The 72,089-nt window shown below is 35.0% G+C and overlaps 4 protein-coding genes across 5 annotated transcripts; all 4 read right to left on the reverse strand.

Annotated features, from left to right (window-relative positions):
• Positions 1-2,219: 2,219 nt before the first annotated feature.
• Positions 2,220-7,514, reverse strand: LOC127262068 (putative disease resistance RPP13-like protein 1). Of its 2 annotated transcripts, none has more exons than XM_051290573.1 (3): positions 7,382-7,514; positions 7,226-7,317; positions 2,220-6,761 (listed from the first exon to the last, which is right to left on the reverse strand). In XM_051290573.1, the coding sequence occupies exon 3, from the start codon at positions 6,734-6,736 to the stop codon at positions 2,669-2,671; it is 4,068 nt and encodes a 1,355-aa protein (XP_051146530.1). In that variant the 5' UTR covers positions 6,737-6,761; positions 7,226-7,317; positions 7,382-7,514; the 3' UTR covers positions 2,220-2,668. The 2 variants fall into 2 exon arrangements, with proteins under 2 accessions (XP_051146530.1, XP_051146531.1); XM_051290574.1 differs by having other exon boundaries at positions 2,220-6,782.
• An 81-nt stretch (positions 7,515-7,595) lies between these two features.
• Positions 7,596-16,161, reverse strand: LOC127262069 (glutamine--fructose-6-phosphate aminotransferase [isomerizing] 1-like). The gene is made up of 11 exons (XM_051290575.1): positions 15,804-16,161; positions 15,239-15,411; positions 12,480-12,588; positions 11,550-11,695; positions 10,570-10,731; positions 9,961-10,321; positions 9,628-9,878; positions 8,580-8,694; positions 8,258-8,513; positions 8,001-8,169; positions 7,596-7,912 (listed from the first exon to the last, which is right to left on the reverse strand). Exons 1-11 carry the CDS (start codon positions 16,036-16,038, stop codon positions 7,829-7,831), a joined length of 2,061 nt encoding a protein of 686 aa, XP_051146532.1. The 5' UTR covers positions 16,039-16,161; the 3' UTR covers positions 7,596-7,828.
• Positions 16,162-24,845: 8,684 nt separating this feature from the next.
• On the reverse strand, positions 24,846-26,100 carry LOC127262447 (metalloendoproteinase 1-MMP-like). The gene has a single exon (XM_051291131.1). The coding sequence runs from the start codon at positions 25,970-25,972 to the stop codon at positions 24,881-24,883; it is 1,092 nt and encodes a 363-aa protein (XP_051147088.1). The 5' UTR covers positions 25,973-26,100; the 3' UTR covers positions 24,846-24,880.
• Positions 26,101-42,652: 16,552 nt separating this feature from the next.
• Positions 42,653-54,029, reverse strand: LOC127262199 (protein transport protein SEC31 homolog B-like). Its single transcript, XM_051290778.1, has 22 exons — positions 53,556-54,029; positions 52,293-52,356; positions 52,084-52,206; positions 51,365-51,461; positions 51,252-51,288; positions 51,042-51,147; positions 50,887-50,944; positions 50,112-50,209; positions 49,845-49,964; positions 49,408-49,450; positions 48,560-48,669; positions 48,358-48,485; positions 47,726-48,269; positions 47,511-47,603; positions 46,552-46,737; positions 46,255-46,468; positions 44,948-45,057; positions 44,664-44,849; positions 44,448-44,576; positions 44,087-44,372; positions 43,158-43,396; positions 42,653-43,077 (listed from the first exon to the last, which is right to left on the reverse strand). The coding sequence occupies exons 1-22, from the start codon at positions 53,873-53,875 to the stop codon at positions 42,988-42,990; spliced, it is 3,381 nt and encodes a 1,126-aa protein (XP_051146735.1). The 5' UTR covers positions 53,876-54,029; the 3' UTR covers positions 42,653-42,987.
• Between the last annotated feature and the right edge of the window lie 18,060 nt (positions 54,030-72,089).

Here is a 72,089-nt window from a genome sequence, read left to right on the forward strand (position 1 = left end):
CCTAATCATTTTTGCTTGAGTGTGGCCTCTGTTGCACCAAACTGCACCCAGGCTTGTGCACTAAAATAGCTTCGAAAATTATGATATTGTATACTGATTTTATTTATTTATTTTTTTCTAACCTCCTTTTAAAAGTGAGAAGCTTTTGATACATATATTTATTTGTTCTAGACAGAATCTTGTTCTACTGTCCCATACACATATCGTGTATATATATACATACGTGTGTATGTATAAAATATTACTTTATATATACATACATATATATATATACACACTATGCATGCGGAGATAGATGGATAGAGTTTATTTTTGGGACAGATAGGATGCTCGTAGGTAAAAAATATTTTCTTTAATATTTAATTATGGTTTTGATCTCTTAAGAGTTTCTTTATTTTTTTTTCTTTATTTCCAACCCCCGAAATTTGGGATTGTTTCGTCACTAACAAAACTCTCATTTCCTGTCTCATCTTGAAATTAATCTTACTATAAATTTTCTAATATTAAAAAAAAAAAACATCAAAGAAATTATTTAATCAAGGAACACAATAAAATAAATGTTGTTACTTTTGTATGCAATACTGGATCTGTTTGCCAAATTTTAAATGACGATTCCTAAAAAGCAATAAAATAAAATACAAAATACATTTTATAGAAAAAAAAAAGTTCAAATATTCAACTTAAAATAGACTCAGTATATATTACTACTATTTACTTGTTTTTGTCATCCAATTTTGCTTTTATTTTGTGTTATTTTATCTTGTAAAATACAAAAAAAATGAGAAAAAATTACGATAAGTAATAATAAATAATAATTTTTATAATTTACATATAAATATAAATTTTGTTAAGTACACAACAGTTAATTAATTTAGTTGTAGTACATTAATCTCTAACCTATATACTTGTCAACTGTCTCTCTTTCTCTCTTTTCTAGATAATTTTATAATCTTGCTTAGGCCTTCAAATATAAGCCTATATATCTATTTATCAAATGGTCTTTGCAGTTTTATGGGATACAAAGGGTGTGTTAATTCACTGATTAATTAATTATTTATTTTTTAATATGAGGTATAGAAAATCGGTAATACTTTCTTTGTCCACTTTCAATGTAACTGTTTATTTTTCACATAAATTTTAGAATATTAGTATTTTATAGGTAATAATAATACAATATAATGAGAAAAATATTTTTTTTTACCTATAAATCCATTTGTTTGTTTAATCCTATTTTTTGTAATATTATATGAAGTATAGAGGTACTTTTTATTATTTAATGAGAAATACAATTACTAAAAAAGTAATATATTAAAAGTAGACATACTAAAATGACAAAATAAATATATTGATAGTGGATGGAAAAAATATAAAAAATAATATATTTTGTATTGGATGTTGATATATATAATATATATTATACTTCTTTCATTTGGTACGTGTGTTCATGTTATAGTAGACATGAAAATTTAGGAGGAATATATTTAGTAAATAATTAAAAACATAGAAGATAATTAATTAATCTAATTAAAATTTAAAATTTATTTTTTTAAAAAATGACATAAAATGTGAAAGATAATATGAACAAAAAAAATTGAGTTACCTTTTTTTTTTATTTTAACTTTTAAATATATTTTTTATTTTTATAATTTTTTTTTAAAAAATATTTTAATTTATAAAAATAAAAAATTGTTTAAAATAATAGAATATTTGAAAATTTGAAAAACAATAATAAAAATAAAGTGACGATCGAAATAAAATTACTATACTAACTGCATATTTAAAATTAAAATTGGATAAATAAAATCGATGGATTGAAAATAGTTAACACGTTTTTTATTCCTTTGTATTTGCAGGACAGCGGCCGCAATATGTTATCTAAAAAAGCAAAAGCAATGACCTAATAATGAATGCCTATTTATTTCACTTAGGTTTTTCTCACTAAATTCAATTCAAAAAATCACATACATCACTATCATAGTTAAGATTTAAAAAAAAAAAAAAAAACGGGTGTGTCCCAATCAAGAACAAGAAATCAATTTGAATATAATAATAATAATAATTTTTCTTCTTTCAATCATTTCAAATCAATAGCAGAACAATTTTATTTCACAAAACAACACATCAAATCAAAATAATAACTCAAATTAAATACCTTATTTCAAACGATAGTAAAACCAAACAAAAAATAACCAATGCTGCTTGCAATTGATGGTCTGTGGTGCGGGAATGAATTTGTGACCGAGGTCACACGTATTTGGCTAGTGTGAACTAGGGTCTACCAAACGTCATAAAAAAATAACCAATGCCTACTTACATATCTACTCTAACACACATTGAGTACTAACACAAAATGTAGAATTGCCATTTCTTATATATATATATATATATGAAATTATTTGTGGAATGAAAAAGTTGACAACCAGCACCCAACTTATAGAACAAAAACAGCTTAACTTAGCTTAAAGCACAATGGTAATTCGACTTACATAGAGTTCCGGTGGCAGCCGTCGATATCTCTGATACCCCCAAGACAGACAGTTTGAGTTGAGAAAATGAATGACTGAATGTGCATCTGCATCTGCATCTGCATGTACAGAATGAGATTGATTATAAGAAACAAGGCAAGAAGACAGACAAGTTTCTATCTTGTCTCGACCAGCACTCGAGTTTAGTTTTGGGGATGGCGATACACATAAGTCCCATCAATCTCGACACAAGGTATTCCGCGTATCTTGTTCCAATAGTCGCCTCTGTCTTTCAGACAGCGCGGCTTCAGAATCGGGCAGTCACTTATTTCCAGATGCCAGAGCCTTCCGAGCAGGCTCTCACTAGGCAAGCTATGAAGGTTCCCACAGTTCATGATCGATAGGTGCCGCAGCGAAGAAAGATTCTCCAGCACCTTACAGAGTGAGGTGAGCTTCGGGAACCTGGCAATCGAAAATGTCACCAGAGATTCCGGGAAGAGACTGTCATCATCACCGAGTAGGTCGACCTCTTTGAACCCCCCGCAGAGGGAGAATTCTCGGAGAGAAGTCAGCCTATGCAAGCCCCAATCCGATAGAGGCCTGAATTTCTTCGAATCCCATATCCTAAGCGATGCCAGGTTCGGAGGTAAATCACAGGTCGGAAAATTATCGAGCCTCGGACAACTCCTTATCTCAAGTAACACCAGGGACTTCATGTTCCGAACCTTTGCAGGCAACGACTTGAGATTCGCACAATCTTCCAGAGATAGCGATCGTAGACCGGGCGGCAATCCGTGCTCGGGGAAGTGTTTCAGACCGTAACAGCCGGAGAGATACAGCTCAGCTAGATGCGAGAATGCGTGCAGATGCTGGAGCAGGTTACCCAAGTTGCGCCAGTTGCATAAACTAAGATCCTCCAACAACATGTCGCTGTTCCAAGGGAACATGTCTTCCGAAACTGCCTCCAGCTGGGCGCAGTTTTTGATCGAAAGCTTTTTAAGGGTGATGGGAAAACTACGCGTCGCCCATGTCCTCAGAGACGAGCATTCCTTGATCTCCAACCTTTCGAGATCTGTGATGTTCCATGGCAGGGACTCCAGAGCGTTGCAACTGAGGATTTCGAGACGTTTGAGCATGGGAGGGATGCCAGTCTGCGGAAAGGCGGTGAACTTGACGCAATTCTTGATGATCAGCTCTCGTAAGGACGAGCGCTCGCTCAAGTCGTCCGGAAGCGAAACCAGATTTCCGCAACGGAATAATTCAAGAACTTCGAGTTTGCAGGGCAGTTGCTGGTCTCCTTGACCCAACGACCCCAGCTGCAAACAGTCTGCAACGACAAGGCGTCTCAGACGAGCAAGACATTCGGGCTGAATCTCGTCCGGCCACACCGAGAGCAGCTCACTGCAGTTGCAACACTCCAAAACTTCAAGTGATTTTAAGGACTGTATTAGTCTTGTCGGGAGATGGGATAGCCCTGCGACAGCTTCGATTTTCAGGTAACTTAAAGATTCGAGACTACTGAATCTTTCCAACAGAACCATGCTGCATTCCTCGAGGTCCAACTGCCGGAGAACAGGAAAACTAAGGGGAGAAATATCCGTTAACTTGTCGCATTTGAACATAGCAAGCTCCAGAAGTTTCGGAAACTGTATCAGAGCAGCCGCACCCTCGTCAAAACCAGTCCATTTCTCCCATTCTGGCAAGTTATCGAATCTTAGAGTCTCCAGTTTCGGAAATGGAACGGAAGCTTCGCTCCCATAGAAATCACCTCCGATGCATTTCACTTTCGGCATGTTTCCTATCCGCAGGTGTTTAAGGTCTCTCATCCGACCGAGAGGTGGCAGAGACATGCACCCCAAACAGCTGTGGATGCTTACACTGGACAACTTGCCGAACAACGGATCCCCAACCCAAGTTGGAAATGTCAGACCGCGATAATATTCAATCTTTAAGCTTTTCAAGTTCTCATGAGGATGCAGCAGGTCCATCACCTCTTCCTCCGAAGGTCTGCCAGGGGAACTGCCAATGTCGCTTCCCCAATTCAGTTGTAACTCATCAAGATCCTGCTTAGCCCTCAGATTCGCCTCCTTCACATCCTCAAGGTCTGTTATGTTCTGCAATTCAAAAATGGCTAGAGTCCCTCTTAATAACTTTAGGTCCCTAAGTTCTCTCAATCCCAAGCCCCTGCTTCTGCTCAAAACAATCTTCGGTAGTGTTTGCAAATTCTTCAGCTTACCAATTTCAACCGGCATGTCTTTGAGTTTATCCGTATTGGCGTTGTTGAGATGGCGCAAATTCGATAGATTCCCCAAAGCTGGAGGCAACTTACTTATGAACCGGCAGTTGCTCAAGGACAGGGTCTGCAACTGGAAGAGATCACCCAAAGAGTCCGGCAGCGTCTCGATTGAAGTCCCTGAAAGATTGAGGTACCGTAAATGTATCAGATCACAGATTGAAGAAGGCAGCTCAGTGATGGAATAGCCACTTAGAGATAGAACTCTTAAGCTGTGCAATTTCGGCACCAGTTCAACTAAAATCCTGTTTGATAAGTAGAAAGGAGGCCAAACAAGTGAATTCTGGACCGGCATTGGTATGAATGTTCTCAGACCTTGAACCCGATAGAAGGCCCTGAATTTTCTGAATACTTCGTACTCGTGACGTAGGAACGAGCCATGACGAACCTTTTCAGGAATCTGATACTCCAGATTAGTATCCATCTTCTCATCAAGGCGGTAGCACGTCCCCCCGGCAACAAACTGCGCCAAGTCATTGATAAGGTCATGCATCACAAAATTTGAATCAGCGGGACTCATGCGCTGGAAAAAGGATCTCGACACAAGCTCGTTGAAGTATTCGAGTCCTAACTCTTCCTTCGTTTTCCTGTCTTTTGGCTGTTCGAGAAAGCCTTCTCCCATCCATAAAATCACCAGCTCATCCTTTTCAAACTCATAGTCCTTAGGAAATATCGAGCAGTATGCGAATAGATGCTTCAAATGTGAAGGAAGATGATGATAACTTAGTCTTAAAACTGGAAGAATATTATTGTTATCCTCTGATAGATCCCATATCTTGCTATATAACACATCCTCCCACTCTTCTTTAGATTCTTTCGACCGTAGGAGGCCACCGAGCGTCTTTGCAGCTAAAGGCAAGCCTTTACACTTCTTCGCCAGTCCCCAACCAACTTCTCTCAAGTCTGCATCATTCTGCAATGATTTCCGAGCATGTTGGCCTAAAAGCAACAGGCAATCGTCGTTAGTTAGCAGTTTCATATGATAGGCAGCGCGAGGGGAGCCTACAACTGATGCGACGCTTTCATTGCGAGTAGTGACGATAATTCTGCTTCCCGGTAGCCCAAACTGGAATGGTCGGCATAAGTCGTACCAATTATCATAGTTCTCGTTCCAAACGTCGTCTAAAATGATTAGGAACTTGCTTTTAGATAGCCTCTCTTTCAGACTCACCTGAAGCGTGTCTAAGTCCTTGGACTGGCTACTGATTCCAGTTATCGACTCATAGATCGTCTTGGTGATAGAAATGACATCGAACTCTTCGGAAACACACACCCATGCCCGAACATGGAAGTTCTGCTTAACAGTTTTATCATTGTAAACCAGCTGGGCTAGAGTTGTTTTGCCTATACCACCCATTCCTACTATTGGAATGACAGATACGTCGTTGTGGGAGGCCTCGTTCCCGCCGAGCAGCATATCGATTATTGTTTCTTTGTCTTCGTCTCTCCCATATACCTGAGATTCATTCACCAAAGAGGTGCTTGGCAACCTTGTTACTGATGCCCGGATACTAGCAGAATTCTCCCTCAACTTTAAGTCGATCCTTTGCTTCACTATGAACTGTAACTTATTTGTGATCTCTTTTATCCTTGACATGATACGATAATTTGATACCAGCGTACCAGGCATCAAATTGCTGCAAGATGGGAGGAGTTTCCACAAAATATTGTCCTTGCGGCTAGGTTCAATCTCCTTCGAATCTACAATCAAAGCTCGAGTAGTGATCTCATCCAACAAGTCATCCAAGTCATAAGCCAAGTCCCTCAAGGACTCCAACCAGACTGTTACGGCCTTTTCTGTTAACTGTTTCTCCTCAGCGTCATCGAGCACGCCTTGAATAATCTTCAAGTCTTGACTTAACTTCTTGAAATGTGTTTCCACTTTCTCGCGACGGGCCAAGGCCATTGTTGCACTAGAGACCAATTGCTGAAACAGCGCCTGGACGAACGCTGATAGGAATAGCTCCCCTATAGGCATCTTTCTTGTTTCTCCCTCACCTGAGCTGGGAGAACCAAGAAAAGAACTGCTTCATGAAATAGAAAAGGAAACAAATAAAATAAAAGCGACGTAATTTGCCTTCCCTGCATGTTGCATAGAGAATGCATCAAGAAAAGGAAACAAATGAAAGTGACCCTAATCTTTTCCCAGAAAAAAAAAAAAAAAATTACAGCAGCAGGCAGACAAACATCATCAGTTGAGCTATCTAGGTTTTCAATGCTACAGTTCTAGAAATTGTGATTCTGCAGATCCCAAATTTATGAACTGAGTCATATTCATCGTTGTAAACTACTCAGCATTTCAACCTGTTCTTGACACAAGCTGAGCCAGAATTTCATCCCCAAATTCTAACTCCGATTGTCAAAATCTCCATATCAAACAGTCGAAGCAACAATTGAGCACTCGACGGAAGCTGGAACTAAGTATCCACAACAAAAACCATACGGTTATGCGTTCAGAAATACTCACAAACTCGTGGATCTGAGGCTGAGCAGCTCCCTTGCCTATGCCACAGCTGGACGATTCTTTTCCCGAGAGAATCAACCTGGATTCAAAGCTATCTGATACAGAAAATTGATGAGGAACGAGGATATTGTAATTAAATCGAATCAATTCAGAAATTACCTTCTGGCGATGGCGTGCTTGAAAAAGTAATGTGGGGACGAAGGCGACTTCCAAGTCAATGGCCTTATCCGGCGAAAAGCTTTTCTCTTATTTCCCTTGTCTTCGCTCTACAGGTTGGTCGTTTCGTCCTTTTGTGATGCAAGGTAAATCATAACGCTATAATTTATTTACGGTTGCTGTTTCTTCTAGATGCTGGTTAATTGACAATATGAAATTAGTATAGATACATGCATATATAGATAGATTTGATGGTTTGGAAGAAAGGCACCCATGGAGTTTTATCGTAACAGTTCACAGCTACAGTTAATTGTTATCTCTACACTATACAAAGAGCATACGGAAGATGGAAAACACCACACAAGCTTCTGTAGATCCGACCAGAACTCAGCCGCTCGGTATCGCGTTTCCATGGCGGAAGGTTGCAGGAGCTCGTATCTAAAGTTTCCCTCACTGCGTTGTCACACTTTTGGCGAGGTTTCGAGGCTGATCCACGTTGTGTCCGCGAAGAACAGTCAGATGATAAGCCAAGAGCTGAAATCATAGCGAAAAACATGCAATTAATGACCGCAACAACGATTACTGCAATTGCATATATACAAGATTTTGTGATCAGAATTACCTGCAAAGGAACGACGTTAATAACAGGCTGCAAGCAATCTTCAACCTGAGGAACTTCAATCACACGGCAGGAACCGCCAACACTGACAGATGCAGCGTCTCCTTCCGTACACATTACTATAAGTCTACCTTTCCGAGCGTGGAGTTGCTGAATGACTGACTGCTGCTTGCTGTTCATCGAACAAGAAGCGAACAAATAAAATTTAAATTTTCTACGGAAACAGCATTTCATTTCCATTTGAAAGAATCGAGTCGAACCTGAAACAAGCATCGCGAGTAGCGATAACAACAATCGGAAGATTCTCGTCCACTAAAGCTAAGGGACCGTGTTTCATTTCACCAGCTAGAATTCCTTCGCTGTGCATCAGTGCAACTTCCTTTACCTTCAAGGCGCCTTCCAATGCGGTGGCGTAGTTGTATCCTCTTCCGAAAACAAGCAGCGACTGCTCTGCCATTAGTAACTTAGCAAGATCTTTCATTTCTCCGTCAAGCTTGAGGACCTCTTTCACTTTACCTGCAGTATAACGGATCAATGCGTTCACAATCCATTCATATCCGTGGAATCAACATGCAGACGTACTTGGAAAATCATATAGACCGTCTATGATGGCCTCCCGTCTTGCTTGACTAGAAATTGTGTCATCTCCAATTGCGAGAGCCAACATTGCCATGACGACAATTTGGCTCGTGTACGCCTGCTTGGGGAAGCACATTCATTCATAAGCTAAAAGCTAAAATCCGATTGTGGAAAAATAGAGACGTAATTTAATGTAGTCAGCACAATGCGCATAATGACGGATACCACACAGTATAACAAAAGATAAAATATGAATTATATTTAATATAGAAAAAATTGCTCATAATCTCTCTTGTGATTTCGAAACTCAGCGTAAATCCTCATTTTATTTTAAAAATTGCATGACGTCCCTTATACTTTAAAAAATATTGCATGAAACCCTACTGTGATTTTGAAACTCAGCGTAAATTCTCACTTTACTTTAAAAAATTGCATGGCGGCCCCTTATACTTTAAAAATTATTGTATGAAACCCTCTGCCATGCAAAACATCCAGATAGAAAATCATTTCTCATCCTACAAGGAGTTTTCATGGTGGTAGGGTTTTATGCAACGGTTTTTTAAAGTATAAGATGTTGCCATGCAATTTTTTTAGTATAAAAAGATTTAATATTGAATTTCGAAACTATAGGAGAATTATGAGCAATTTTATCTTTAATATAATATAAATATAGCACATGATATAGTCCGCACAATCACATGAAATATATTTATTCAGCACCTACAAGTATAAGCAGACATGATAGCTCATGTTTTTTATCTAACATGTGTTAAATAAAAATACATGTCTGTTTTTTTCTTTTTAGATGTGCTTACCGCATCATTAAATACTCTAATAGTCACATTTACATTTTACGTAATTGTATTTAGCATTAAAAATATTTTTATATTTGTAAAATATTTTGTACAAATGTTCTTCTATTAGTATTATAAGACACTAATTTAATTTGTACTACATTTTGATATAATAATTAATATTTAAAGATTAACACGCAAAAAGTAAATGAGATCTTTTGAGCCGGACGGAAGTAGTATAATGTAATGCTCATCACCTTGGTACTAGCGACGCCAATCTCGCAGCCGGCATTTATGTGAACACCGCAATGTGTTTTCCGAGCGATTGCACTGCTGACGGTGTTGGTGATGCCGACACACAATGCGCCATTTTCTAATGCATACTCCAAAGCCTGCAAAGTGTCAGCCGTTTCTCCCGATTGGCTGACAAAGACAGCTGTATCTTCTCTATATATGGGGCCTTGTCGATCCACAAGATCACTGGCAATCTCCATTGTCACAGGGATACCTGATGCATAACAACGTTAATGTAACCATAGAATCAGTGCAATTCTTGCAGTTTATAAAAACAAATTGTGGATTTCACCAACCAGAAAGTTCTTCGATGATGGGCCTTGCGGCTAAAGCAGCATTATAGCTTGTGCCACACCCGATGAAAACTATCCTTCTGCTTCGTCTGATGGTTTTGAGGTGATCTTTCAGCCCTCCCAAAAGGACACTCTTGGCTTTACATGATCCTCCACGAATAAGCCTACCTCTCATTGTCGTCGTAAGAGATTCCGGTTGTTCGTGAATTTCTTTCTGCATGTAATGCTCGTATTTTCCTTTATTTATTTGCTCAACCTCCATTTGCAGAACTGAAAGCGCGCGTTGCACAGAGGCGGGCCTCGTCACCATTCCGCTGCACTTTTCTTTAGGGTGATCGAACTTCAAAATGGATACGCCTCCATCCTAAAGCCACGTAGATCAACAATATTGAAGCCTCAAGGATGGAAGACTTTAAATAAGGAATACATCCATGTATGAGAGAATCGGTAGAAAGCTTTTCGACAACAAATATCCACAAAGAATACCACTTAATAACAAAAGAGGGAGGATCATTTGTATTTTTGGGACTCCTATCATATCACAAATTAATAATAGTGATAAGTTTTATCATTGCAAAAAGAGAGTAATTAAATCATCAAACTAGATCTTACCTTAAGATGAACAACTTCACCATCCTCAATCACCAAGACCTTCTTTGTGTGCTCTACAACAGCACTGGCGTCACTCGACAAAAAGAGTTCCTTTGGTTGTCCGTTGCTAGAAAGAGATTTCGAGTCGTTAAAAGATCCTCGGTTGGCCTGCTCTGTCAACTCCTGCAATAAAAGCAACATCACTTTTCAACCCTTGTTACTTAAGCTTACAACTGCCACATTTCCGTTGTCCTGAAGCAAGCGAAGCAAGGTTTCCCAGCAGAAAATGCACTTACTACAAGAATTAAAAATCTTTGAAACAGATGTAAACTACATGACTTTATGTAGCCGATGAAAAAGAATCTGTAATGTTCTGAGCTAAAGAATACCAATGGTAACCACAACTAATGGAAATGAAGTAAGAAAGCAAAGAAACATCATAAGAAGAATATATAAAAAAACGACGACGAAGTTCTTCACTACTATAAATGATTACTGCCAGTCACTGAAAACCTTTAAGTAGAAGATTCTTGAAAACAAGTTTCTGCTAACACCTAAATGTTCCCAGAAAAAAGACAACATTTGCACAATTCCACCCAGCAGAAGTATAAATCAGCTGGCTATCGTTGTAGGCACATCTTTATAAGCAATAATACCTACAGTGGAGGAAAGTAGGGAGCAGATTGAATCGAAAAAATACCCATTTATTACCGGTTATAATATAAACTGAAATCGGAATATAAATTATATAATCAATATAGATATTGATAGGTAAGTAGGTCAATAAACAGATGTATAAATAGGTAAGAGCCACACACAGAGAGAACATATATGCTTTTAATTTAGACGTCAAAATCTATTGGGAGGCGACATGTCTGAAATGCCAGGACATATTTCACATTCATGAACCAAGCATGGAAATTAAGAGATTCCAAACAAAACCTATGATAACATACAACAATCATATAGCAAATGCTTTAAGAGCACCACATTCGACTTACTTTTACACCAAGGAGCAACGGGCTGCCACGTTTGCATGCAATCAACTCATTGGGATAATGTCGGCTTTTGAAAATTAGGGCATATGCTCCTTCCAGGTGCCTCATTACCTCAATCACCACTTGGCTAAATGTCACACTCTTATCACCTGAACCAAATACTTCCTTAATGCAATCTTTTGGCCAGTAACAAATGATTTCCTCTTACAAAATGATAAACTAAAAGTATATCGATACTAAGAGCAATTAGTCAGCTAAATCCTTCCAAAGCATATGTGAAATCAAAAAACAAATGAAAAAAGGGAATTTCTAATGTATTTGACAATATGTACCAGAGAAAGATATAATACGATGAAACAATAGTATGTCTATGTTGATTTTGCATGATATATCCTTTAAAATATAAAGGGTACTTTCTTCTTCCATTTCTCTATTAAAGCTAATTCTTTTATCCTTATTTATCACCATTTTCAGTAATTACATTTAATTGTGGATAATAATGTAGGCATTATCGAATTGTGTAGTCATATTTTGGCAATTATCCTACACATTCTAGTTGAGAACTTGCAAACTCAGATTTAAAAAAGGAAAAAGAAAAAGAAAAAAGGGTTCTCTTATCTACTTGCTACAATTTCCAGTTGCCATACCATGTGATTTCAATATTTGCTTGCTTAGATTAACAAGTAAACAGAAAGACGGCATACCTATCTGTCACCGCACCATAAGTTTCATATTAAATGTGTAATTTTAATTTTGTTCAAATAGGTTTCATATGCTCATAAAGAATGCAACAATCATTCACTATGTTGATGCAACATGTATATACTTCATTCACAACAATTCAATAAAGATATTGTCACATTGTTTCTATGAGAAATCTATTGGAGGATTGTGAAGTGGGGTACTAAAAAAACACTAAAATCACACAAATACCTTCTTCGTTTGCATTATCAAAGATAAACTTTGCAAGCTTCGGAATGACTTCTGTATCCGTATCAGATTCAAAGGTAAAACCATGTCGAACCAGTGTCTCTTTTAAAACCTAAAATGCAAATCCAATAAACATGATGAAAACAATATGTAATTTATAGCTATAAAGTGCAAGCACCTAGTGAAAATTGATTTTTCATCACAAAATAAATGAAAGTACTAAATCGATACCAGCTAACAAAAGTATCAGGAAATTACACATTTAATATAGCACAAATATCACATATATCATGCAGAATCTAAGCATTAAAGCAAAGAATGAGAATTGAATATCTACAATCTAGAAGAAAATTGAAGCGTGTCCAAACATAGCAGCACCAATCCCCGCTTTTTTTGAAGACCATTGCAAGTGTCAGCTATCATAGAAAGATAGAAGCCTGTGTTCAATACAGCCTCTTTTAAAAAAAAAAAAAAAAATGAAAAAAAGGGCAGTTGTCGAAGAAACAAGCAATCCTACCTAATATAATTTTCACAAGAGATATATAAATTTATCCCAATTTTGAAGACCATTGCAAGTGTCAGCTATCATAGAAAGATAGAAGCCTGTGTTCAATACAGCCTCTTTTAAAAAAAAAAAATGAAAAAAAGGGCAGTTGTCGAAGAAACAAGCAATCCTACCTAATATAATTTTCACAAGAGATATATAAATTTATCCCAATTTTCTCAATGATGGGATTAGACCTGTTAAACAAACCGGGTAGCTCACGGCAAATGAGCTGAGCTTGAGCTCGAACTCACGGACAGCTCAATTGAGTTTGTTACTGATGCTATATTTGTATCATTTATATTTTTTTTATATCAAAGCTTGTATTTATCAATGAAATTTGAATATTTTATTATAATAAATTATGAATAAAATTATATATATTTAATTTATATATTGAATATATATATATAAATTCGAGCAGAACTCAAAATAGAATTCAATCCCTGTGAGTTGAGCTCAAGCCACTATTTTAACATGAATCCTAAATGAGCCCAATCGAGCTTATAACAATAATATGTTCAATATAGCTCGAACAACATATATTCGAGCTCACTCAACTTGTTTAACAACAATAGATGGGATGCAACAGTTGAATCCAAGAACCAAGTCTTTTTCTTTTGATAATGTTTTTGTAGCAGCAAATAACTCCAGTGCCACAATAGCTCATTACATCAGCGCATACTGTTGCCCAGCAGTTTCCAAATATATTTTTTAGTGTACCAAACTTATTACAGCTAGAACTGTGTCTTTATTCCAACCAAATAGTGTCTGTAAACAATAGCTCAACTAATGTTAGTTGATACTCCATCTTTTACCAAATTCAAGGCATCATAGCTCGAACGAACTTTGTACAAGCATTTGGTTTAAGTTTCACTGGTTTGTGATCATCCCAATTAACTATCATTCTCTTATATATATATATATATATATATATTGCACATTATTGTGTGCCATCAAATTAAAAGTTCCAGCTTTATAGTCCTTCTGCAAGTATAAAGGCATGCTACTTAACTTCCCAATTGGAAAGTCATAAACCGCCTCAACTCTAGTCACCTGCAGCAACCCACAAATCCATGCCCAAATGATGTTTACTAATATTCCAGCCATCCTTGGGTGCATAAAGCAGGTAACAGCACATCTAGAACCTGAGATCTCTTAATTTCCTGCTGCTAAGTATACAAACAATGAAGAAGCTAAAACCTTTTTGTATAATTAAGAAACAAAAGTACACCTTAACGTGTACAGCAGCTTTGTCTTTAATTAATTATAGTTATTGAAGTTTTTTATGTTTTGATTACAGCTATAAACTTCTTTGGCAACTTCCTTTAATATACAGAAAAGATTATCAACTCAGTTCGGATGAATTTATTGTATGTCTTTAATGTATGGTGAAATTTGAAATGTAACTATTTTAACAATCATAAACTAATCGTCTGAGTTATCATCAGATGTGGTAGCTACATTATAACCAAAAACTAATGATGTCATCCTCTATGACAAGGGCACAGCCGAAACACGCTAATAATACATAATCATTTTACAAAGAAAGTACATGCTGTTAATTTTCTTACTTGTTTTACTGTTATATAGATTCAACAATCAAAACCCTTCAAAACTCTATCTCTATCACGTAGATGCCTTCTGATGCAGCGGCTACAACGAAAAACCCTGAATCCTTAAACTAAACACAATACAAATGAAATTTGAAGCTTTACAAATTACTCTCGAGCAAATCCAGGTAGCATGATAAATGAAACAATGCACACTGCAACAGACACCCAAAAAATAACTTTTTCCGAGGTCCTTCAAATCTAAATATATACACAACAATCACCATTACGCAAGAAACATCTACTAATAATCAGTTTAAACCTATTAATGCCGTTTCTTGTTTCCTGGTACCTCTGGAACTAGCAATAGCTTTCGCAAGCAAGAACTAACAACTTGGCACATACAAATATATAAATTATAATCCAAAATTCAATGTGTATACCCCCAACATATATATCATATAGCCTACTTAATGAGAGAATATTCTAACTTACACGGCTAAATTTAATTACAGAATCAAGGTCATCATAGTTTATTTTCTCTTCATAGTGAAGGCTGCAGCCAGCCATGAGAACTGAACGAATCACAACATAGCATAAAAATATATAAAATTCGTTTTCTACGTCAGTTAAAATATAGAAGGCACGAGGAAGAGCAAGTGCACCTCATAATTGGTTATAACTCCATTATGTACAACCAAAAATTCGTTCTCTACGTCAGATGTCTGAGGGTGACTATTCCTTGGAGCTGGTTCTCCATGTGTGGCCCAACGAGTGTGTGCTATTCCGGCATGAACCGAGAACGATTCGTGCAAGTTTATATCCTTGGCATCAACCTCTGGAAATTGTGTAGAATAATTAGCTTCGTTGAAGGAAAATAGCAGCCATAAGAGCATCACAGATCACAAATCCTAAACATATCCAATTTCTTTCCTGATGTCACTAGCAGATGCACTTGATAGTGAATCTTCCCCCCTCATTTTTATTTTTCATTTTAAAATTTTATCTCAAGCAAAATGATTCTCATCTTGCCTCCTTAAATCCCTATTTTTGCATCCAACCATAAAATTCTACTACACTATCAAATTGAACTCCGCCGGGATCGGCAAAGAAGTTATTTCCGAACACTAAAATTGTGCAATTTAACATCAAGGAAAGCGAAAATATACAAATTCATAGGGAAAAAAAAAGGAATAGAACGCAGATGAAATGGGAAAAATGAAAATACACCTTGATATACCGATTTGACGAGGGATTCAATGTTGCCAGCCTGGCGAAAGACGAGAGGCGAAGGGGCGGCGGCGGCGACGTCGGGATTGGAGGAGTTGTTTGAAGAATCGATGGAAATTCCGGCGGAATCATAGCCTCTGTACTCCAAGCGCCGGAGGCCGTTGAAGAGAACCTCCAAAATGTAGCGCCTCTCTTTGCTGACATCGAAATTGAGGTACGCAAAGATCCCGCACATAGCGTATCACTTTCGCGTATGCGATCTGAGATTCGTCTTGTCTGCAAATGCAACGAATCGGGAAAAGTTTTAAGAATTGGGATCGGCCATTGACTTATTTTCCTATGGTCAACGACGGATGTTTGACTTTTATGAGCTATTTCGGTTAGATCAAATTCATGGGTAATGTGTGTTCGTATTCATATAATTTTCTCCAACAAATATTTAATTAAATATTGTGTATTTAGCGATTAAGTATTTTGGGGTAGCACATATTGGATTTAATTTTTACTGTTGATCTCAATTTTTTTCTCCAAAAATATCAAATCAAAACACTTATTTTTTATTTTTTATATTATACAAAAAAAAAAAAAATTTACATTCAAAACATCTAATCAACACCTATTTATATCACATCATACAACTATTTAAATTCAAAATTTTTACTATTTAAATTCCAACTCAAAATCCAAACTCCCAAACAAACACAATTAATTTAGGTGTTAAGAAAAATTCATTTTTTAAAATAATTTATTAGATAAAAAAAATTAATTATAACTCATTGTTTAACAGAAGAATTTTATTATTTTTATTTTCTTTTCAAAATTAATATTTATTTCACGTTCAGATAAATATTTTATATTGCAGTATTTATTAATTATTTTAATATATTTTATTTATTAAATTATAATTTAATTTTTATAAATTTTAAAATAAATAAATTTTATAAATAATTTATTCTATTTGTAAAATATTTAGATTTGTTAAACTTAAAATATAATAAGAAAATATAAATATTATTAATTTATTTATATATATAATTTTATATTAAAAATAAATAAAACAGAATAAATTTATTAAAAATTATAAATATAATAAATCAATTAATTAATTAATAATAAACAAAATAAATATATATAAACAAATTATTATTTTATATTTTAAACCATTCTTAATAACAAAATATTAATATTTTTTTATAACAATATATTATTTTTTCAAATCTAAAAATATTAAAGATAAACTTTTAATCATAGTTTCATAATTTTTAATAATTAATAGCAAAAATTTTAATCATAGTTTCACAATTTTTAATAATTAATAACAAAAAATGTTAAAATTAAAGCAATACAATTGAATGTTTTAAAAATAAAATATAAATATATTCAATTCTTATATTTTTACGTATAAACAATTAATATCAAACTGTTAATTTTTTTAAAATATTTTAATATAATCAACTAATTGAATTAGCTAGTAAATCAGCTAATTGAATAAGTTTACACTAATTGCAAATTGAATCAACTATAATTGTCAAACATAGCTATAGTATTTTGATTTGAATAATTTTTTTTTATGTGAAGTATGTATTATTAATATAAATATAATATTTTATATTGAATGTTGACTTTTACAAAATGATAAAATATATATATTGGAAATTGTACTACAAAAAATATTTGAACAAACAAATATTTTGTATTTCGCTAAAATTATGTTATTATTTTTTTACTAACCATCTTATGTGTCTATATTTCCTTCGTCCAACGAAATATACATTTTAATAATTTTCTATTTTATTCAGAAGTATTCAATGAGTAAAAATAATTCATAAATTATTATCACTTAAAATTAATCACAAAGTAGCACGACTCAACATAAAAGTCACGCTATATATTGGAAATCGTACTACAAAAAATATTTGAACAAACAAATATTTTGTATTTCGCTAAAATTATGTTATTATTTTTTTACTAACCATCTTATGTGTCTATATTTCCTTCATCCAACGAAATATACATTTTAATAATTTTCTATTTTATTCATAAGTATTCAATGAGTAAAAATAATTCCTAAATTATTATCACTTAAAATTAATCACGAAGTAGCACGACTTAACATAAAAGTCACGCCATGCGCAAAACTGACGAGTGGGATGAACATCTGAACCGCTTGAGCATAGTGAACTTTGAGACAGTTGAATTATAAGACGTTTAAGAGTACCGCTGAGCAAAAAAATTGTGATGATTGAGAAACCCATCAAAATAAGCCTAAGAGGAAGCTCACATGAAGATAAAGCGGGACCTGAACCAAGAAGGCCCAGGCATGGAGAAGGCGGCAACTCAAGGTTTGAATCAGTTTAGGCCAGTGGAAAGAGAAGCCTAAATAACTACTAAAAAATCCGTTGTCTTGTGAAAATTTGGATGATTGCGTCGGCTGTGGATTTATTAATGAGTTGGGGGTTTGAATTGTTAGAGCAAGAGATTGTCTAATTAAAGAATGAGAGAGTGGACAATTATGATAGAAACAAACTATTATGAGATAGGGAGTTTCAGACGTTACCAAAAGTATGTGGCTTTGAATGAGGAGTTTCAAACAATTACGGAAGTTACATGAGTCATAATGATAGGCATTCAAAGAAGGGATGTTTCAATTCCAATTGGAGCTATAGAAAGAGAAGAAATGATCTCCGACCAACACAAATTTATAGCCTTTTATTTTTATCTTTTTAGTATTTTTATATCTAAGTATTTTACTTTTCCTCATATTTGTCCGCTTGTTTTATTACTTTTTTTCGATTCTACTTGTATTTTTTTTTCAGATTTAATGAAATTTTATCTTTAAGGTTTTTTATTTCCATTCTCATCGGCGGATTTTCTGCTAAGGTCTATTTTCTCAGATACAAAGTATCACGAGAGGCTTTCTAGAGTGCCTTAAAGAACCTTTGACAGTTCTCCGATCGGTTTCATTAAGCCGCCGTGAGACTTGAGATATATATTTTTTTCTATAAAATAAATTGGCCCGCCTAGAGGATCACAATAATTTCGTATTTCACTTTTCATGAATGCGACAGTGGAATCAACAATTTCCACCCATCATGCCACCAAAAGTCAACATCGTTGGAAGTGAAGGTCAGGATATTATACCTCATGACACCGATCCTATTTCCGGAAACACATCAGCCCCTGGCGGAAGTGAAGGTCAAACGACAGCCTTATCTGTATCCGCTCTGAGAGTAGATCATAGAGAAGGTTCAATCATCTCTGCATGATTCCGCCGTCTTATTGTCTATATATTTAGCGGACGAGATTCGAACGACCATCCAAAGTGAAATGGTCTAGCTGAGAGATGAGAAGGCTAGAAAGGAAAAAAAAAAACACCATTGAATGAAACCACGATGGTGCCTCATCTTATCATCCGCCCCAAGTAACAAATTTATCTCCTCAGTTTCAATATGGACATGTTTCTGTCATCTAGCTGGATGGGGCTTTAGCAAGTACATCATCAAGTGTGCCGCCTTCAGGAGGAGGTGTATTTTCCGCTGACTCACCCATCAGCCTTGGCAACCTATTTGGGCAGCAGAGTGGCCTGCGGAATCAGCAACAGAGTAGTACTACAGCCCAAGCGGAAACATTCTACCTTATTTGGCCTATAGGGAAACCAAAGTTCATGGATTCAACAACCTTATATTCACCTGACATACTAAGGAACCTCTTGGTGTTCATATGGCCAGAACCTGCCGGCTTCTTTAGCGGCTGGGGGGCAGCCGATTGTTGACAGTGTGGCGACTATGGTAGTTCCATACGCATCGCCACCATATGTGTTTGGGAATATCAGTTCGAATCCGCCTTAGTGGATTCTTATGGAGAGGTCGATCGTTGCTAATCGGCTCATCGGAGCACCACTAACAATCGTTTAGAAAGCATCATGACCAAGACCGCCCAAACGGCCAGTTTAGTAGAATACGTAACCTCCAATAGAAAATCTCCCACATCCATCAATACGAGAGGAACACCTAATTGTGGATCTACCTCAGCGGATTCAACCAAATCCACTGAAGCAAGAAGGAGCGTAATAGAATACGCTAGTAGATCCAGAAGCTTTGAAGAAGGCAGTACGCAGAGTCTGTGGTGATCCCTTGCAGATGCCAGTTAGGCACAGTACTAGCAGCTATTTCCGGACAGAATGTTGAGGAACATCCACTGCCAGGACACGCCCGAATTTCGGAGTTTACCTTATTTTTAGGAGAAGCCTTTAGATCCACGATTGGGTATGTGAGCCGGTTCATGGCCAAGTGTGGTGGCGAGTATGACAACAACGATTGGTAGAAGTTGCAGTTTTTTTCCTTGTTATTAACAGGGTATGCGTTAAGTTGGTACGCCTATTTGCGTCCCAGCTCGGTGCTTAATTGGACGGAGTTTATTTATGCATTTCAAGAGCAGTTCTACAGTCCGTTACTCAAAGTGACAATCACATACTTGACTAGTCTACAGAAGACGGTAGATGAGTCAGTAGAACAGTTTATGAAATGATTCCGGAGAGCATATAACAGATGCGATATCCGTATTCGTGAGAAGCAATTGATCAATATTTCTATTGACAATATGCATCCAGCCCCCGGGAGAAGCTATCTTTGCAACGGTATCAAGCCTTAGCACAACTGATGTCCAAGACAGTCAAGACGGAACAAATTCTCAATTATGTACAAGCTGCCCAAAATCAAAGATACCATGCGGGTGCCCATTGTGTACAAGTACAAGAGGATCTAGACCTAGAGGATGACATGAAGGAAACATGCCTTGAAAAAATTGTATAAGGGAAGTCGTACACTTGCCCAACCTTACGGAAATCCCGACAGAAAGAGGCTAATCCACGGTAACAATACTCATTCGATATTACCAAAACTTAACAGATCTTTGAGTATTTTTTGTGGGTCAATCAGATCTGATTGAGAGAAGAACATAATTTTCCACCATATGAAGAGTTTGAGGGCAAGAAATTTTGAAAATGACATGGTATTTATGCCACCAAGTCAAAAACTGCATAGCCTTCATAATATAGTACAACGGGCTATCAAGGACAGACGACTCAAGCTGGAAGACAATGACATAGATGCCCAAAGATCAAGACTTGCAATTCCACATATTCCAATCGGGCCAGTTTCGAGAGCTCGAGTGAAAACATACATTGAAAAATTGCAAGACTTGATAAAGAAATTAGAGAATTGGAGCCCAACTGACGGACTATGTTACAACACGTGAGGACTTGATGAAATGCCTAGGGTGAGTGCTATGGTAGTGAATGTTACGTTGGAGCTTACAACACCTCAATTGGACAACTAACGGAAAAATTGTGCAAATATAAGAGTATGCTAAAATAGAAGGTTTAATATGTAATTTACATAAAACCTAGGATTGCACAAGCTTTAATGGGGGACCATCCCTTGGGGTCACTTATATATATAGTAAGGAATCTCACGTGCATGGGAGGGCCACTAGAGGATTCTTCATATATTCATCCCACATTGGAAACTTTATCGACTTTCCTCTTCTTCCACTCTTATAAATAGGTGTCTTTGAGTGCTTTGTATTACACACCAAGTAAAATATATTTTTATTAATATTTTATCATTTATGATCATTTCTTATTCTAGAAGTTATGCTTAATTGAGATACTTCTCTTTTACTCTAATATTTCATGAAATACAATTTCATTGCGTACTTCGTGAGTTTTAGTTTCAAAATTTGGGTTTGAGTATAAAGGCTCAAGTTCGTGGCATTTTAGCAAGGTGAAAGAGCTCTCCAAAGTGTCAACCGAGGTGGTGCCTTCGTAGATGATGGTTTGATGCTAAAAGGGTATTGGGTCGTGTTTACATTAATACTTACTTAGGTTTGATTCTCTTTCGATTATCGTTTTTCTTGCTTTATTAGTTCCGTGTAGTTGATTCGTTCATTTTCTTACTTAATTAGTTCTGTTTAGTAGTTTTTTCTTTCGTTTTTCTTTATTAGTTAGTTCCACTTAATAGTTTAATTTTGTGTCTTGTGTAATTGATCAATTTCGGTCTATGACATATAAATATTAATTGTGGTATTAGAGCAATTTGATCAATTTATACTATTCTTATTTCGAAAATTTGAAAAAAAAAAAATTTCCTTGATATCTTTTATTTGTATCCATTCATCTAGTTGTTTACTTGAGCTTTTTATTGCATATCATTGACGTAAATTTTATCTCAAATTTTGTCTTTGTTTGGCCTTCTAGTGTAGACGATTTTATCCTCTATGCTTTGTAGTGTACACCATGCACCATACATTCATATGCATTATATGAACTCAAACTTGTGACTTTATTGACGAGTGATTCTAATTGTACACTTCATGCTCTTGTTTTGAGTTTTGCAAGTTTACGATTTGTTTTTCGTTGTTGTTGAAAGTGAAGTTGATTTTTTGTTGAGTTAGATGTTATTTGGAAAGTGTAAGAAGTTATTGTTGATGTATTATTTTGTCTAGGTCTCGCAATATTGCCCTGAAAAAGAAAATAAAAATAAAAATATAAATTGTTTAAAAACAAAAAATATATATAGTTGCAAAAAAAAAAAAAAAACCAAAATATCCCAAAGAAAAAAGGAAAAGTCGAGGGGGAGGACTAGTGCAATTTTTGTCGATAATCTTGTTTGAGTTGTAATTTTCTCATACGAGCTCCGTTTTTTGCGTATAATATGTCATTGGAAAGCTTGTGAAGTGGAGAAAATGTTATAGTAATTTGTTTTTGTGAATTTGTAATTAATATCTGCTTATTCAGTTTTGGGGTTTCATGTTTTGCAAGCTTTTGTCTTTGTCATACTCGTTTGACATGTTTTAAAAGGGTCTGAGTTTTTTTGGTGATTTTGTGGTTGTTGAAATCCGATCAACATGTTCATAATTGAGGTGCATAGATCAAGTGTTTGTGTGTTGTGTGCTTTTTGGTCATTAGTTTATAAATGCACGAGTTTGGTTCTTTGCATTGCATGATTGATATTATCTTGTGCTTTGTTTGATTGAGTCGTGTTTAAAGGTTCTTGTCCACTTTAAATGCTTACGTCATTCAGGTTCCACCTTTTCGACACCAACAAGGCACACTTAAAGAGCTTTAGAACTCTATCAATTTGTCAAGAGGTATACACGAGTGCGAGAGGTATACGTTTCAGGTATGGCTTCATTGGATGATATCTAGGCAGCGATAAATAAACAAAGCAAAAATATGCGATATAGTAAAGACGAATTAGGCAGAAAGATGGATAGCATGACATGTCGAGTAGATTAACAAGGATGAGAGATACACGACCTACGGAGTCAAGTAGATCATGTTCGAGATGACATAGATGATGTTGTGAATGCTCGGATTAAGGCTTATGCGGAGGTCTTGTTAAGGAAGGTTGATCAAAATATCGAGAAGAGACTTGATGAGTTCTTCGATAAGATTGCTACTCATGAAGAAATGAGAAGTTATAGCGATGGGAGACGTGAATAAATCTACCTTGGCAAGCAGCCTATGACCTCAACTAGTGTTCTACCAAATACAAGTTTTATCTAAGTTGATGATTTTGTTGAAAGGCGTCATAAAGTCCGAGGCCTACATCTACCTAAAGATGACAAGGAAAAAGAGATCCTACCAAGGAGTTGTTTGATGAATTTGGCTTAGAAGAGTATCTATGACCGAATGGGCCGAGGTTGCGCCAATGAGGTTGATGACAACATACAGTCCATCAAGTTCTCCATACCACCTTTCGTAGGATCGGTTGATCTTAATGAGTTTCTTGAGTGGAAAGACAAAGTGGAGATGATGTTTGCATGTCATAATTACTCAGGTGCAAGAAGATTTAACTTCTTGTTGTAAAGTTTAAGGAGTATGCTCTTGTTTGGTGGGAGAAGGTACAAGCTGATATTGTAAGGTACGAAATGCCTCCAATTGAGACATGGACAAACCTTACTCGAGTTATGCATGTTTTCTCTGCCAACGATAGCCAGATTCCAAGTGATCCAGATTACGACCAATGCTCGGTGGAGATGGAGGTGCGGACACAACGTGTGGAGGGTTACATTATGACCATCATGAAGCAACATGAGATGATCAACGCTTGGTTTGTTGACTTTTATGTTTTTCCGGACAGTTTTATATTTTGGAATTGAAGATTTTTATGATTGTATTGTAACTAATGTATGATAGTCTTTGTGACGGTAAGCTTTTTATGTATTAAAAGAATTGATAATGGTATTTTAGTTGCTTCAATATGATTGTTTAGTTCTAGTTTGAAATTTAATTTTGTAAATGTATATTGTCTTAGACATGTATTGGTAAATCAAGAAATGCAAAAGTCTAGGGGTGTAAGTTGTATATTAGAGACAAAATTTCTTACAGATTTCCTCCATCCCAAAATAAAAACACAATGAACATGATTTGGAGTCATTTTTTCCATTGTTGAAATTCAAGACGGAATTAGTGCCAACCTCATTCCGTCGGTAAATTGCAACAACAGAAAAATATAGTTCGAGTTCACAACAAAATATTCCGTGGCGAATTCCATCTATAAATATGTTACAAAATCCGCAACGGAAAAGTAGTCATTTAAAACTAGCGATGTGATATTTTCGACGGAATATATTACGTCTACAATTATATTTCTAATCCGCTTATGGACAATAAAAGAGACAAATTAGACAAATTTTCCGTTGTTGATTCACAATTTTTTATTTTTGTAGAGTACTCATATCTAATATAAAAATGCATACAAAGAGTGTTTATTTAGGGGTTTGAGTTTTTTATCTGGGTTTTAAGTAAATAAAAATTTGAATTAAAATAATTGTTTGAAATAATATAAATTTCATGTAATAATTTTAATATAAAATTATTTTTTACTATTTTTTACTCAGTTATACAAAAATAAAAATTTTTAGAAAGTCAAGCAAGCATGCTAAAAGAGTGAACACACTATAAATTTGAATTCCATTTGAACTCAAATCCGAATAAACAAACATATTAAAAAATAATAATAAAAAAAAAATCTCATGCAATAAGTCACGTGACAACAGAAAAAATTAATAAATTAAGTAGATGCATGAATGAAAAGAGAGTGCAGAAAAGTCACCAGCCCCAAATAAAAAACCCTAATTATAAATAATGGTCCTCCGGCTCCGGCTCCGGCAGCGTGGTTGGAATGAATGTCCGATTGGGAAAACCCTAGAAGGCTGAAATTAGGGTTCGATCCGTACAGCGCCTGCACGCCGCGTATGTCGTCGACCGTCAGCTCCGCCTTCTTCTGCCGCGGCCGGAGGTTTGGGTACATAACAGCCTCCTTCACTTGGCTGTGCGCCAGTCCCAAGAGGTGTCCGATCTCGTGCGTCGCCACCGACTCCAGGTCTACTGCCGCCTCCGACTTCTCCGCTTCCAAGTCCACCGCCCAAGTCTCCGCCGCGTCGAGGTGGAACCGGCCGCTCTCCGGCGAGAAAGCGTGCGCCAGCACGCCGAGCACTCCGTCGAACGCCTCGCCGTCGCCATGGTCGCCGACATAAAACCCGATCTTAATGTCGGCGAATCCGTAGTCGCTGGCTTCCAGGAACGTGATCGGCGTGACCGATGCCCAGCGCGCGAACGCACGCTCGAAAGCGGCGCGTAGGTCCGCCCTGCTCGGGGAATCGATCGAGTTTTTTGGCGAGAGAGCGTACGTTAGCGTCATCGGCGCGCTGCGACCCCACCGCGGCTTCCCGGCGAAGTACACATAACTTTCCGTCGGTCGGATTCTCCCTGTAATATCCGCGATTCCGCACCTCGGCGACATCACCGTCGTAATAGTCCGCAAATCGAGGCGTCCGTTGACCGGAATCCCCAATTTCCGCTGATAAGTTCGAATCGCTTTCTCCAGCTCGGAATCGAACACGTCGGTAAAATTCCCATTCTCCAAATACCCAAACCTTGTGAAATACTTCTTTAATTCCGAAATTCCATGGATGAAGCTGCCTCTGCTCGCATTCCTAAATCTCCTAAATTCATGCCATCTATACGCACGCCTCTTAACCTCGCCGGACACATTATTCGAACTGAGAGTATTATAAACTGATTGATCTCTTGCAGGACTGACGCTCTGCACCAACAGCAAGAGCAGAGAAACAGAAAAGATGCAGGAACAGGACGAAGCCATGGTCCGTCGCTGCACATGGACATGGAGGGAGCTGCATGCTACTGTTGTGCGTGCAACATTGATGTATATAAACACAAAATTAATTAGAGGAGGGAATATGAATGCAAATCAACAACAACTCGCATGAGTTCCAAAATAAGGTGCACACTAAACTAAGTTGTGATTATTATTAATCCATCTATCAATCAGTATGTGGGGGTGAATAACTTTATTTGGTAGGTTTGGATTGGGTGGATAATTGGGTTTGGTTGGTTATTCTTTGAATGATGTGTCAATAAAGCAATCCCAAAAGTTAATTATACTTTCCCGGAATCAGGATATATATAATTTGTTGATCCCAAATTAATTAATGTGATGGGGATTTGGTGGGTGTGAATAGTGCAGAACAAGTTTGTTGGTGATGGAGTGGCAAGTTGGTGTCAGAAGTTGGGTTTCATTGAGCTTGAAGTTAAGAATTTGGAGATGTAGTAGCAGTAGTGATGATGGTGCTGTTTTAAGCTACATGCCATGATTGGGGTGGGGTGGGGTGGGGGGTGGGGTGCCTCGGGTCTGGCTCCATTTGTTTTGTCTATTAGTTAGTTTTCTTGGACAACAAACAACTTAGGTGATCATGGATTAAAGATTGGAGTGAGTGCAGCAGAATTTGGTTGAGAAATGAAAGATACTCCATAAAAGAGGGGAGGGAGACTTATGAATGACGACGACGACTCAATGGATTGGATTGGATTGGTTGCCAAAACAAGTAGTCATGTCATATCATATCATAGGTGGACCCCAGATGTATCCGTGCCGTTCTTGCTATTATAATCAACGGTCATGATGCATCCACCCAGGATGTTTCTAAATTGAGCTTCAATACGCTCCAATCTGATTTTTAGCTGTTCAAAAAATAACTTATATTCCTCAATCTCTACACATATGTATATGTATATGCATATACACTGTGTGTCAGTGTATGAGGATAGGAGATAGAAAATATTAACAAAACAGAGGATCCGATCTGCTTCCCAGAGCACATATAATGGCTAAAATAGAAAATTTTTCTTAAACTTCATCCTTCCAAATCATCCAAACTTCCCAATTTCGTCTCACGACCACGGACCACCAGCCGCCAATGCTTCTTCCTCTTCCGTCCGACGATTTCACTCAGCTTCACCACCGTTGCCACCCTCCTCCTTCAACAGCTGTCGCCTCCAACTTCCTTCTTACTGCCAGCTGCCGGTTCGAACCGGTTGTCCGATTTGCCCACTCTTTGAAGAGAAGGCGAGAAGAAAAAGAGAAGAGAGAAGAGAAGAGGCACTTCGATTCTTAATCGAAACTTTACAATCAAGAAATTGACTACTGCGGATGAATTTTTTCGACATGTTAAGAAGAAGCCGTCTAAATATGGAGGAAGGGCCTCTGTAATTGAGCCATGCTTCTGCTCTTACCACCTTCACGTCTCTTCACACAAAATAATAAATATATACATGTATGTACATATTATAAGTAATTTTATCTTTATATATACTCTCTTGGTCCGGTATATTCTTGTAAATATATAAATTTAGATAAAATACAATTAATTAATAATTAAAAAATATATTAATAAAAATAATTATATAAATTAAAAAATAAAAACAAATTAGGTGAATCAGATAGAATATTATATATATATATACAAGTATATATATACAGAATATGTTAGAGGGGCTGGGTGAAGGGGAAGATCCCCTCCCGCTTGACATGGTTGGTCATGATTGATCATTGTTTTTTTTCTTTAATATATAGATTTTTTCTTTAAAAAAAATAAATTAGATTTGTTCATTTAATATTTTATGTAAATAATTCTTCATAAATATTACTTTTTTATTTTGGTTGAGATGATCTTTTGAGATGACTTTTTGGTTAGTACATAGTATTTTATATAGTGTAATTATTAATAATAAATTATAATATTATTTTAAATTTTTTTTATATGAATAGTATTATTGATATTTTAAAATTTTCTAATATTATATCTTAATAAAAAATATATAATATAAAATTATTTTGTAGATAATAAAATTTTAGATAATAAAAATAAATAAATTATAACTGTTTATTTATTTATAATTAATTTAAAATTAATTTTATAAAAAAACTAAAGAGTTCTAAATAGAGATAAAAGTAAAGGGGTTTGAGTGGTCTTACATAGAGCTGTTAACGGTTCAAGTCAAGCAGAGCCGAGCTAAATTTTAAGTGTTCGTTAACGTTCACGAACAAGGTTCGTATTCGTTCGTTAAGCTTTCGAGCTCGTTCGTTGTGTTCGAGCTCGGCTCGTTAAAAATTTTTGTTGTTTAAGCTCGTGTTTGTGTTCGGCTCATTTAGGCTCGATTAAGCTTGTTTGAGTTCGTTTGAGCTCGTTTGTCTTATTTTTTTAAATTTATATATAAATTATAAAGAAAATTTAAAATTATTTTATTTATATATTTTAAATTAATATCTAATTTATTTATAAATTATACTTTTATATGTATATATAATATTTATAATTGTTGAGATATTTTAGATATTCAGATTTAGTAGATTTATATATCTAGATTTGATCTGATTCATAGATTAGATTACTTAGATTTGAGTCTGTCGAGTCTATTTTGTATGACATATAAAAGGCTCCTTATTTTGATGATCAATAAGACAATCTCATTATTTTCCCCCAAAGTTTCTAACATGGTATCAGAGCATGGTTTTCCAAAACCAAAACCCTAGTCGTCGCCGCCGTTGTTCGCCGTCCATCGTCCGCCCTTCTCCGATCGTCGTTTTGTTTTTCGGTCGCCGGCTCCTACTTTGTCCCTACGTCGTGGTGTGGTTGGTTTTGTCATCGGAGTTGATCTCGTTTGCGACTGCTACCTATTGGATTGTTCGATCTACTTTTTTTTTATTTGGGCTTTGATTTCGTGATTCACATATTTTTATACGTTTTTTTGTTATGGAGCGTATGGACGTTCATTTACCTATTACTACTATCTTGTCCGGCGATAATTATGATCTTTGGATGCAGTCTATGAAAAGTTTCTTGATTGGTAGGAAGTTATGGCGAATTGTCACTGGCGATATCCGGCCACCTGCCTCTCCATCTCCTTTTGTGCATGTTGATCCCACCTCTCGGGAGCATGAAGATTATGTTGCCAAATTGGAAGATTGGGATAGTAAGAATCATCAGATTCTTACTTGGTTGCGCAATACTTCTGTACCTGCGATTCAGGTACAATTGACTCCTTTTGATACTGCAAAGGAGGCATTGGATTTCCTCGTTGCTCGTTTTCAGACTACAGGTCTTGCTCATTATTATCAACTTTGGACCACGATGAGCTCCGCCCGACAGCAACCTGGTCAGTCTGTTAATGAATTTCTTGCTCAGGTTCAGCCTATTCGTTATCGTCTCCGGCAGTCACAAATTAGTCAGGACCATCTTGACCTTATTCAGATCTTGATGGCCCTTCGACCTGAATACGAGGCTGTTTGTGCCTCACTCCTACATCGACATCCATTGCCTACTCTTGATGCTGCCATTCAGGAGATTACTTTTGAGGAGACCCGTCTCCAATTGGCTAAGACACCGAATTCTGATTCTGCATTAGTTGTGTCTCGCCAGTCCCGATCTGCTCAACTGGATGTCGAGTTTGCAAATCTCCTGATCATACTTGGTCTACCTGTCCAAAGATTGAGTGCCACTCATGTCGTCTGCGTGGCCATATTGCTCCGGTCTGTCCCACAAGATCTCAACGTTCAGGTAGTTCTGCTCCTAGACATTCCGGTAGCTTTGCTCCCAAACCTCGGGAGCCTAGTGGGTCTTCTTCAACTGCATTTTCTACGATTACGACTGCTACTACTGATGAGACTCAGCATGCGCCTTACAATCCTCACAACATAGAAGCCATCATCAAACAGGTTATGCAAACCAATTCTGTTATGTCTACCACTCCAGGTACATCTACTTGGTCTTTTGATTCTGGTTGTTGTCACCATATGACCTCTAACCCTCGTAACTTGACCTATATGTCCCATGTCTCCCATTTACCACCTATACATACTGCCAATGGTACTACCATGCATATTACCCACACGGGTCTTGTGTCCTCCCCTTCCCTATATCTTCCTGATACATATTGCATCCCTGACTTAGCCTTAAATCTTATCTCTATTGGTCAATTAGTTGAACAAGGTCTTACCATTACATTCTCTTCTGGTGGTGTGCAGGTTCAGGATTCTCAGACGGGTCAGCTTCTCGGGACGGGACGCAAAACGGGTCGGTTATTTGAACTTGAGTCTCTTCATACCTCCTGCACATATCCCCGCTCTGCAGCTCTTACCTCTGATTCCTTTAGTCTTCATTGGCATCTTCGCCTAGGTCATGCGTCTTCCAGTAAGCTCTAGTCACTCCATACTAAAGGTCTTTTAGGTCCAGGTCGTTTTGAGTCTTTTAAGTGTGTCGATTGTCAACTTGGCAAACAACCTGCTCTTAGTTTTTCAGAAAGTTCATCTATTGCTACTGAACCTTTTTCTTTAGTCCATTCTGACATTTGGGGTCCTTCTCCTGTTGCTTCCGTCAGTGGTTTTCAGTATTATGTTATATTTATTGATGATTTTTCACGATTTACTTGGATTTATTTTTTGAAAAATCATTATGAATTACCTTCTATATATGCTCAGTTTGCTCAGATGATTCACACTCAATTCTCTCGTCCTATTAAAGTCCTTCGTACTGATAATGCTTATGAGTACAATACGTCATCATTTTTGCAGTTTTTATCTAGTCAGGGTACCTTGGTACAGCGTTCCTGTCCTTATACGTCCCAACAGAATGGGCGGGCAGAACGCAAACATCGTCACATTCTCGATACTGTTCTTGCCCTCCTTCTTTCTGCTAAGTGTCCTGATCGTTTTTTGGGGGAAGCAGCCTTAACTGATGTTTACAGCATTAATCGGTTACCCTCGTCAGTCCTCCATGATGTCAGTCCCTTCGAGCGTCTATTTGGTCAGTCTCCTGATTATAGTTTATTCCATCCATTTGGTTGTGTGTGTTTTGTCCTCCTCCCTCCCCATGAGCGGACAAAGCTTCAACCTCGAGCTCGTTTATGTTTTTTTTTTTGTTATGGCGACGAACACAAGGGTTATAGATGTTGGGATCCTATTTCTAATCGGTTGCGTATATCTCGTCATGTCACCTTTTGGGACCACACATATTTCTCCACCTTATCCAAGTTTAGCACACCGTTTCACTCATCTTCTCCCTTCTTTTCGTCTTCTCTCTCCGATCTCTTCCCAGACACCTCTTCCTCTTTTTCACCACAGCTCATTGATCAATCTTTCTTGTCACCGTCTCCTGGAGTTAATCCGCTTGCACCTCCTGAGCCGATGCCTCATGAGCCGACGTCTACTCCTACACCTCTCCCTACTTGTCGTTGCTCCACTCGTGTAAGTAAACCTCCTTCACACCTTAATGATTAACATTGTTACTTTGTCATTTTATCTCAACATGAACCTAGGTCCTTTCGTGAGGCGAATGCTGATCCATTATGGCAGCAAGCTATGACTGAAGAATTGCAGGCTCTGGAAAAGACTCACACTTGGGATTTAGTGGATTTTCCCTCAGGAAAAACCCCTATTGGGTGCAAGTGGATTTTTAAAATTAAGACACACTCTGATGGTTCCATTGAGCGCTACAAGGCTCGTCTGGTGGCCAAAGGTTATTCCCAAGAGTATGGAATTGACTATGAGGAGACCTTTGCTCCTGTTGCTCGTCTTACTACTGTTCGTTATCTTCTTGCCGTTGCGGTTGTTCGTCAATGGTCTCTTCTTCAGTTAGATGTCAAGAATACATTCCTCCATGGCACACTTTTTGAAGAAGTTTATATGACCCCTCCTCCAGGTTCCTTGTCTTCTGGAAAAGTTTGTCGCTTGCGCCGTGCTTTATATGCGTTGAAGCAGGCCCCTCGGGCTTGGTATGCCACATTCAGCGCTGCACTATTGAAGTTTGGTTTTACCACATGTGCTTACGACTATGGTTTATTTCTTCGTCGTTCTTCATCAGGGATAGTTATACTTTTACTTTATGTTGACGATATGATCATCACGGGAGATGATGCATCTGGTATTTCTGATCTACAAGCATATCTTAGCCAGTAGTTTGAGATAAAGAGCTTGGGTCCCCTTCGTTACTTTTTGGGGCTTGAAGTCTCTGATTCTCCCGATGGTTTCTTTCTGTCCCAGGCTAAGTATGCCTCCGATCTTCTTGCTCGAGCTGGTCTCACAGATTGTCAGGTAGCATCTACACCACTTGCGTACGACGTTCGAGTTACTCCTCATGATGGCTCTCTTCTTGATGATCCTACTCTTTATCGTCAACTTGTTGGGAGTTTGATCTATTTGACTGTCACTCGACCAGATATCGCTCATGCAGTCCATATTGTGAGTCAGTTTATGGCAGCTCCAAGGACCTCTCACCACTCTGCCGTCTTACACATTCTTCGTTATGTGAAAGGTACTCTTCTGCATGGCTTACAGTTCTCATCTAACCCCTCTTTGACTCTTAGCGGTTATTCTGATGCTGATTGGGCTGGTGATCCCACCGATCGATGCTCGACTACTAGTTTCTGCTTCTTCCTTGGTGATTCTCTCATTTCTTGGCACAACAAAAAGCAAACTTTAGTTTCTCGCTCAAGTGCCGAGTCAGAGTATCGTGCTCTTGCTGACTCTACTTCAGAACTTTTATTGGCTTCGATGGCTACTCACTGACCTTGGTGCCCCTCACCCATCTTCTACGACTCTTCACTGTGATAGTCAGAGTGCTATGAAGATGGCCCATAATGATACCTTCCACGAGCGCACCAAGCATATTGAGCTTGACTGTCACTTTATTCGACAACATGTTGTCAATGGAGTAGTTCATCTCATTCCAGTATCTTCTGAAGATCAGACATCAGATATCTTTACCAAATCTCTTCTTCCAGGCCGTTTCCGATTACTCTTGGACAAACTCAAGTTGGTCTCTACTGCCCTATCTTGAGTTTGAGGGGGGATGCTGAGATATTTTAGATATTCAGATTTAGTAGATTTATATATCTAGACTTGATCTTATTCATAGATTAGATTACTTAGATTTGAGTCTATCGAGTCTATTTTGTATGACCTATATATAGGCTCCTTATTTTGATGATCAATAAGACAATCTCATTATTTTCCCCCAAAATTTCTAACAATAATAAATATATTATTTAAATGAACGTTCGTTAACCAAACGAGTCTGTTTATGTTGTTCGACTCGGCTTGTTAACGTTCGCGAACGAGCTTTAACCGAGCCGAATCGAGCCAAACCGAGCTGAGTTCACAAACGGCTCAGTTCGTTTAACAGCTCTAGTCTTACATAGAAGATGCTAAAAATTTAATTAAATTGATTTATATTTGTTATTTATTTTAAAAATAAATTTATTAAAAACAAAAAAGTTATCGGACAGATAAAAAGGAAAAAATGGTCATCTGTGGCGGAATATAAAGAATATTAAAAATACTATATATAATATATTTACTCCACTAAGAAAAATTTAACAATTCAATATAAAATATTATATTTTATATTATCAATACAATTTTTTATTCTTAATAATAATAAAAAATACATACATAAAATATACAAAGTGAACAAACTCATTATATTTAATACAAATTTCTATTCAAAATAGTCAACAATTATTTTACATATGATTTAATAATATTTATAAATATATATAATATTTTATATTAATATAATTAAAATTTTATTTATGTACTCTTTTATTTATTATTTAATTAAACGCACAATTGAATTTAAATCTTTATCTAATTTCTCACATTTACATTCAGTCTCCAAAAGTAAATAGAATACATAGAACTCTTTCATTTCAAAAAACATTTGATATAAGCTTTTTACGCTTCTCATATTTTCAAATTTGTCCTTATTCCAATCCTAGTTTATTTTTATCGATTATGTTATTTTTTGGGCGAAAAAGAAACTTGTCCGTTGAACATTCGAATAAGGACTCCTATTGCCAAGGTGGGCGTGTGATGATGCCGTCTTAAGTAAGGCAATGCAAATACCTTAACTACCTCCAGGACCAATAACTCGGAGCAAAGCACATAAATTTCAAGATTAAGTTTCAACATTGAAAACTCAATTGGACAATTGGACGAAGAAAATAAATTCAAACATAAGCATGGAGACCTCTTTCGCCCTTGCTAATTTTAATCCAGCCGAGTTGAAATCAAGACGAACTTTCGGAATGTGCATTTTCGTTGGCCCTACTAGTGGAGTCCAATCAATAATTTATTTAAAGCTACTTGAATTCCTTTGTGACTAGAGAAATTTCAAGAAAAATTAAATATTGTGGAATTTTCAAAAAAAAAAACATAAATGGTAGTGGATTTCCAAGGCGACATAAATAACAGTGAATTTTCAAGGTGATACCAATGAGAGAGGATTCCCAAGATAACATCAATGCGAGTGGATTTCCAAAATGACATCAATGAGAGTGGAGTTTCAAGATATGAATACATTGAATCTAGTATTTTTCCTAGGTTGATTGCATTAATTTGTTTTACCTATTTCCTAGATTGAATGTAATACCAACTTTTGCATTTATTTTCCCTTGTCTATAAAAAGGGAAAAGTTAGATGTAATTTAGGATAATCTTTCTTTGAATATATTTGAACATTAGCTATTTCCTTAAACTAAGTGTTTGTGAGTGATTCATTGCACTTTGGTTTGTACATCAAATCGGATCTTTGGTTAAGTTAACAGGTTCGTTGCTTCCAACTTTAATAGGGGTTTAGCATATTTATTCAAGTTGTCTTTGTTTTGACTTAGTGGGTCTAAGACATGTTACTTAGGTTCTTAAGCAAGCAAGATACTTCGATATTGCGATTCTCCATCCAGTCTTCGAGTGGGTGTTTGCTATTTTTCTAAAAGTCCGTTAATCTATAATCCTTTTCCTTCTCAAAAATTCAAAATCCCAAGAATATATCCTTATTTTTCCTTTTAATTGATTATCCATTTCGGTTGGGTATAAAAACGTGAACCACCCTTTCGGTTCTACGTGAGCTGGTATCAGAATTACATTATTCAAGTTTCTTAACTCGAATCTTTATTTGTTTACAAAAAAAAAACTCAGCAAAAAAATATATATATATTATAGAATTTCAAAAGTCGGTACCAATCAAAAGACGGTACAAAGTTACTAGGTAGAAACGAGTTAACCTTTCTTTTCATTTCCTATTTTTATATTTGAAGATTTCTTTTTCCCTTGTCTTCGATCTTGTTTGAATATATCTTTATTTATTGTGAAATCTGGTTGCTACACTGTGGGTTAATACCAACAACTTTGATTTGGCTAAAGTGCAAGACGGAGAAGTTTGTTATGAGTGGAGTGATACACGAGGTTTGTGAATGATTTTTTTTCTAACAAGTTATACATATATCTACTATATATATTTTTTATGGCAGGAGAAGACAACAACCCTCATGGGTTCGATCCTAAGTTTTTTATGGACACCTTGCTAAAAGGGATGTGTAATATGCACTATGCATCTCTAGAGATGATCAACAATTGGTTGGATCTGATTCAACTTAGCCAAACTTAGGGAGGCATTCCTACTCATGTAGGTAACATTACCCTGAAGTATTACTAGAATAATCACCCACTACGGAGGAACGGTAGACATTTACCACCTCATGAGGATGAACGTGAGGATAAGAAAGAGTACGAGGATGACCATCCTAGAAATTAGAATCTTCGGGAGCAGTAGAGACAAGAGGATGATACCTTGGGATCTATTAGATTCCAAATTCCTCCATTCCATGGGAAATCTGATCCGGACGCATTTCTAGAATGAAAACGAAAGATTGAACTTGTCTTTGATGTTCAACCATTGTCCGAGTTGCGTAAACTATGGCTTGCGGTAATGTAGTTTTCAAACTATGCACTAACATGGTGGGACCAAGTGAGCCAATCCAGAATACGTAATGGAGAGCCAACCGTACACACATGGACTGAATTGAAGAAGTTGATGCGCAAGCAATTTGTTCCATAATATTATCATCGAGATCTATTGCATAGGATTTAAAGCCTTACTCAAGGATCCCGGACTATTGAAGATTATCACAAAAAGATAGAAATGCTCTTAATGCAGACGAATGTGCAATAAGATCCGGAGAGCACCATGAGCAGATTTCTCAATGGATTACATTGGGACATTGCCGACGAAGTTAATAGGTATCCTTGTCTTGACTTGGAAGAAATGGTACATTTGACTATTAAGGTGGAATGGAAACTACGGAGGAGAAAAAATTGGGAGCACTATCCACAAGAACTCCAGCCCATCCACCTACTTGAAGAAGGATGACGATGAGACACCTCTTGCACCACAACATGACAAAGGCAAGGCAATCATGGGAGTTGACGTGGCTAAATCGAGTGCTTCACAACAACCCAAATCTCAAGGTAACTGCAGTCGTGATGTTTTGTGTTTTAACACCATTCCAAGTGCTATCGCAGGGCCGTCATTTGTGGACAGCACCATCCCAAGTACAATCGCAGGGCCGTCGTTTATGGAAAACACCATTTCAAGTGCTACAGCCTGTAGTAGGGTAGAGAGAGGGGAAACTCTCCTCACTTTTCCAAATAATATCCCTCTGGGGACTTGGCCTAAGCCGTTTCAACAGAGGGATGACCGACCAGGAGGTCATCCTCATGATCCCATTCCAGTTCCACATCATTCAACACTGGGCGAAGTCGGTTGGCCTCACATGGGAATGATTGAAGACAGTCATCCAACGGGAAGTTTGTTGGCCTTAGGATATGTCTACCGGACTCTTCTCCAGCGGGAAGTCGGTTGGCCTCAGGAGAGTCAGCCGCTGGTTGGCCAATTTTAGAAGGGCTAGCCACCGAAGGACCCAAAGACAGGAGCCCAACCGCTGGAGGATTTATGGCCGAAAAGTCGGCTATTGGGAGGTCGGTTTGTGGTTGCTGAGGAGAAGCTGGTAGTGTGGTCAGGCAAGAGAGCCAGGATTACCTTGCCGACAACCGAATTGACGCGCAAGAAATGAGATTGGTAGCTTAAAACTCCCAATGGTTGTTGCAGACTCCCAACCGTCATTTCTTGTGCCAATCACGAGTGACGTTTGGGAGTCAGAGGGGGAGAATGCAAGTTGTTGAGCACAAAAAAAAAATATTTGGGTTTAAGCCCAAGAAGGATAAATGGATGGGCTCAGTGACGATCCAATGGAGGGTCAGAGTCATTTGGTTAGATGGTTTTTGCGGCCAGACTGGTTGGACGGTTGCCCCTACGGACAGTTTTCATCCGAATCTGGGCCTTAGGATGACTACAAAGGTTACCGACATGGAAACGATTTTGGTTGGATAGTTGGTCGGTTGGTCACAAAGGCTACCAACTAAGAAGCGGTTTCGGATAGTTCGGATTGGTAACCGACAAGGATGCGGTTTCGGACAGTTCAGATCGGTAATCGATGAGGAAACGGTTTTTATGATTACCGATGTGGAAACGGTTTTTTAGGCAGTTCAAGGGTAACTGACGTGAAAGCAGTTCTGGACGGTTTCGTTTGATAAGTATATAAGCAACCTCAGCGATAGAGATGAGTATCTTCAATCAGACAAAATTCCAAGAGAATCTCGTTGGAGATCATCATTTTAGCTTTCCAGTTATCATTTTCAGCTTTCATTTTTCCTCTTTATTTATCGCTTGAGAATTTATAGTTCTAAGCTTTACTGTTCAAGTTCCAAAAATACATTTTCGAAATTTACTTTTTATTTGTTGAAATTTTACCATCAACAATTGGTCCGGTTGGCAATATCGTCGGGTCAATAGCCTTCATGATGGTCACATCAATTGCTCCCCAACTTTCAAACTTCATCATCATACTTTGTAATTTTGCAACGCATGCTTTCTCTCAGGTTCTCGAAGCTCGTCCGATATGAGGTTTTGGAATTGTGAATCTTGACATTCGGACATCCATTTCAAGTCAAGTATAAACACGTTGATTCAGATCTCAAAAACTTCCAAAATTTCCACAAAAACCTCACAGCCCTTTTAAAACGTGTGTGACGAATATGACAAGCACAAAATTGATCCAAACTCAAAAACCCAAAACTCAATAATCGGACCTCAATTATGAATTCACAAAAACTAATTAATATCATTTTTTTTTCACTTCAAACGCTTTCAAATGACATATCATACGCGAAAAATGGAGCTCATTTGAGATAACTACAACTCAAACAAGATTACCGAAAAAAATTGCTCTAGTCCTCCCGCTCGTTTTTATTTTTTTATTTTTTTTACTTTTTCACGGCAATATTGCGAGGTTTAGGCAAAACAGCATATCAACAATAACTCCTTACACTTTCCAAATAACATCCAACACAACAATAATCCAACCTCACTTTTAACAACAACAAACTCAACAACCAGCAAACTTGCAAAACTCAAACAAGAACAAACTTGCAAAATTCAAGTAAGAACATGAAATGTACAATAAAAATCACTCGTCAATAAAAATCACAAAATTGAGTTCATATAATGCATATGGATGTATGGTGCATGGTGTACGCTAGGAAGCATAGAGGATCAAATCGTCTACACTAGAAGGCCAAGCGGAGACAAAACTCGAGATCAAATTTACGTCAAGGATATACAATAAAAGCTTAACTAAACAACTAGAGGAAAGAATAAAAAGAAGAGATATCAAAGGAATTTTATTTTTCGAATTTTCAATATAAAGATAGTGTAAATTGATCAAACTGCTCTAATACCAAATTAATAATATATGTCATCGACCGAATTGATCGACTACACAAGACACGGAATAAAATACCATGGGAAACTAACTAATAAAGCAACAAGAATGAACAAACTACTAAATGGAACTAATTAAGCTAGAAAAAAGAACGAATTAACTAAACGGAATGAATAAAGCGAGAAATATGATAGTCAAAGGAGAATCAAACCTAAGTAAATACAATCGTAAGCACGACCCGATATCCTTCTAGCATCGAACCATTCTCTAGGAATGCACCACCTCGATCGACATTATGGAGAGCTATTTCATCTTCCCCAAATGCCACGAACTTGAGGCTAGGAAAATTGATGGATCGGTAGCTCTCATGATAGTCACATCATCTCCTCCCTCTTCAAAAGGTTGTGCCGTCAACTGTTCATCACCTACATCGAAAAAAGATAAGTTAGAACCTTAAAGTTCCATGTATATTGTACTTACCTTGTACATCCAAGTTGTAAGCATTTTAATTTATGTGCTCGATGACTTGAAATTGACCATCTCCTAGTGGGAACAACTTAGACTTTCTTTTGGCCATACAACTCTCCTTGTGAAGGTGCAACTATACCCAATCTTTAAGCTGAAAAATGACTCTCTTGCGATGGGGATTGTCTTTATTGACAATTCGTGAGTTATGCTGCTCCAATTCCTTTTGCACATTTTTGTGGAGTTATTAGATCTTATGTGCTTGTTCCTTGAATCCATATTAGATTGCTCATTGCTAGGTGATGACACCAAGTCAAGTAGGGTAAATGGATAAAATTCATAAATAACTTCAAAGTAATACATATTAATAGAAAAATATGCAACCATATAATTTGTAATCATGTCAATCTTTCCCTAAGTTTATGGGTGATATGATATTGAAAATAGTAACTCTATCCTAACTCTCCAAAAATAATTTTCCAAAACCAATTCAAAAAACTTTGTGATACAAGTAGAAATAATAGAGACGAAAAATCCCTGCAAACTCACACTTTTTTTGAAAAATAAGTTAGCAATATGCATGCCAACAATAATTTTGCAACAAGTAACAAAGTGAGCCATCCTTGAAAATCGATCTACTACTACCATCACATAATCTTTACCTTCCCTTATTTGGGGCAATCCCAGGACGAAGTCCATGTTAACATCAATCCAAGACATGTCACAAACATATTTGACAAAGTCACGCATCTTCATCGTGGGCTTGGCTTGCCTCACTATCCATCCAAAAACATGCTTAACAACATCGGCGTGGATTGCGGGCTAATAGAAGTTTTTCTACAACAACTTGTAAGTTTTAGTGACACTGAAGTGTCCTGTAAGTCCATCTTCATAGGCTTTATTAGTAACCACAAGTCTAAACAATGCTTTAAGAATTATCACCATTATATAAGACTTATACAAAATTCCATCATGCAAAAAGTTTCCATTAAATCCAAATTTTTGAAATTTTGACAAAGAAACAAGGTCGAAATCATGCTCATAAAAGTCCATCATAAATATAGACCCTATCAATCGTGATATCAAGATAATAAGTGGATACGTAGGCTTAGACAAGACATCAACAACTACAATCTCCATCCCTTTCTTAAATTTAATGATATAAGAAAATATTCTAATAAATGCAATCCAACGAGCATGCCTCTTGCACAATTTAGATTGACTTTTAATGTGCATAAAAGAGTCTTGATTAATATATATAAAAATTTCCTTAGCATATAAGTAGTGTTGTTCATTAAAAATGTCACTTGGCATCCAACTCCGTATCAACATAACTCCTACACCAATTACTGATACAACATATTCAACTTCAAAGGTTAAATAAAAATTAGAAACTTTAAGTCTAGGTGCGTGTTCCATGTTTGATTTAGAAATTTTGTGTACGTGTGACTTAGTTCTCACGTGGTGCTTATCCGATCAATCTTGTGAATTGAGAAACTCTATCCATATTCTTTTCATTTATATTTTTCCTCTAAATTACACATCTTTCTATTTCTTTATTTCATGTGGTTTGCGAGTTTTCGAATCTTCGGTTACGTTCGCATCAAAGCCGAGTCAAGAAAGAACTTTTCCCGTAGAGAAAAATATAGTTGGTAGCACTCCGGTGTATTCATATTACTCTCAAAAGTAAAACAGCTTATATCTTCTCGAAGCAACACCACAGGCAAAAGACCTGACAATCAGGGAAATAGTATAATAATCAGCAGATGGAGAAAATGAGAATATCTATCTGAGAGTATGTAGGTTTATTGTGTAGGCTTTATGGTCTAAGAGTCATGCCTATTTATAGGTTCACCACATAATAAATTTTTGGAAATTCTCTCTTGATATGATACTGATAATTTAAGTAACAACCAAATGAAGAATCATATCTTACCGGATATGATATTAAAAATCATATATCAAAAGATAAGATTTCAAATATTAGCTATAATTATCAATTTTAAGATATACAATTCATTTAGTGTTGATAGAGTTTTTTCGAACTTTTCCCTCCGATTCGTGTGCTCACATTTGACACATATAATTATGACATAGATAATTATATCGTACATTTGATTTTGAAAATATACTAAATATTTAATTATTATATTCCCTCCGTCCGTTGGAAGGGTGGCGTTTGCTTTTTGCACGTAAATTTTTTAATATTAGTATTATATTGGATTGTAGTGAAAAAGACAAAAAATACCCTTATTAGTATGATGTAATATAAAAGTAATGATATTTGTGTAATATATTGTAAGTTGAAATGATATTTATTATGTTAAGTAGGTAGTACAATTACTAAATTATAAAATGATAACCTTATTTTGGGACGGACGAAAATGAAAAATGGTAACCTTTCAATGGACGGAGGAAGTATAATGTTTTGAAGTCTTATAATGAGAATTTCCATAAATATCTTATTTGGTTAGTCAAACATTTATCATTTGCAATTATGAATGATAATCGCGTCTGGCTGTTATGATGGCAATCATGTTCAACGTTAAGGTCATTAATCTCGTCGGTTTTCCATTTCTATTAATTTTAATAAACCATCAACAACCAACTCTCTATTCTCTCTAGTTTTCTTCTGGAATACCACCCCAGCCCATTTTTCAGCATTACACAATTATTTTTCTATTTTTGTTTATGGGAGTTCTAACGATTTGAAATGTCACTGACATGACATCAATGCTGAATCATCTTTGGTTTTGATTTAAATTTTTTTTTGAATTTTATTTAAATAAATATCTTAATATGAAATTTATAAAAGAATATAATCTTTTTATTTAAAATCATACTAATTGTTCACTTTGTATTTATCACATAGTACAATGTCTTATAAATATTATAAAAGATTTAATATATTATATATTAACACAATATATATATAATATATACACATTAAATGAATGTGTTTAAATATTAGGATTTTTTTATGAATAAAAATTTTGATGTTAAACATAAAAAAATTATATCAATAATATAAAATAATATATTATATTACTTGGTAAACAAACTCATATATATTCTACAAAGAATGAATATATTCACTTAACATTTTATTTCTATACTTAGCTAATATATACATATAACAATAAAAATCAATACAAAAAATACAAAATAAATATTATTTTCTATAATATTTTCGTGATTCTCCCGTATCTTACAAAAAAATAATAAAAATAGCTATAAACAACAAATTCACATGCATATTTTCTATCAAAGAAACCAAACTTGAAAAAATTAAAGCACAAAATATAATGTGCAATTTATTTTCAAGAAAATCATTTTATAACTAACTTTGATCAAAAATAATAATAATAATAATAATAATAATAATAATAATAATAATAATAAAAAACTAGTCCAATCCAATGATTATACAACAATAAAGAGCGTCGAGAGGAGAAATTACAACTGTGTATAATTAAACTAGGTAATAATTCAACACAAGTGAGATCATATGTCAAGAAACAATATAAAAAACCTATGACCATTGTCTTTGTACTCACAAACTTTTTTATTATCGACTCAGTTTAACAATCCCAACTCAAAATTCGGGCGAAAAAAAGATTGAAATTGCAAAGAAAGATAAGGAGAAATGAGAACCTGAATATGCTATCTTGCTATTCTTCGACACCAATCCAATCATTGTGTACAACCAAACCGTGGCGCACATAGTCTACTTGACTATTATTCATCTGACATTCTGTCTAGTCTTGATCATTCTTTTCAGTGTTGCTAACCAGAAGTTGCATTCATCCCAATCACTTGTAGTAAGGAGCACCTATACCCGTCGATCCCATGATTAAGCAGAGCATAAGGTGAAAGAAATGTTTGGGTGAGTGATGGCTATTCTCACTGTACCTGGATTTGAAGGGCAGTACTAAAATCGCCAGCATCTAGAGCTTGACAGAGCTGAGCGAGTTTTTCCGCTGCATTTTTGGATATGTCTCCGCTATTGAGTTTAGCAAATAACGCACCTAGCTTCTTTGAGTTGTCCTCTATTTCTCGTTTCTTAGCTGGATTTTCCCGCAACCCACTCAAGGTTTCAGAGGTCTCATTGAAGAGCCTCGTCAAAGTTGCAATAATAGGCTTCTGATGAGCTGCATCAGATTAAAAAATAAATAAGTAAATAAAGTTCACAGAATGCCAAGAATAAAATGCTTCAACAGAATCAACATAGAAGATATCGATTTTTTTTTCCTGGCTACAAGAAAGAACTTAGCGAACAAAGCATGCAGTGTGGGGATACACTTTCAGCCAAATTTTCTTGTCATTGGATTTTTAGTGGCAGAAGCTCAACCTCGAACATCAGAATTAGTGAAATGAGACAAACTTAGGTAACTGATTCATTACCTCTGAAAGAACATAGACTATACAATATCAAGTCAACAGAGAAGAACAAAGATGGTTGCAGCCTATGCAAGTATGGAGCCATCCCCACCCCCACCCCCCACCCCCTAACAAACACTAGTTATCAAAATCGTTACTGCATGCATGTTATTTCAGTCACCCAGTTCATCATCTCACTAATTGTCTCAGGCATTGGTTTTTCACTCTACCCATTGCAATTGAAGTCCCACATTCAACTAATACATCAGATTGAATAAATCAAACATACATAGAGATCACATTCAATCCATCTTCTAATCCATTTTATATTGACCCCACTACTAAAATCAGCCTTCTTAAGAGAACAGTAAGAAATCAATCCACCCACTCACCCAAGGTAAGAGAGATGCAGCTATGTAACAATATTGTTCAGAGTAATTTAAGGGGATCAGGAGATTTACCAGGAACATTTGAAGTATCAGCAGTCTGCACAGTAGGCGGGGGAGCAGCAGGTGCAACTGGTTGCTGCACCGCTGCAGGTTGACTAGGACTAGGAGGTTGCACTGAATTCATACCAGCCATTTGAATCCCTGAACCAGTTACTGGCATGAATCCTCTAGATGGGGGAGCAGAAGCCAGTACCTGGGGCATCTTTGGCCCAGGAACTGGTGGGCCAGCCTGGGATGTGTTAGCACCATATGCAGAGACTCCCGGTGGTCCAGCTTGATAGCCAGGATTAGTAGTCGCCTAACAAATTTACAACCAATGAACTCAGATTCAGGTCAAATTTAAAAAGCTAAATGTAAAAAGTGCGTGGCTTACTGGATATAGCTGCGAGCCCAAAGTTGTTGGTTGCTGATACTGCTCAACATTTTTCAATAAAGGAGGGTTTGCAGGGACAAATTTAGTAGCAGGCTGAATGTTGTTGACAGGAGGTGGTGGAAAGCTCCCCTGCAGGATGGTCAACACAAGTGCATTGATGTTAGATTTGGATGCCACACAAAAGAAAAAAAAAATAATACCAATTAATAAATATACCGTTGGAGCTGGACTTGCAGAAGGAACAAACATGGAAGGCTGTAATGTGTTGGGCTGTGGAATCTGCTGGTATGTGGGAGGAATAGTTTGGCCCTTTCCAAAAGAAGCAGCAGATGGCTGCTGATAGTGTTCGCCATATGGATTGTATGGACTGCTTGGAACTTGCATCTGGGATCTTGTAGTATCCTAAGGAAGATGGAAGTAAAAAGGGGAAGACATGTCTCAGTAAGAGCTAGAAACCAATGAAGTATTATTTCAGAAACTCAGACGCAAATAATTAATACCGAATAATAATGTGGAGAGGTGTTAATGCCACCATAATTCAATTGATCTCCATATGCAGGAGCATGCAATTGATTGTTGTCATAGGTCACGATCTTCTCAGTTTCTCTCTCTGCAATATATATAAGCAGCAGTTGGATACACAGGACAAAACATTAATATAGCTTTCAAGTAACTGTAAGAAATAAATAATAGTGCAACGGGCACAAGTATACTACTTGTCTGTAAATCTGAATACAGCATCAAACTATACTTGACTCTAAATAAGCGACAAGAAGATATTACGGTATTTTCCTTAAGTCTGCATCACATTAGACTCATTGTGTCTCATAATCGGTATCAGTTCATACTGAATTGCGATCAAGATTAGAAGGCTTAATGAGAATCAATCAGAATATAGGAGCACAGGGGCAGGATTTTTTCCCAGGTTAGTTCAAACAAAACTAGAAAGCCATGCATCCAGTCTGCTGTTGTTGCGCTTATGCTCAACTTATTAAAAAATTAAATTCACAAATGTCTATCGATCGAAAGAGTTGAGTTTTCTTCAACAAAATTTGGTTTGTATTTTTTATAAGGAGACCTTATGCCTTCCATGCTAACCATTCAATCAAAATACCTTCTTATCTCTCATTCAAAGTTGCATAGGAAAAATTCAAACCTCAGAATTAACCCAATCTTTGTATACATTATTATTATTATTATTATTATTTCAACCACAAATCTACACACCCACATACAAATACAGTACTTGCACTGAAAACTAACCATTTTTTTGTCATCTATCACATTATATGATCATCATATAATGTTATGCATAAATGATACAAACAACATCAAATTGACACAAATATAAAAGATCTGGAAAAATAATAAAATCAACCATTCATAACTACATATATCTAAAAATACATATTTACAGATTTTAACATCACCAAACAAGCTGTAGCTATGTGCCACATTATCATTTGAATTGCTTATTGTATGAAAAGAAAAGCCGACCCAAAAAATTTTGAAATCACACAAAACAAAACAGTTCATTCATGACCTGTCAACTATTTCAACCCCCAAGGAGAGGATAAAAGCAGAAGCACTTCAGCTGTAGAGTAATGACTGTATAAGAGAAAACTGAACAATTTGGCACATGAAAGCACAAAATATGTTTAATATGTTTATAGTACATGTGAGAGAGATTAAACTTCTTTTAACTATTGTGAAAATATATATATATATATATGTATATGGAAACTTTTGGGTAGGGGTGGAGCAGGAAGAGAATATTGAACAGATAAGAGATGGCACAAAAGCACACCTTGCTTAGTTAAACCAGCAATTCGGTCTCGTAAGATTATAAGTTCAGTAGAAAGCCCTTCTGCTCCAAGAAGATTCAAGTACTCCATGGCTGTTGTTAAAAGCCCTTGACTAGCTAATATCTCAGCATATTTCTCAACTAATTTACATAAGGAGGGGCTAACTTGCTTCTGTCCAGTAGCCAATGCAAAGACAATAGTCTTCTCCATTAAATCCTTAAAATTGTAAATAATTATGTGTGAGCATTGTATAAATGATGAACCAATCATCCTCACAACCTTAACAACCTGGAAGTTACCTGGAGACGATCTACATAAGACTTCCCTTCATGTTCTGTTGACAGGTTCTTCGACCAAATTTCCACTGTTTTATCAATATTTCCAGCACATATATAACACAGAGTAGCAGCAGTTTTATCACCAGCAGACATCAATCTAGTAGCAAGAGTGTCACATAATACAGTCCAATCATCTGTCTGTGCAAACTGTATCACAGAAAACAATCGAAGTTTAAAAAGACATTATACAGCAAGATTCACTAATTCTAACACCAGAACATCCCCATCTCAATAAGAATACATGCATGCATTTATATAATTATATTGCAGTATAAAATAGTTATAATGCAAACATGCATTCCAGCAGCATAAAGATGAAATGGAGCAACCTTGACAAATATCTGATTGCTACTTGATTTACTATTTACATGTACATTATATGCTTATTCAGACCATTACACAAGTTGACATAAAATACAAATTCCTGAACCTAATGTAGCCTTCTTTTGCACCTCATTGTTACCAATGACTCATCATCACTTGCTTTCCTTCAAAGATTCAGAGTTTCCATATTAAGCCAGAATAAATGGTTGACCCATCCATTGACTAGATTCAAGCACACTTACATGCTTATTCAAATGAGTACTTACCTTCTATAGCATACCATATCACCTCTCTTTATAGAGGTTATAAGAGATTACACTACAAAACAGAAAACAGCTCCAGTTCGGACACAAACAACCCAGTTGATCTTATTGTGTAAAATGTTTAACATTGAGAGATGTTTAAATGTGATATATCTTGACTACATCTTGCATGCTCAATTTGTTAAAGAGTGAGTAGGTAATCCAAAAATAAAGCCCATGTGAACCTGGAGTTGTCAATCAATTTTAAGTTTAAAGTGTGACCACGTCACACTGGATATAACACATCTATGCATTTACTAACTCTAGCTCTGTCCAAAGGGAGAGAAAACTTACAGTACAAAAGAGAGCAAGTGTTTCTTTCCATGATTTTAGAGGTCGGGTGTTTGCTATGCTCATTAGGTCATTGTTTACCATGGCAGAAACAACCTGACACAACAAATTCACAGAAACAAATAAAGACAATCAGCAACAAGAGATGGGTCAGTCTCGTAGAAAATAGGAGGGAGGGAGGGGATGCAACATGTTGACTACAAACATGATTTTACCACCTTTAAGTATGGAGAACGGCTCATCTTGAGGAACTGATCACGTGTCTGTTGCCACAAAGAAGAGCCACCAACATGTGCAATGACCAAAGCATCTGCAAACTTCTTCGCGGAAATGCACTGGGCTACCGCTCCTTTGTAATCTCCAACCACCAAAGCATGTTGAACAGCATCATCAAATAAAGGATCACAACTCTCCTCTAGTCCATCAATTTGTTGTGATTCGTTCACAGAATCTCCAACAACTTCATCCTTAGAACTTGACAGTGGAGAATCTGCCTTTGGACTTGGGAGATTGTTGAAAAAGTCCTCCCCGTTGTCAACAGCAAATAAAGCAGATTCTTTGTACCCAGATCCTCCCTGCGTAACAGTAGTGCTCGCATCAGGAGTAACAGAGTTTGCTTGCTCAGAAGCATCATTCTGAGAAGTGCTGTTATCTTCAGCTGGCAGACTGAATCCAAGATAAGACAGCAGCGTTGACCTTGCAGTCCCATCCTCATTAAACATAACCTTCATGAAGCCCCATGTTTCCCGTTCCTCATCAGATCTGTGCAGGAATAATAGATTGACAGTCTTGAAAATAAGCCAATATCATATAACCTCTATCCATACAAATCTAGAATTACAAGACATACTCAGACTCTTGAGATTTCCTTTCACACAGTAGTTTCAGGGCTGATCTGTCCCCATTTTCTATTGCTTTAACAAATTCAGATGATTGACTAAATAAGCCATGTTCAGCAACTAAGTCGTGCGCATAAACCTGAAAATAGAAAAAATGGTCAAAATGGGTAAGATGTCAAGCAAAATGAAAAACACAGAACTCCTTCAGTTCACCTCTGAAGATCCAGCAGGAGACTCATTTGCCTGAAATGACACAAGCTTGCCTCCAAAACCAAATGAGACTCCAGATTTTCGCTTGTACCACTTGGGGGCCCTCAAAGGTGCTATAAAAGACATGGTATGAAGTACAATTACATAATTAACACATAAAAGCATATTTTTACATCTCAAATTATTTAATTGCCAGCATAAGCCAACATCTGGATATACGATATAATAGCAGGTCACAGGTTAAGTATTTAAGTTTCAATTGCATTACTGTAGTAAAGCACATATAAATTGTTGTCAGCAGAGCTAGATCTTAAGAAAAATATATTTCGGAAAACACTATATATCATACACACTATGGGTGTGTTCACTTTGTACTTTTAGATGAATGTATTTTTTTATGTTAGATATGGAGAATCGTGTTGGTAATATAAAAAATAATATTTCGTATTGAATTGTTGACTTTTTACGAATGAATAGAGTGTATATTTTATATATATTGTAGTAATGTGTGTATATAATGTAATAATATTTATCGGGAATTGTAGCATTGAGAAAAACAAAGTGAACAAACCCATAGTTTATTGTAAGCAAATATTGAGGAGATACAAATACAACCTACTTGATTTTGGAGATTGAGTGAAACTATATCTAATTTTTAACATTATCTCAACCAACCATCTGCTTCAGTCAACTTACGGGTTGAAATGGAAAATGTTCAATGCAGTTATACTTTAGATGACGAAAAAACCAGGAACAATGCAAAGACTCTATACAACTTATTCCACTTTTTACTTCATTTGCAGAGATTGATATAACAGCAACATTTTACCATCTATGTCACATGATGATACCTGCCCCAAAATTAACCCCTTCAAGACACTCTCGACCAGAACCCTGCAGTTACAGTGAGAAAAATATAGAGGCATTATTATCAAAAACTCCACAGGGCCTCTCAATATATAAAAATGTGAAATCACAGTTGCAACTGCTTCACATAGTATCCAATATGTATTTCATAACATGAGCAGTATCTAATTTGTGCATAATATAACCATGACTTGTGTTCCTTCACAAATGGAAGAAAACTTGAACAGGAATATCAAAAATAAAACTTGGTGTTTAGCTATGAGATTCTCCAGTTCAAGATGGACATTCATATAACATGGGACCAAATTCACTAAAACTAAATAATAGGGTATTAGTTCTGTCTCATGGACGAACTTGTATTGAATGGCAAAAATTGCAAGTAAAGTAGACACTGAGTAACTTTCAAGCAATAGCAAAGAACCTCTATATTATAGATGCCAACTTTCCCATCAAATGATGATGCAGCTATGACTCCAGGAATCTTAGAATACCAGTGCACGTCAAAATTCCAGTTGGTCCCAGCAGGTAATTCAGCTACTATCTACAAAAAGAATTTCACATGAAACAGTCACAAGTGGTGAAATGATAACTCAGAGTATGAAGGTGATGAGGAAATCCTTTACGAGCTATATGAATGGAAAGTATAACTCCTTCAAGTCAAGGAAATATAAGAGATCAGAATACTCACCTCTCCAGTTACTGTGTCCCAGCAAATGGAACGGTTATCTTTGGCACAAGTAAGCAAGTAAGAGCTGTCTATAGGACACCACGACATAGCAATCACACCTGCCGCAAGTGAAACAGGCATGCACATTAGTGGACCTCCTAAAAGTAACTCATAAAGCAATCATAACAACATGAATCTGCTCCAATCAGTTACTATAAGTATGGAAGGAAACATAAACAAAAGATGAGGCAAATGGCAGGAGCAATACTTATTCCTGACTAGTGCAGCACTAGTCATGTAATATTCCGAAGTTGTGCTATTAAACTTTTGTTTATCTCAGCAGCATCAAGGCATACAGAAACAAAACTTACATAAACATATTCTAAACATGCACCGAAAAATGAATTGTCAGAAATTATGCAAAGAAAAATCTATTAGTAAATATAAAGGTTCCAGCTTGCCATAGAGCATATAACTCAAGTTTCAACTCATTTTGAAGCCTAACAACAAACCAAACAGCAGCACACTCATGTTGAATTACATGTCTAAAGTTGGCAATGTTGCACTAGAAAACAAATCACGTTACAATCCAAAATGACTTCACATATATGCTATGTTTCGTAACTCGCTTGCTCACAAAAATATACAAGTGAAAGGTAATAATATTATTGACCAAGAAAATGCTTTGAAACTAAAATGTTAAATGTTGTGCAGCAGTTCAAGGTTAAGCTTGAACGTATATAACAGAGAGAAATGTAACAGCATAAACAGAAACTAGGGGTGTCATCTAACGAACCTTTAGTATGCCCAACAAACTCTTTCACTGGAGACAAGATATTTCGCATATCCCACAACTGAAGTTCAAATCATGTCATTTACAAAGATCAAGTATAAGCATTTCTCAAATATAGAGTACCCAGAAAACCAACCCAGCATAAATATATTCATTACCCTGAGAGTAGGTGAACTATCTTCATCTGAAGCAACAATAAGCTGAGTTGCCATATCTGGATTCCATTGCAGAATAGAGCACCTTCTTCTGACTGAGTCTGAGAAACTGCAAGGTAGATACATTATAAATCAGAAAGGAGACAAAATCCAAGATCTGTTGTTGATACAAAGAATGGGAATGAGATCCATGTCGAAGAGAAAAGTGTTAACCTTATAACTGGCTTTTGCTTCTTCAGATCCCACACCACTGTAGTTAAACAAAATGTATGTAAGTGGAACTGAAAATTCAGGAGCACATTTGTAGAATCTAATGCCTTACTTACCAGTCGTCCCATTAGTTGAAGTGGAGGCAAGTATGTGCTGAACTTTGTAATTCCAAGATAAATATGAAATTTCACCTTGTGTGGCAGATCCACTACCCTGTGTAGGAAAAATTGAAGAGCTTAATTAATTGCGTCATTTAACAATTAACATAATGTCCCCTAGGACCCAACCCTCAAGTTAGGGATGTATCACCACTTGATCTACAAAGGTTTGACACGCAAGAGCTTAGCTTACTCCCGCTACATTGTGATAAGTAATAGACTAATAGGACATTACATTTGATGCAGTTTTATCACAATACAGATAAGATCTAGCCATATTTCATTGAAAGATTATAACTGGAAAAGCACAATTACCGTAAGGCTAACATATCAAAATTGTAGTTATACAGAGAGTGTCAAAAGCAACCAAGAAGATGCATTGCAATCTCATTTGCCTTGCGTAAGCAGGCGTGAAAGAAATAATAGAATGATGATGTTAAGAACATCCAACAGCACTTAAAATACTGTATTTCACTGTAGACTTATGAAGGTTCTTCTCGTTCCTATTTAACCACATTCACACTGACTGTATATTAGAGGAAAGAAATTAGGAGTAGTTGGCCTTGACATTTGGTCAACTTTTCTTAGGTATGACCCATGTACCCAAATATGATATTTCCATCCTTTCAACCACAAGACCCTTAAAAAATGGGCTACAGCTATCAATCTATGCATACCTTGAGTGGCGGAAAGTGACTTGGCTCTGATGGATTTGACAAATCCCATATACACAGCTCACCTTCATCAGCACCAGAAGCAAGTAGATTTGGGGAAAGAGAATTGAACTCCAGGCCATGAACCTGAACCAAACATAATATCCCATCACACGCATGTACACAACGTAATAAAAGTTTCAAAAATATGAAAGCAGGCAGCAGGAACTTACAGGTCCCTTGTGTCTAGAAAGATTCACAACAAAAGCATTCTCACTTGTATCAGAACCCTTCTTGCTGTGCCATTGAAAGATATAGAGAAGAAGGCATCATAAAATTACACAAGTTACGTACATCTAGAAAGTTGATGGCAGCATTAAAGCATTGAACTGCATCCAACAGGATGGTCCCCAATTGCTATGCTATATTTAATTAGATAACAATTGAAATCTTACTATAACATTTATTATTTTCAGTTTAACCCAGAATACAATTTTATGGATCCATAATTAGCTGTACAACCAATCCAGAAACCTGGAAATAAGTGGCCAATACATTTTAGGCAGGAATGCACCGTTAAGTTTTACAAAATAAACGGGCCTAACAGTTTTTACATGATTTAAATAAAAAAAGAATAAGTGGCCAATGAGTTTTCTGCAGATTCAAAATCATTCTTGACACCTTTATTTAGATCTAGCTGGATAGATTTCACATCATGTCTTTGAAACCTTCCGTACATAGGCGCCCCATTTGTGCATATTGGTCATTGCAAAATACATATTTATTCACTGCTCAGGAAACAAAACATAGTGAAATCCTACTGCTAAAACCACAAGCATGAAGGAACATGGGCATTACGGACAATCAACCGTGAGAAACTAGTTATATTCTATTTCTACCGAGCTCACCAAGAAACAAACACATATAATTCCAAAGATCATCAAACCTTCCCATTTAATGGGAAAAATAACTAAATAAATCTCTAAAAACATTGTCAAAGGCGTCTCACTAAGCTACCTTAATGAACAATGCAAAATCAATACTAATTGTTGCTACATTCTGAACTTGAGATAGAGGCTTACTACAACTAACTTTTCCTAGCATTGGCCTTTCTCACTAAAAAATAAATAAATAAAATAAAAACCACAACAACAACAATTCCTCTGAATATTGTGCCCATAAATAGGAATCCTAACAGAACTAGGAGAGGTTCCATTTGATGTTACAGTGGAAAATATATTACAGCACCAGAAGACGCTTTACATTTACGAATTTTTTTACTCAAATGCTGCCGCACTAAACCAGAAAATCAGATGGTCAATTAGTAATTTCCCTAACAATAATTTTCAGTAAAACAATTTAAACTGAAGTATCAATATTCAAAGGAGATCACAACAACATTTATTGCATAAGTCGTCTGGTTGAATTAACCAAATAATCAAAATGGCCATACAAATCACCCAAAAACAATGATAATTCCAAGTAAGAAGATTCACCAGATCAGGGACTTGGGATTCCAAATCCCAATATTGCCATCAACGAGGCCACCGGCAATGAGCCCCAGTGAATACTCCTCCGAATTAGCGGGTCCCTTCTCCCACGAAAGCCGATTGAACCGCTCGGAACTCGGCACAGTCCCCGCCGGGGTCAGCTGGCGCTCATCGGATACGAAATCAAGCTCGAACAATTCAAGATTGGCGGAGGAACTGAAGTGCAGATCCACGGCCCCTGCCATCGTCCCCGCGGCGATGTAGGCGCCATCCGGCGAGAAAGCCGTGGACGCCGATCTGTTAACCCACTTAATATAGGCCGCCATTACAAAAATTAGTTCTGCCGGTCTGGATTTGTCCACACGAATTCCATATACATCGATGAATGAATCGGGAAATGAAGCGTGCAGTGCAGTGCAGATCTAGGTTTCTGAAGCAGAAATGGAAGCAGATGAGACTGACCAGCCGCGACACCTCTCTCTCCAGGGTTTTTATTTTTAAAATATATTATATATATATTTAGTCTTCATAAATATTTATTGAAATGTGTTTTTTGGTTGAGTGTGTGACATTTTTGTTTAAAATTGATATTAAAATGATGTCCAACGAGATGTTTGAGTAAAAAAATAAAATTTAAAAATTTTAGTTAAAGAAACATATTATTTTATAAAAAAAAAAAAAAATTGGTCTAGGTATTTAAAAAAGTTGGCTGGTTTAGTAATTTAGCTTATTTAATTAGTTATTAATTAATTTAATTAGTTTTGTATTAAAGTGTTTAATAAAACGATTATTTTATTTATACCTAAAATGAAAATTAAAAATATTAATATGTTATAATCTAAAATATTTAATTTTGTTTATTTTACTTTAAAATTTACTAGAAGTTTTTTATTAATTATTAAAAATTATAAAAAATATATATATATGATTTGTTCTTTCAATAATTTTTTTCTACACATATTTTTCAAAAATATTAATACACTAAACACAATTATTATTTTTATATTCTTTATCCAATTTTCTATATTTTACATAAAAAAAAAAAATTCTTTACACCAAAATATATTTTAAATATGAAAAAAATATATTGTTATTAAAAAACAATAATAAGTTTTTATTAAAATTGTGTAAAATATAAAATAATAAACCTTTGGTATATATATTTTATTATCTCAATTATTATTTATTAATTTTTAATATAAAATTTATATTAATAAAAATATATAAACATATTAATAATATTTATTTTTTTATTTGATTTAATTATAATAAATTTATATATTTTACAAATCAATATTTTATATGTAATAATTAATAATAGTAATTATTTTAAATTCATAAAAATAAAATTATAACTTGATAAATTAAGTCTAGGATATTAAAATTAAGTACTCCGTGGTTTTAAATCTCATTTACATTTTGCGTCATTATACTTAGCATTAAAAATATTCTTATATTTGTATAATTGTTTGCACAAATGTTATTTATAAGACACTAGTATGAGTATTTTTCGTTTTTTCCCGTTAATTTATACTACGTTTTAATATAATAATTCATATTCAAATATTAATATGCAAAAAGTAAATGGGACATTTAAAGCCAGACGGAGGCAGTGTTTCAGAAATTAGTTTTTTGGATCCAATCAAAAAGCTGAAAATTGCTTAATAAACTAAAGCTCTTAAAAAAACTATTTCCCAAACACCCCTAAGTAAATCTACGGTCGAATAAAAAATAATTAAAGACTTCTAAAACTCCGGATAAATTAACTTTTAGAAATTAGTTTTTTTTTTTTGTTCAAAAAATTCCTTTAGGAAGCTAATTTATCACACACGTAAATTAACTTTTTGACTTGTCAAATAGCTAAAAATTCTTTAATAAGCTAAAGCTCTTTAAAAAACTATTTCTCAAACACCCCTAAGTAAATCTATAGTCGAACTCTCTCTTCAGAATTTTTATTTTTAGATTTAGGCAAAATTGCCTATATCCCCCTGTGGTTTGGAAACTCGGGCTATTCCCCGTGTACTTTAAAATTTGTGTGATTCTCCCATGTGTTTTCAGAAACGTTGCACATTCTCCCCATTGATCAATTTAACCTCACGGTGTTAAGTTTTATATGTAATGGACCGTCAGATCCTTCATTTAAATAACTCACCTAACTCTTCTCCCTCACTTCTCTCCTACCCCTCCCCACCTACATCTCTCCCCCACCATCACCCCCAAATCGTCGTTCCTCCATTTACAAAAAAAGAAACTCCAGGTCCGATTTTTTGGGTTATCTTCTATCTCGATTTTTTTTCACGGGTTAGGGTTTTCTGCATTTTGTCTTTGTTTTCACAGACTATGGCAATTTCAGGTTGAGAAGTTCTTCGATTTGTCATAGAGGTGGATTTGGGGTTTCAACTTGTACATTTGTTATGCTTTTTATTCATGTTCAATGGTGATCCCCAAAATGAAGAGAAAAATGAAGCTAAGAAAAGAGGCAAAAACAAAAACATCAAGTTTTCAATAGAAATCTGTACCTGGAAATTTGAAATCCGTGGCTAAGCAACGTCGAGGAGAAGATTTGGGACCTGGGTTTGCTTCGTTGGTGAGAGATCGATGGAGAGAGAATGTTACAACTTAATGAGAGCCATAAGGGTAAATTAGGTAATTTAGGTATTTTAAGAGAAACTATCCTAATAATACTCGCTTAATCCGCGCGTGCATACCAATTTCCATTATCTTTTAACGTTTAGGGGGTTACGCGCAACGTTTCTGAACACATGAGAGAACCACGCAGTTTTTAAAGTACAGGGGGAATGACGCCGAGTTTTCAAACCACAGGGGACATAGGCAGTTTTGCCTTAAATTTATTTTGTTATGCTATTGATAGGTCTGCTAGTGCATTTTATTTCATTTTACTGCCTATTATTATTATTACTCCCTCCGTCCGCCTCTAACGGTCATATGTGCCTTTTGCATCATTGTACTTAATATTAAAAATATCTTTATATTTGTATAATTGTTTGTACAAATGTTCTTCTATTAGTATTAAAAGACACTAATAGAAATATTTTTACAATTTTTTCTTAATTTGTACTATATTTTGATATAATAATTAATATTCAAATATCAACATGCAAAAAGTAAATGAGACTCTTAGAACCGGACGAAAGTAGTATTATTTATAATAAAATACTAAAAAAAAAACCCTAATTACAATCAAAATGTGCTTTAAAAATTTTGTACTATTATTTGTTTTTATGATTTAGAATTTATATTATTTTTTCTTATAATTGAAAATTTGTATTAGATTCATTTGTATTTTTTAAATATTGTATAAAATTATTTTAGGAAATTTTATACAAATACTTTTTTTTTTAAAAAAAAAAGCATCTTTTAATTTATAAAAGTTATTGTATATTAAAACATGAGAAAAGTTTGTGTAATTTTAAATTACCGTGAAATATAGTACTGACTTTCTAAACAAGTAAATTATAAGCAATTTTTTCACAAAAAAAAAAAAAAATCTATTATAAATATGTTAAATAAAAGGGAGTTGAATTTAAATCTCTATGAGTAAAAAAATATATATATTTGAAAACATTGCACTTTTATTTTTGTAAAATATTTATATATCACTCTCTAGTACTCATTTTGTCAATGGAATCATGAGTGAATGTAACGAATATATTATGTATTTTCGTTGAATTTATGTCAAGTTATGTTCTCTCTATTTACACATCCTAAAATTGTCCCACTGTCCAAATTTGATTTTGAATTAATTTACGTGAGTTTATTATTTATATACTATCATCGGTTACATAAATAACAAAAAAATTAAATAAAATATTCATAATCACACAATTTCCATCCCTTTTTTTTTAAAGGAACTCTCGTCCAAACTTCAGCCCGTCGCCACTAACCGTCACCCGTGAAACTTTCGCCGATGAACTTGAAGTTTTCCACATAAAAAATGAACTAAGATAATAAAATGAAGTTGCATACAACCTTCTCAAAATGTCAAAGAAGTTTTTTTCTTCTAAATGGAGTTTTCAAAAGTAAGTTTTTTGTATTTGATAAAATCAACATTTCAATTTTGTGCTTTCGAGTTCATGATGTGCTATAATCTGTTTGTTTTGTGCTTTTGTCGGGTTTGTACAAGATTTGGTATCGTCCTAATTTACTTAATCATCGTATCCCATTATCGTTTTAGAAACGGGTTATTTTGATTTGTTTTAAATTGTAAGTGACCTTATTGTGTTAAGAAGTACTTCATTTTCATCTTATTAGTTAAGGGTTTTTTGTGTGTGTGTAAAATGCTAGAGAAGTTATGGGTGTTCGATTGTTTTTTTTTTTCAAATACCGAAGGCACCTATTTTTCATGTGAAGAACATTTATAAATGCCGAAGGTGTTGGTCGATGTATCTATCATGGTATTGGTTGTTGATGCATCTCTTTGATCAATTTCTGAAAATCTATTATGTATGAATGCCTTTAAATACCTTTCATTACAACAAAGGGCATATAATGTGTGTCTTGGTTTCCATTAGCATTCCTTTAAAATAAAATTACATACCTAGATAGTTGTGTCATAAATTTGAATCGGAGTTGTGTATACTCCTATAGACTTTTGTCTTTGGCTTAAATGTTGATAGGCCCGAGAAAGAATACAAAAAGCTTATCTCCAAATTTGGTATACATTTCTTCCAAATTAAGATAGTTTAACTGAAGGCTGAGATGAAGGAGAAACACCTAAGGTACATAAAATAAGGTTTATGTTGTGTGTCATAGTCTATCATTGTATTTGAAATTATTCTAGTTGTTGTGTTATTAGTACAATTTGTTATTTCTATCCAATAGTTGATGAATTGATGTTTAAAACATGTTTAACATACTTGGTTAAAACAAGTTTGAGTTGGTTGGATTAGTAGTTGTCATATTCGGCAAATGAGTTTGAGTTGTAACATATTAAAGCTTTAGTTTCAACTTATGCGATATTTCTTAATGTAATGTTAATTTTCATCATTTCATTGTAATGATTAAAACATATACTTTTTGAACTCTGTAAATCTAAGTAACTGTCACTTTAGAGCTGAGATACGTCTCTTATCAAACAATCTCATCTTTAAACAACCATAATACCATGATATATAAATATATATTACAAAAAGGAAAACGTGAACCTATAAAATATATTTGTATGCTTATAATAAGTCTACATGTACCTCTAATGAGTGATAGATTTATTCCTAAAAAACTTTAATGTAACTCGATGGTGCTGCAGAGGTTAGATTGCTACAAATCCATCTACAATGATACCATAACATATTTACTATCTAACCTTTAAGCACCGATGTATAGTCGAGGATTACCATACCTAAACTCTATTAACCGTAACCCCATTACTCATGAACAGTTAATATATATAGCTATGGGCATCTTAGTTTTTTTAATGCAGAGTATATTAATCCATAAGAGATTGTTGGATTTACAAAAATTTCATAGGGATATGCTAAATACTTCATCCGTCAAAGTGCATACCAAATTTTAGGATGCTATGGGAATATTCTATATTATGTGTCTCTTCACTTACCATTGTTCTGTTTGATACATGACTTTAGGGTGTGTTTGGAATTTTCGTTGGAATTTGAATATTAAAAAATTTGAATTGGGATAATTGTATGATATCACATAAATAGGTGTGAATGTGTATTTTGAATATAAAATTAATCTTTAGTATGTTAGATATATTATGTATAGGGGTATTTTTGTATTTATATTAGTATGAAGGCAGTTTAGGTATTTTGTATAGTTTTAATATATTAGGAGTTTGTATATTGTAAAATTATTCTTTATTTTTGACGTTAATAAAAAACATCGATATTCTTCATGGTATCAAAGCCAACGTGATCCCGTCATCCACCCTACCCCGCAGCGCCGACCGCCGCGGCACCGCCTGTTGCGCTCTCATCTCTTATTTCCTTTGGTTTGGTTGTCTATTAAGACTCTTCGGATTTCTTCCTCCTAGGTTGGATTGTTATTAGGTTATGGCTTAGATTTCGTTGTTTTTGTGATTCTGAATTTATAGAGTTCTCTTCAATTCAAATATTGCCCCAAACATGTCTACTTACTTTTTTTTACGGGTGTTCTTTCTACAACCCCGGCTATTGCTACCGAACGAATGGTTGGGGGTTCTAACTATGGCTCTTGGTCTAAAGCTGTCCAAATATGGTGTATGGATCAAGGTTTGGAAAACCACCTTGTTATTTTTTTCGCTCAGATTGTTGACACTAAGAAAGCTGCATGGCTTAAGGCTGATGCTTTATTATGCAGTTTGCTTTGGCAATCTATTGACCCAAGCCTTCATCCAATTTTTACCAATTGTACAAATTGTTATGATCTCTAGAGACATGCGAAGACTTTATATACCAATGATATTCAACGCCTCTACAGTGCAGTATCTAATTTGGTCAATCTTCGTCGACCCGGATCGACGATTCCAGAATATCTCGGTAAACTTTCATCCATCAAAGCTGAACTCAATTCAGTTTTACCTCCAGGGTAAACGGCTGTGGAGAAGCTTTCTTAGCGTGATACATTCTATATGGTGTGTGCACTAGTTGGTATTGGTCCAGATTTGAGTCCGGTCCGTAATCAACTTATTTTCAGCTCAATAGTTCCTACTCTTAATGATGTTTATTTTTGCTTATTACGTGTCTCCTTTGTGGCACATCCGATTATTTTTCTGGAGACAAGTCTACTAGCTTCACCTTTTTCACATATGCGATGTGATCCTAGTCCTCATGGGACTTATCGTCCACGCTGCACTTATTGTAACAAATGGGGCCATACTTGTGATAAATGTTTTAAATTGCATGGCCGGCCACCTCGGGTTGTTGTTGCGCAGGTTGAAACTCCTCAATTATTGGGTAAATTTGTCACTTTGACTGGTTCAGACTATAAGGAATATCTTGTATACCAAGCTTCAAAGCAGTCACCTCATTCACCCGTTGCCTCTGTCGCCCACACTGGTACCTCTCTTGGACCAAGGGTCCTTGATTCTGGCGCATCTCATCACCTACTGGTAATCCAAAATTGTTTTCCAAATTTCATAAGTCTACCCCATTACCTGATGTTACTTTAGTTTATGGGTCACGAGTTTCTGTTAAGGCTGTCGGTGATGCTCAACCATTGCCATATGTTCCCTTATCCTCCGTTCTTTTTGTTCCTCATTGTCCATTTAATCTTGTTTCTGTTAGTTAATCAACCAAAACTTTGAACTGCTCAATAACATTTGACTCTGATTCATTCTCTATTCAGGACCGCAGAAGGGAGGACGATTGGCAAATGACTTGAGCTCCATGGACTGTACCACCTTGACCACCCTCCACCACCTTCACTCCCAATTGCATGTTTCACTTCCAGTTCTCCTTAACTACTACACCAACGGCTAGGTCATCCGAGTCTCTCTAAGTTACGTCGGCTTGTTCCAAGTCTTTCTAGTTTATCTTTATTGTCCTTTGAGTCGTGTCAGCTAGGAAAACAAGCTCGCATTTCGTTTCCCCGACAGGTTAATAATAGGGTTGATATGTCTTTTGCTTTAGTCCACTCTGATATATGGGATCCGTGTTGAACTACTTCTGTATTTGGGTTTCAGTACTTTGTACCTTTTTTGATGACTTCTCAAGATGTACTTGGCTTTATTTTATGAAAGCTCGTTCCAAACTATTTTGTCTTTGAAACATTTTATGTTGAAATTCAAAATTAGTTTGGTGTGTCTCTTAAAATACTTCGGACGGATAATGCCACTGAATACTTCTCTACTCCTATGAATCAGTTTATGTCATCTTATGGTATTTTACATCAGTCCTCTTGTGCCTATACTCCTCAGAAATGGGTTGGTTGAACGCAAAAATCTCCACCTAATTGAGACTGCTCGTACTTTGCTTGTGCATCTTCATATTTCTTTCCGATTTTGGGCTGATGTTGTTCTTACTTCCTGTTATCTTATCAACCGCATGTTGTCCTGGGTTCTCCAGAATAATATTCCCCGCCAGATGTTGTTCCCTCAAGATCCTTTATATCATTTACCTCTTCGTGTCTTTGGGTGTACTGCATTTGTCCATGATTACTCATTGGGTCGGGATACGTTAGCTCTACGTGTGTTGAAGTGTGTTTTCCATGGCTATTCTAAGGTTCAAAAGGGTTATAAGTGTTTCTCTCACGATACTCGTAGGTATTTCTTTTCAGGCGATGTTACCTTTTTTAAGTCCACACCTTATTTCTCTTCACCATCTTTGATCCCGTCTATCAGCCAAGTGTTAGCTATTTATTTCTCTCATCTTCTTCTTTCGAGTCCACCTCTTCAGGTTTATAGTTTTCGTCCTCGCCCGCAAGTGTCCCCTTCCGATGGTTCTACCGCTCATGTTCCTCCAGCATCTATCGACTGTCCTAGCTCTCAAGACTTGCCATTGTCTTCTTCTTCTGCGGCTCCTATCCTGCCGGATCCTACATCGTTGCGAAGAGGTACTCGTTATTCTCGTAATCCTCATCCCATTTACAATTTTCTTAGTTTTCATCATTTGTCTCCCACATACTATACCTTTGTGTCAAACTTATCTTCCATCTCATTTCCTAAATCTCTTTCTCACCTAAGTTGGTGACAGACAATGGTAGATAAAATGGTTTTTTTGCATGTTAATGGTACTTGGGACTTGGTGCCTTTGCCTTTAGGTAAGTTTTCCGTGGCTTGCCGTTGGGTTTATGTAGTTAAGGTTGATTCAGATTGTCAAGTTGCTCATCTCAAGGCCCGTTTAGTGGCTAAGGGCTTCACATAGGTCTTTGGTGAGGATTATACTGAAACCTTCTCACCTATTGCCAAAATGTCTTCGATCCGTCTTTTTATTGCTTTGGCTACTATGCATTCCTGGCCTCTTCATCGGCTTGATATTAAAAATGCATTTCTACATGGCGAACTTCAGGAGAAAATTTATATGGAGCAACCACCTGGATTTGTTGTTCATGGGGAGTATGGTCTTGTTTACAAACTACGCCGTTCGATTTATGGATTGAAACAATCTTTGCGTGCTTGGTTCGGTCGATTTAGTAGTGTTATACAAAAGTTTGGCATGATCCGAAGTGCATTAGACCATTATATCTTTTATAAGCACACATCAAGTGGTAAGTGTTTATACTTTCTTGTGTATGTTGATGATATTGTTATCACTGGAAATTATCAAGAAAAGGCCACTCAGTTAAAGCAACATCTATTTAAGCATTTTCAAACTAAAGATATGGGACCATTGAAGTACTTTCTTGGTATTGAGATTACTCAATCACGTGATGATATTGTTCTTTCACAACGAAAGTACGCATTGGATATTCTTGAAGAAACTGATTTCTCTGACTGCAAGCCAGTAGACTCTCACATGGATCCAAATTTGAAGCTTCTTCCATGACATGGGGAGCCATTAGCTTACGCAGAAAGATATCGTAGAATGGTTGGTAAGCTTAACCATCTTACACTTACTCGACCTGATATCTCTTTTGTTGTAAGTGTTGTGAGTCAATTTCTTCAGTCACCATGCGATAGTCACTTAGATGCTGTCATTCGCATCTTGAAGTACATCAAAGGTCTCATGGTAGAGGATTATTGTACATTAATCAAGGTCCCACTGAAGTAATTGGCTACTCAGATGTTGATTGGACAAGATCCCCAGTTGATAGACGTTCTACTTTGGGATATTGCATAGCATATTTGTGGGAGGTAACCTTATCTCATGGAAAAGTAAGAAACAAAATGTTGTTGCTCGCTCAAGTGCAGAGGCAGAATATCAAGCCATGGCATTAGCGACATGTGAACTTATTTGGATAAGACAGCTTCTTCATGAACTCAAGATAGTGGAAGTTTCATAAATGAAACTCTTTTGTGACAATCAAGTTGCGTTGCATATGGCGTCTAATCCGGTGTTTCATGAGAGGACTAAACATATAGAGATTGATTGTCATTTTATTCGGGAGAAAATATTATCCGGATGCATCGCCACTCACCATGTTTCTTTGAATGAGCAACTTGCAAACATTCTAACCAAATCTCTTAGAGGCCCTCGAATTAAATTTCTGTGTGACAAACTTGGATCATACGATTTGTATTCTCCAATTTGAGGGGGAGTGTTAGATATATTATGTATAGGGATATTTTTGTATTTATAATAGTATGAGGCCAGTTTGGGTATTTTGTATAGTTTTAATATATTAGGGTTTTGTATATTGTAAAATTATTCTTTCTTTTTTACGTTAATAAAAAACAGTGATATTCTTCATAGTATAATATAAAAAATAAAAATAGATGTTTGATTTAATATTTTTTGGAAATTTTATTGATAAATAGTAGAAATTGGGAGAAACTTGATAAAAAAAAAAAAAAAAAAAAAAATCACCCTTAGTGTATATTTTTGTAGATGTGGATGTATGTCTTCCACAAATTATTGATGACATTGTAAACGTAAATACCTACATTATCTATATACTCATGATTTTATACTATATATGTGCACATTTATCTTATATACTTACTGCAGAAAAGTGGATACCTACATTATCTAAGTGAGAACATTAGTAAAATTAATATATATCTCGATCAATATGTGGTATATTTCCATAACAAATATACGAGCTCTTTATGTATAAATAAGTATCTCTATCTACAAATGTGGTAATTCCTATAATAAAAAAAAAATACCTCAATGGTGCAGTTGAGGCTGTGTGGTAGCCATTCAACGTAAAATACTAATACATTGTTGAGAAATATTTACGTCTAATAAAAATATGAATGTGAATTAAGTATTGTATCAATTATTGATAAATAGACAAATAGATTATTTATTAATAACATTTTCATAATATTCAAAGTATAAGGTAACATTAAAACATTGTGAATAGAGTTTATATTAAAAAATTTGTCTCTACGCGCACTCTACAATGCATACAATTCGCATTATACAACAACTCAATCTCATACATATATATATATATATATGTTGAGTGGTTTAGGGTTTAGGTTTATGGTGTGGAGTTTAGGGTTTAGAGGTTGACTTTGTACCACCCGGGGGTCATATAGGTGCATAAATTTTATAAGAGAAATACTTTTGGCATATGTATAAATTAATAGATGACTACCTAACCCCTCATGCACCATCAAATTGCATTTACATTATACTCCTTCCGTCTTAGATAATTTGAGCGTGTTACTGTAGACACATGAATTTAGGTAAAGTATGATTAGTAAATAATTAAGAAGTGTATTAGTAAAAATAATTACAGATTAAGATTAAGATTAAGATAACTAAATAGTTTAATTAAGATTAAAAAAATTATAAAATTTAAAATTTAAAATGTAATTAAAGTGTATAATTATATTTCCAAAAAAGGAAAGAACAAATTATGTAGGACTAACGGAAATAGAAAATAAGGACAAATTATGTGGGACGGAGGGACTACAAACAATACTATTGGTTTATGAAGGGGTATATGTTTACTAAACATAAATATTTATCCATCTTTCATAGTTATCGATTATGTTATAAGGTATGTATTATATAAACAAAAGTTTTTTGACATTAATGAAGATATAAAATATTAAATTATATGTATACACAATATTTGTGATGGAACGGGTGTGTTTGTTTGGGGGATTGGATTTGGAATATACTATTCATTCTATTTTTTTTTCTCAAAAATATCAAATCAAACACTTATTTTTTATTTTTTTATATTATAATAAAAATCAATTTTACATTCAAAACATCAAATCAATACCTATCTATATCACATCATACAACTATTTAAATTCAAAAGTTTTATTATTCAAATCCCAACTCAAAATCCAAATCCCCAGACAAACACACGCGCAACAAATTGAGTCCCTAGAACTTGTATGATTCTTACATTTGAAATATCATCCCACCCAATACGTTGTCAACGTCTTTTGTCTAGATATACTTACTCTTAATAAAATATGGATGTGATTATGATATTATTTTATTGTGAAATTCGACCCTCATCAACTATTCCATTTATCATAGATTTATATGATCTTATCTAGTACTCCCTCCGTCTCAAACAAGGTGCAACATTTGTTTTTGGCACGGGTTTTTAGGTGGATAGTATTAAGTAAGATAATTTAGGTGATGTGATGGAGAGAGAAATATATATTTTATTTTTTTTATTTGGATGATGTGAGAGGATAAAGTGTGGGGTAGAGATTAAGTATAATTAATTATTTCCTATTTTAGAAATGTTGCAGAGTGTTTGGGACATACCAAAAAGGAAATGTTGCAGAGTGTTTGGACGGAGGGAGTATACATTTGTATATATACATACTCCTAGCTCATAACCCGAAACAAACAAAAATATCACTATAAAATTTAAACTCCACCTTAAAACCTAAGTTGTAAATCCTAAACTTTAGCCCAAAATCCAAAATAATATATGGCATGTATATTTACAAAAATAAATGTAACCCATAAACGGTAAACCTTAAATTCTACGGATTATATTGCAAATATATATATTAAAATCTCCTGGAGATTTTCTGATCATTTGTTCAATTATATACCCTTTATATAGTCATTGTAATTCCATATATTTTACTTACTTTCATTTGGCAAGGATTGATTGTTGAAATGCATGTGTCAAAGTATTGTATGAATAAACATGCATATTGGCATACACCATGAGACAATATAATGATTTAGATGTGGTTGTAAATAAAGTAATTGTCCAAGCTTTGAGGATGTGTATATCATAAGTACTTATGTCCTAATTCACACTACATATTCAAATGAATAACATTTTTGTTCGAAAATAATAATATTATTATTATATGCAAGATAATAAATTAAAAAATAATAAATAATATGATAAAATAATCAAGAATTGGGTAAAATGATACAATTTGGGAATAAAGTCGAATCGATGCTACCCTATGCTTGCAAAATAAATTACGTCCCAGTAGTGCCTCCGGTGATAATGTTTTTTTCCTAAAGTAAAACGACTTTCGTGTCATGGATTAAATTAATCAATTACAAAAGACACAGAATAAACAACTAAACGAAACTAACTAACAAAACAAGAGGAAGAACAAACAACTAGACAAAATTAATTAAGCAAGAAAAAGAAGCAAACTAAGTAACCGAACGAATAAAACAAGAAAACTGATAATTGAAAGAGATTCAAACCTAAGTCAATACTATCGCAAGCATGACCCGATACCCTTTTAGCACCGAACCATCCTCTACGCAGACATCACATCGGTCGACACTTTGGAGAGGTATGAAAGATTCCATATTATATATATATATGGCCCCAATGAATGGTCCCCCACTAGCGCATGTGCAAACTAAGGTTATGTAATTACATATTAAACCTTCTATTTTGGCATAGTCCTAAATTTACACAACTTTTTCCTTAGTTGTCTGATTGAGGTGTTTCAAGCTCCAACATAACCTTCACTACGACGGCACTTGCCCTAGGCATTCCATCTAGTACTCGCATGTTGTAATATAGTCCGTCGGTTGGGCTCCAATTCTCCAATTTTTTTGTATCAAGCCTTGCTATTTTTCAATCAATGCTTTCACTCGAGCTCTCGAAACTGGTCCGTTATAAAGTTTTGGAATTGCGAATCTTGATGTTCGGACATCCATGTTTTGTTCCTAGAAGTAAAACGGCTTTCATATCCAGCTTAAGTAACACCATAATAAGTCTGGAGCTCTGGCAAACAAAAACAAAGATAGAACCGAACTTTTCCGGAGGGTTGGGGAAGACTTGTCTAAAAACTTGACCAAAGAAGGAAGTAGAGGAGATCATAAAGCTCGATGTTTGTTGGTTGGATTTAGAATGAAGGGAGAGACTCTTTATATAGCTGTCTCCACTCAATCAAAATGGTAGGGATTAATTACAACTATAATTAAGGCCTTAAATATCGACGTAATTGATGTTACAATTGATGTTAATTTTAAACTTTTCATTTGAGATGGTCATAATTTATGCTAATTTCAAACATCCAAATTGAAATAATTTATGCTAACTTTAAACACTCCATTTGAGGTTATAATGGATCTATGCATCAGATAGAATTTTATCGGCTAACTTAGGTCATATAGCCGGATTTAAATTTGAGCTGCACAATTTGATTTGTCTCGAGAAAAAAAAAAGGCAAATATTAATCAAGTCATAATCCAAGATATATAATATATATTTAATCCAATTAATTTGGTTCACTGGTCCGTCGCACTTTTACTGACTGATTAATCAGTTTAGTAAATTTCAAATTTAATTTTTTTAAATTAAATTCTATCAATTAAAAAAAATTAACCGATCATCTAATAATCTTAATTCCAAGGGCAGATTTAATAGTTACACTACTCTAATTGTTACACACGTATTCTTAAAGACAATAATATGCTCATGTTAGTAGTACATATAATCCAAATTTCGAAATAATGTTGTTCATGGAATATAGATTCATTGCATCAATAATATAATTTAAGTGAATATCCTAAAATAATTAGTATAATTATTGAGATGATGGAAATATTATTTTTGAATCAATTACAAAAAGTAAAAGAAATTCATTAGGACATAAGAAATATATGTTTATTCACAAGTGTTATTCCTTTCGTCATTAAATTCTATATTTATTTATTTGGACATAAATTTTAATAAAAATATATAATAATTATTTTTTATTTTATAGTAAAAAATATATAAAAGTAATATATTTTATCTCTCATATCAATGGATACGTTTTTTTATTTGATAAAATTATATTCCTTTAATATATATTTATTTTATTTGTTTTTATTATTGTGTTTAATTTAAATTAATTGTGTTTTTAAATTTTAATTTTCGTGGTTTTTTTTTAAATTATATAACACTCTTTTGTATTTTAGTAAAAATGCACAAAATACTCTATATTTTATTTATTGCGTGAAATTTCTTTGTGTTAATATAAAGTTTTGACGAAACAATCTCATTGTCTAAAACTGAAAATTTATTTAAAATAAAACATCAGTTTTGAACAATGAGGGTGTTTAGTGCAAATTTTACATTAATAGAAAGGGATTTCACGCAATAAATAAAACACACGGTGTTTTGTATATATTTATTAAAATACAAAAAAGTGTTATATAATTTACATTCCTTTTGACTTAATAAATTATTGTCATATTTTAGTTTTAGATTATTTAATTTATATTATCATATATTTTTAATTTATTTGTAGCGAATGTTTCTCGTAATAAAAAAATTGTTACAATAAATATTCATATCTTTGTAAAGAATTTTGTTACGGTATAAATTTTGTTACAATAAGTTGATTGTCAGAATATTATTTTAAACGACATTTATAATTTTTTGTACCGGTATTTGTAACGGCAATAATTTCGCAACAAAAAAGAGTATTTTTTTTTAATAACAAAAAAATCAATACCGGAATAAAAAAATCTATATGATGAAAGAAAATACTGCAAAATGATATTACAACAAATCTATATCACCATCAGTTGCACAAAGTATGTATTGTCTAGAAATATAACTATTTCCCAAAACGGCCAATATATACAATCCAAAAGCAAAGCATAGCAAAAAACGTACAGATTCCAATACAAATATAAGTTCAACTAACGAAAATGACTCAATCAGTATTAATCCACAAAAACAAGTCAATCATCATAGAATTGAGTGCAACACTGCATCGCCTCATGTAGCGTCAAAGTGTTTTAGATTTTCATACCAAAATATCATTAGTCATCTCATCATCACAACCATATCCCTGCGTTTGAGACGATATCCAAATTTCCAAATTTTCAAACCTTTCATTTTTCCTTCATCTAAGAGTTAGCCAAATAAGAAACCGGTAGTCAAGTTCACTTAGACATAAGGATATGAAACATATCAATTTAAACATGACACAATAAACAAATATATCCAAATATTCATTTGAACGGGAAAATTTTAGGGTAAATATTTAAAATCTCTAGTCATACTAACTTACATATCTCGGGATAATTTAATTTGGCAAGGTATTTTTAAATCCTTCAACTATGATTTTGATTATATTATGTACAACAAGGTTGGGTTAAGATTTTTTCATCCTGCATTACTTTAAATTTTTTTATAGCATCATTTCACCTAATAAAATTTAATCACTTCAATTGAAACATTTATAATTTGGAATGATAATCCTCACCTGTGACATCATTAAGCGTTGGAAGACTTTGGCTGTTTCTACACACTTCCTTTATAGATACTAATATGATCTTAATCAAATTGTAAAAACCATCTCCAAGGAACCCTTAAAGGAAACCAAAAAGTATCAACAGGTTGACAGGAACTTAATCAAGTACCACTTAAATCAAAATGAAACACCCACTGGTTAATTTCTCATTTTGAAAGGTAAGAAAAACATTAAAACCACTAGAACAAGAAGTAACTTTGAGTATATATCATTATAGAGCCACTTATCGTTCCATTTTTTTTTCCTTTTTATTTTCCTTTTATTTAAATTTACTTTTAAAATGGGTTTATGGAATGTAAGAGTTCTTATGCATAGCAGGTATGTCATAACTGCATATAATAAATGAGAAACGTAGTTCATTTCTCATCCAAGGAAATATTGTTTGCAAAATAATTTATTCAAGGTACCTTGTATCCATACAGGATTTTGAAATTATCATTGCTATCAAGATTATCGGGACACCAATCACTTGCTCTTTGTGATATAAACGGCCAAAGAAAACCCTATGATATGATAGCTCCCAAAAAAACAAATCAATTGAGTATACGAGGACAAATTAGACCGCACCAAACATATGTTGGACTAAAATTAAAATAGAACATGCATTGATGCCAATTTTTAAGATTAAACACCTAAGTTCTTAAAAAAATTCCAGATATATATGCTGGGAAATAATAAAAGATCCAATGGTTTACGAATTCTTGAAATGAGTCAATCCAAAACTGGAAAAATTGTCAAATCCATATGAATCACCAACACCACTAAAGAACTATTTAAGACAACTTCAGCAAAAACTTATGCTTAAATATTTTTCAAGACAACTCTTCTAATAGATATATATCTAACACATTCAATACATTATTAAAAAAATGGAATGTTCTAAAAGGAAAAAATAAACCATTCAATACAGGTTTGGTTTATTCAATACACATACACAAATACTTAGTGTATATAACTTTCAAAATGTACAAAACTTCAGAGGTTCATATATAAAGCTTACGCCAACTCATTACTAGAAGAGTAAAAGAAGTATCCAAAATCTAACACCAAGAAATTCGAACCTAAGATATGTGTGCTTAATTATTGTACTAGACCACAATGTAAATTTTGCTAGTACAATTAGTATAAGACAATGAAAAATCTTCTATAGAACTCAAAAAGTGTATATGAAACATCCGTGTTTTGAAGGATTTTGACAAACAAGTTAACAAAATGAATGAATCGGGCTAATCATGTGTCACAACAAGGCATTGATCAGACATACAATCTAAACCGTAATCAAGGTCAAGAAGAAAACACAACAAAACAACTAATGAATCATTGCAATAGGATCTGTAAAGTAATGTTATTGAATCCTCATTCATGTGTTCAATAAGAAATCGAGAATGAAAAGGATTTTCATCTTAGTACACACATCACAATTGGAACTCATATTTTTTACCTCAACAAAAAAATATTGATAATAAAGAATGAACAAAGCACAAGATCACAAACTACATCATTATATCTTCGTAAAGTTAAACAAACCAACACCGTACTTTTCCTGTACATAATCTTCAAGAGATACATGAATTGGTGCAAGACACCAAATTTCACCTTTACATATTTCCATAAGTTGGCTGACTGATTTTTAACTATACATTAAATTAACTTTCAACACTAATCAAACAATACCAAGAAACTAAATATTGTCAATATCCCAAAAATAATGCATAAGCACCATTTCAATCCAATTTCTCATACACTCCGTAATAAAATTTTATACCATTTTACTACTACAATTCCATGCTTAATAGGGAAAAACAAAAAATCCTAGCACCAAATTATATACCCTAAGGCCCAAAACAATCAGAGCTCAAAAAATTAGCAAACTACTTCAAAGAGGCATTTTGTCGAACATCTAGTGTGTTTGATGGATGAGATAGCACGTCTGCATAACTTGGGCGAAAGTAATCCATGGTTCGGCCATTACTTAATGACCAAACACAAACCACCACCTTCTCACACCCAATCGATTCAGACATAATTGATACACACAAATATATTATAAGTTATTTCTATTATATTGTGCTAAATTAATATTAACTATGTGATGCTTGTATTATTATATCGTGTTGAATATAAACTATAGGCTATTTGTATATAAGTATAAAATTGTTTAAATATATTATAAGTTATTTCTACCATATAGTGTTACATGAACATTAACAATGTGATATTTGTATTTATATATCTTGCTAATTGAATATAAACTATATATT

The sequence above is a fragment of the Andrographis paniculata genome, unplaced genomic scaffold, assembly GCF_009805555.1.
Source record: "Andrographis paniculata isolate CXL003 unplaced genomic scaffold, ASM980555v1 Contig65END, whole genome shotgun sequence".
Taxonomy (NCBI): Eukaryota; Viridiplantae; Streptophyta; class Magnoliopsida; order Lamiales; family Acanthaceae; genus Andrographis; species Andrographis paniculata.

Coding starts and splice junctions, on each gene's coding strand:
- LOC127262069 (XM_051290575.1), bottom strand. CDS start 16,038: ATGTGCGGGATCTTTGCGTACCTCAATTTCGATGTCAGCAAAGAGAGG. Junction 15,412..15,803: donor CGTCAAATCGGTATATCAAG/GTGTATTTTCAT, acceptor CACAATTTCCAG/AGGTTGATGCCAAGGATATA. Junction 8,170..8,257: donor ACTCGCGATGCTTGTTTCAG/GTTCGACTCGAT, acceptor TTCGATGAACAG/CAAGCAGCAGTCAGTCATTC.
- LOC127262068 (XM_051290573.1), bottom strand. CDS start 6,736: ATGCCTATAGGGGAGCTATTCCTATCAGCGTTCGTCCAGGCGCTGTTT.
- LOC127262447 (XM_051291131.1), bottom strand. CDS start 25,972: ATGGCTTCGTCCTGTTCCTGCATCTTTTCTGTTTCTCTGCTCTTGCTG.
- LOC127262199 (XM_051290778.1), bottom strand. CDS start 53,875: ATGGCGGCCTATATTAAGTGGGTTAACAGATCGGCGTCCACGGCTTTC. Junction 45,058..46,254: donor TGCTGGTTTAACTAAGCAAG/GTGTGCTTTTGT, acceptor TATATATTGCAG/AGAGAGAAACTGAGAAGATC. Junction 44,373..44,447: donor TGGGCTCGCAGCTATATCCA/GTAAGCCACGCA, acceptor TAAATTTGTTAG/GCGACTACTAATCCTGGCTA.